At 41.6% G+C, this 72,089-nt stretch overlaps 1 protein-coding gene across 1 annotated transcript; it reads right to left on the bottom strand.

Annotated features, from left to right (window-relative positions):
* Positions 1 to 23,621: 23,621 nt before the first annotated feature.
* Positions 23,622 to 63,816, bottom strand: LOC132835019 (elongation of very long chain fatty acids protein 5-like). Its single transcript, XM_060854262.1, has 3 exons — positions 63,760 to 63,816; positions 38,625 to 38,795; positions 23,622 to 24,254 (listed from the first exon to the last, which is right to left on the bottom strand). The coding sequence occupies exons 2-3, from the start codon at positions 38,784 to 38,786 to the stop codon at positions 23,700 to 23,702; spliced, it is 717 nt and encodes a 238-aa protein (XP_060710245.1). The 5' UTR covers positions 38,787 to 38,795; positions 63,760 to 63,816; the 3' UTR covers positions 23,622 to 23,699.
* Between the last annotated feature and the right edge of the window lie 8,273 nt (positions 63,817 to 72,089).

Raw genomic sequence — 72,089 nt, 5'->3', positions numbered from 1 at the left:
GCACTAAGTCAAATAACTTTAATATTGGGAGAGGTAGTTGACAGGGATGCCCTCTTTCACTGCTATTATTTACCTTGGCGATTGAAACGTTAGCTGAGGCTATCAAGAGGAATCCTGAAATAGTGGAGCCAGAGGTAGGAATGGGGGAGAATAAGATCACCCTATATGCTGATGACGTCCTTTTGTTCTTGGCCAATCCGGAGGAGTCCGTTCCTCAATTGATTCAAACAATTAATTTGTTTGGCAGCTTTTCAGGCTATAGGATCAACTTTACAAAATCAGAAGCCACACCGGTGGGGGGTCTAGTGGAGGCGCCTGATCCAAAGGATGGAATGTAGTTTCCATTTAGATGGTTGTCAAAAGGTTTTTTGTATTTGGGAATTTTTACTACCCTTGCCTTCCACCAGCTATATAAAGCTAACATGTACAACTACTGGAGAAGATAAAACAGGATTTGAGGCAGTGGGAGGGATTACCATTATCATGGTGAGACTGAATAGCCCTGATTAAAATGAAAGTTCTTCCTCACCTGTTGTACCCCAAGAGCTTGCTCCCGTTGTTGCTACCCAGATGAGTATCACAGAAGCTCAATAGTTGGCTAGGTTCTTTTATTTGGTGTCGCAGGCACCCCTGATTAAATTTACCAAATTGCAGGTTTCACAGGGTGAGGGAGGGGTGAATCTTCCAGATGTGAAGAAATATTAAATAAACCATATGTCGGTGACTGGGTACAAGGGAAATTCAGAGTCGATTTGACTTGACATTGAAACCTCACAATCAAGATGTCTCCTAGTTAATCTATTATTCATGGATAAGATGAAATACGTGACCGAGCGGTGTAAAATTCCAATCATTTCAAAGGGCTTGAGGATAATGAGGCAAGACAAGGGCAATTGGCTTAAGACCTCGCCGTTTATCCTGTTGGTGGGACCCCAATGATATAAAGCTGGGGCAATGGACTCCAGCTTTAAGTTATAGGAGAATAAGGGAAACTTTTGTCTGGGAGATTTATTCAAGGGGGAAGTCTTGATGTCATTTAACCAGCGAAGTCAGAAATATGGATTGTCTATCTGGTACTTCCAGATAAGGGATTGCATACAGAGGAAGACTATGCTGCTGACTCAGTTTTACAAGTCAGTTGTGGAGAAAAGAGTGATCCAGTGTATCATTTACAGAAAGAAATGTGCCTTAGAAGATGTGAAGGGACTCTGTAGGCCATGGAATCGAGAGCTAGGAGGGGATAGCTCATTGGAATATGGGAAAATATATGAGAAAATGCAAGGAAAATTTCAGTATGTAACAGAGTGCAGGCCATGCAATTGAAGATTTTACACATGGCTCATATAGTGCCAGAGAGGCTAGCTAAGTTCAAGGGAGGTGCGTCACCAGGATGTCGCAAATGTAAAATTAGTATAGGCAATATCACACACTGCTACTGGTCATGTTGTAAGATCCAGAGATACTGGAGTGCTATAGTAAGGGAGTTGAAGGACATCCTGAAGATCGAAGTTAAAGTGGATCCAGTATTTCTTCTTCTGGGGTTGCCAAATTTGCCCTCTCTGGGGGAACACGGGAACAGACTGCGTAACATTCTAATCCACTGTGCAAGGAAGAACATTTTAATGAATGGACATTGGAAAAACCACCAGGTCTTATGGGTTGGCGCAGGCTGGTGACGGAGCAGCTCCCCCAAGATTACCTCACAAATATGGTGCACCACAAAATGGAGCAGTTTTATGAGGCATGGTGGCCCTTTTTAAATTATATTGACACAGACTTATCAGCAATATTAATTAGGGCTGTGTATAGCCATGGAAATCAATGCACGTGCCCATGGGGCCCTAGGAGGGGGAAACTGGGGGAAAAGAGTACAGGTATGATGCCTGGTACTCCCAGGGATGGGAGCCTCAATGGAGATGTGATGAGTGAAATAGAATAAAGTAGTGAGATATAATTCAATGTAAGTTAATTTGAAACAGTTTAATTTAATTTGTTTATAGTTTAGTTTAAGTAGATGCGTTTGTTCCGGTAGAATAATAGGTAGTTCATTATTAATAGTATCATGATATGGCATGATGTACTGCCTCCATCTTTCTTTCTTGATATTACATTTTTTTGTACATAGATGATTTGTAAAAGATTTAAAAAGGTTTCTAATAAAAATCTTTATTTAAAAAAAAGTTAGCCGAATGGAAATCATGTAACTATTATCGATTGTCATGAAAACACATCTGGTTCAAAACTTTCCTTTAATGAAGGAATTTTCTTCATCACTGGCTGCCCTTGAGAAGGTGGTAGTGAGCTGCCTTCTTGAACAGCTGTAGTCCACCTGCTGTGGGTTGACCTATCGTGCCCTTGGGGAAAGAATTCCAAATTATGGCCCAGTGACAGTGAAGGAATGGTGATATATTTCCAAGCCAGGAAAGCGAGTGCTTTGGAGGAGAATTTGCAGGTTGTAGTGTTTCCATGTATCTGCTGCTCTTGCCCTTATAGATGGAAGTAGGTGTGGGTTTAGAAAATACTGTCCAAGGATCTTAGGTGAATTTTTGCAGCATGTCTTGTAGAAAGTACACATGCTGCTACTGAGCAGTGCGGTGGAGGGAGTGGGTGCTTGTGGGTGTGGTGTCAATCAAGTGGGCTGTATTGTCCTAATGGTGCCAAGATTCTTCAATTGTTGTTGGAGCTGCATCCATCCAGGCCAGCGGAGAGTGTTCCCTGACACTGCTGACTTGTGCCAAGTAGATGGTGGACAGGCTTTGGCGAGTCAGGTGGGGACTTACTCACTACAGTATACCTACCCTCTGACCTGTATTTATGTAGCAAGCCCAGTTAAGTTTCTGGATGTTGACAGTGGGAGATTCAGTAATTGTTTCACCATTGAATGTCAAGGGGTAGTAGTTAGATTGTCTTTTATTGGAGATGGTCATTGTCTACTATTTGTGTGGCATGAATGTTACTTGCCACTTGTCAGCCCAATCCTGAATATTGTCCAGATCTTCTCGCATTCAAATATGGACTGCTTGAGTATCTGAGGAGTCATCAATACTACTGATTATTGTGCAATCATCAGTAAATATCCCTACTTCTGACCTGGTAATGGAGGGAAGGTTGTTGGTGAAGCAGCTGAAAATGGTTAGGCCTGAGGAACTCCTACAGAGATGCCCTGGAGCTGAGATGACTGACCTCCAACAACCATTTTCCTATGTGCCAGATATGACTCCTAAAGTGCTTGCTCTTGATTCCCATTGATTACAATATTGCTGGGCTCCTAGATGCCACACTCAGTCAAATGCCACCTTAATGTCAAGAGCTGTCACTATTGTCTCTCTTTGGAAGTCATGCTTTTTGTCTATGTTTGAAGCAAGGCTGTAATGAGGTCAGGAGGGAGATGCTGGCTTAGTGGTATTAACCCAAAGAGACAGGTAATGTCTGGGGACCCAAGTTCGAATCCCGCCATGCCAGATGGTGAAATTGGAATTCAATAAAAATCTGAGATTAAGAATCTAATGATGACCATGAATCCATTGTCGATTGTCAGAAAACCGCATCTGGTTCAATAATATCCTTTAGGGAGGATCCTTACATGGCTTGGCCTACATGGAACTCCAGACCCACAGCAATGTCTTTGACTCTTAACCGCCCACTGCTCTGCCCTAATGTCTCCTGATGTGGTAGTGTCATGTTTTGTTTTATAACACTTCAGGTATCCTTCCTAGAGTGTTTAATTGTGTTAAAAATAATGTATGTGCACATAACATAAATAAGGATACAAATATAAGTTGTTGTCTCGGTGCAGTGTCAATGACTGCATTGAAAAACCAAGAAAGGACACCGCAGGGATAAATTAAAATATCTGGAAAAAACAACATTTATCAAAGTGACCTGTGAGGAAAATGATCAATACTATCATAAAGATCACACATCACAAATATATGTAGCAGGATAAAAATAGATAACACCATTTAATAATTGATGCAACTTGAAGAATAAGCATAATAAGTGATAAATGAATTTCCACATTGATATTTGTGAGGTATTACATTTTAGTAAGTGAAATAGTGATTCCTCATGTTACTTGGAAAATATGAATCTATGTGGGATAGAGGAACAAAGGGAGTATGAGTACAGAAATCATTTAGTGGAAATGCAGTTTGATGAGGCCATAAAATAAAACAACACTAGGATCTATATCTAACAGGATAGGATTGAAACGTAGAGAATTATGATGAACTTATATTGAAGCTTGGTTACAGCACACTTGAGTATCACTGGCCCTGGTGAAAGGCCAGAAAGCTGGGGATGAATTTTACCAAAATATCAGTTAAATGTCAACTTCAGGCAGTTTTAAGAGTTTCTCTTATGATCTCAAATGAGTTATCGCATGTAATTCTACACTGCTCACCTCATTCTGTACACATCATGTGTCAATGATAACATATTTGCATTATTAGGCATGCGCCAGTGCAAATACTTATTGTCTGGCCGGAACCTTCTGCGATTTGAGCCCTTGGCACCACATTTATAAGCCAGCTGTGCATGAGACCAAACACAGCCAGCCAGGAATACCCCTTCAATGAGGGGGAGAGACATGAGAAAGCAAGGCTTCTGAGAGCACATGGGTGACACAGTTGACACTTCATTTCTTGAACAACACGATGAGCAAAAGAAACTCAAATGAAAAAGATACATTCGCCTCAAGAAATAAATAGAGGCCAATTTACAGTCTATGACTGATCACCTACACCTGGCTCATGTCTATTGGAAGTATATGTCAACGTAGTTGCGTCTGGTTCATTGTGTTTGATGCTGCAATATCCAATTATGCTGAAGGTGATGTTTTTCCTGCTCAATATCCTCATCTTCCTCCTCCTGCTCTCCCAGTATTTTCCTTCATGCATCCCCAACCCTCATAATTAACTCCCTAACTTGCAAACCACAGCAGAAGCTCCAAATAATCTTGACATTAATTGTGCAGACCCCAAAAACGTACTGTGGCTCTACCCCCAACCAACTTGAGATAACAGTCCAAACTGATGAGATCCTTGAGATGATCCATGCAGCTCCCTGGCTGATACTAATTCCAGGGTTGGTTACACCGGACCTGCACATTGGTGACACTGGCCTACTCCCCAGTCTGTGACCCACTCCACCAAGGCTCCTGCTCTGCCAGTCTTACTATTTCAAGCAACATTTGCCTTCACTCGCTCTTGTTCCCCTGAACCTCCCACATTACTAACCTCTGCATGCCCTCCTCACTTCCTCAGAACACCTCCGCATTTCCATCCACCTGCAAGAGCCCTAACTGCCTGCCACCCTCTTTCACCTCACTCAACCCCACTTATTCCAGGAGATGCCAGTCCACAATTGGGCAGAAAGAGCCTGGACGAGTGCAGGATTGCTCAACTTCTGGTTCCACACCCACAACGAGAAGAGAAACCTGCCCTTCACAGGAGAATGGGATTACTAATACATCAATCAAGGAAGGACCATTCTTCATTCCATTGCAACTCCCACTGTCACCCTGCTGCCAGTGTCACCTACTGCACACCTCATCTAATTATCAGCCACTACATCTTCATTCTACTCTGTCTGCAGGGATGACCAAAATCTCAGTGGAGACTTGGCAGGCTGACCAGAAGCTGCCTCCTTGATCTCTGAGGAAGCAAGAGCAAGTCTGTCTCCTGCACCTCCCACCAGCTCAGATACTGGCACCTGGATGGGCATGTTATGCTTAGAAAGCGTGGGACCACAAGATGATGAACATCTCTCCGGGACAGCGCTTCAGCTGGCTGAGATTGAAATTCCCCAGGACACTGGCACTTAAAGGACAGCCAAAAGACAAGGGCACCTGTCCAGCCCAGACAGGAGATGACCCTGTGGTGTCAGGAGTCAGAGACTTTGTCCAAATGAACAAGGAGAAACACGAGTGGCAGACAGATATGTAGGATACAATATCTCTGGCTCTCATTATCTAGATGCTATGGCAATGCAGCTATGCCATCGGCACCAAGCTGACTCAAGCATGGAATCATCTGGGATATCTCCATGGACAGTTTGGCAACCAGCACACAATTGGATCCATGCACCCAGCTGCACTCCATTGTCCCAGCCATAGTCTTCTGAACAGGCCCTTTCCTCACAAGGAGGCAGGATGGTACCAGGAGGTACACAGCTAGAGGAGGAACCACACACGGTCCCCTTGGAGATCTCCTCTCAGGACCCTGTCGATGAGACTTTAAAAATTAAACCCTAGTAAAACTAGGGGCCACCAATAAAAAAATAGTCAACAAAATCTCAAGGAGAGAATGGAAAAGGAACTGCTTTATCTAGAGAGTGGTGACAATTTAGAATGCACAGTCAAGGCAGAGATTGTAAACGTCCTTGTATTGCTGGCAAGTTCCAGGCTGGAATACTCCCGAAGAGACTTGTGCATACTATTTTGGAAGGAAATGTCCCAGAGACCAAGAGCTGTTTTAGAGAAAATGGAGACATCACAGGCATGGTATTTGCATTCAGACAAATATAAGAAAAGAGTCATGAACAAAACAAGGGTTTGTTCATCACTTTCGTACCTTGACCAATGTATTCATCGCTCCGAATAGAGGTGGACTTTGGAAAATTGTCAGAAAAACTTGGACCTCCACACGGATTGTGGGGCCGCAGCAATGCAGTTTCATGAAAATCTGTACCAACCAGTCAAACACGACATCGGCAGCATCCAGGTCATCTTCCTGCAAAGCCTGCCCATGTTGTTCAACTGGACGGTATTTGCCTGCTCAAGATCATGTTGTACAGAATTATCTATTAGTAAGCAAAACAGAGAGGCTCAAGCAAATAAGGACTGACTGAAGAAGTCCCACTCTGTTGCCACATTGACAACTCCCAGTGAGAAGTACAGATCCTGCAGACAGTAAATCAGGACTATACTGCAGAGACTGAGTGAAGAGACAGCATTATCAAGAAAGGGAGGAGGAGGATAGATGTAACTAACCCTAGCAGCATCTACACCTTCTCTTGCTCCCACTGTGGGAGAATCTTCTGGCCACAGGGCTCTGCAACCGATGAGCACAACCTTCCGAAAATCTTCCGCTGAGAAGGAAAACTGAAAAAGAGAGAGATAAATAGAAGCTGGATAAGTGCACGAGGGACAGAAGAAACAGAGTCATGCTGATCGTGTTAGATAATGAAGAATGGGAAAAGGCTCACGTGCAGCATAAGTATTAGCACTGACGGGCTGGGCAGAATGGCCTGTTTCAGTGCTGTGTTTTATTTGTAATTCTATGCAACTGACATAGAGACAGGACTGATTTATGAAACACTCCTTTGTATCATGACTATTTACTCGGACATTCAATCAACCTTCAAAAGCATTTCCTTGGAATATATGATATACTGTACTCCTTTGATCCTTTGTTTCCATATTACTCCAGCACATTATCATGTTACAGTCCTCATTTTAACATGTTAATATTTTGCTTCACTGAAGTGGCTCAGCTAACACTTAAGAGACCACACAGAGGCAGCACTGGTGAACCTTTGTTTAAAACTATTAAACCCATTTTTAACTCCTGAAATACAATTCCCCACTTGATGGCAGCACTGGTTTCAGTAAATTCTATAAGTTTAAGAATATGTTAGACGTTTTAAGGACTTTTTCTCCTCACAACATCGAATACTATGCTATAAACAAAATCTTACTTTTCATATGAATCTGATGAGTTGCTTTAACAGTAACTCCATAATTCTTTATTTCCTACACTTTTGTCATCAAGATATTTTATGTTTATGAGCTTATATTGGCAATATAACTTGAAAAAACAAATTAATGAACCAGAAATTATTTTAATGTTTATACTGTGTAAGATATATTCATGCAAATAGCAACAATTTAGAGAATCAAATGTGCTATATCAAAATAAGTAAAGAGTTTTCCATTTATATAGCACCTTTAACAACTTCAGAATGTCATAGAACACTTTATATCTAATAAAGTAATTGCAATTTAGGAACAGTGACAGCAGAAATGTGCACAGCAAGGACCTGAAATCAGTAACATAACATTGTGCAGGCAAACTACCTGGTTTAATGATGCTGATGAAGGTAGAAGATTGGATTAGATGCCAGAGAGACGTCCCCTACTGTTCTTCAGAAATGGTGCGGTGGGATGTTTTCTGTAAATTTGAGAGGGTGGCCAGGAACCTCAGTTTAATACTTAGTGTCATCAGAATGATGGCCCATCTACAATGTAACACTCCCAGTGTTGGCAATGGAGTGTCATCCTGGATTATGTACGCAGGCCACCAGCTAACCTGCAAGTTAGATTTAAAATAGTTTCAATTCATGCAATAGTATCAAATTGGTAACCAACGAATGCAGTAGGAAATACTGTAAGTGTTCAGAATCTACTCAGATCATTATAGAGTAGCTGACATTGGCATACAGTTAAATAGTCACTGGTATAACCATGGAGAATGTCACATTGGAATTTTTCATTCTTTCATTAACTGGCTTCCATTTAGCTAAAAGAGTCGACAATGTCGTTTAAAACGTCGTTTGAAGTTGGGCTGCACTGTCAACATGTTGTCAAACACAGTAAGGATGTTTTTGTAAAATAAGAGCAAGTATGAACAGGACAGTTTTAAGCCACACCAAAGGGTGATTCATGTCCATGTTGACATAAGTATTGCTATGTTAAAAGCCAAGAATACATATTTCTGGATGATTACTGCCTTTCTGTATGCATGATGTAGAGGTGCCGATGTTACACTGGGGTGGACAAAATTAGATGTCCCATGGCACCCGGTTATAGTCCAACAGGTCTATTTGAAATTACATGCTTTCGGAGTGCTGCTCCTTTGTCAGGTGAAATTGAGCCTCCCTTTACCTGATGAAGGAGCAGCGCTCTGAAAGTTGGTGAATTCAAATAGACCTGTTGGACTACAACCTGTGTCATGTGACTTCTAATTTTCTGAATGTATGTTCCTGTTACTTATCCAATTATTCACACACTTGAGGCCTTTAATCCTACACATCATAACAAGATTTAAATGATGTTCAGACTATTGGTGACTGATTGGCACTGCATTTAAACTTTCTATTTTTATTCCAATCAGTACATCTTCTGCTATGATTCATAAACAAAAAACCCTTAAGTTTAAACATCCAGTGCCCCAGGAGAATTGCGTTTAGCAGTAAAAGGGATGCCAGCAGATTTCCTTCTTAAAGGGCATGAAGTGACCGAGATGGGGTTTTACAAAAACAATTTCACAGTCCTCATTTGCCTTTTAATTACAGATTTCTGAATTCAAAAACCAAGTCAGGATCACTCCCAGTATTGCCAGAGTATTTGGTCACTGATAAACCCCGCAACAATACCACTACACCATCATCTCATTTTCTAATTACATTCCTCAATTTCATCTGTTTACATTTAGGCCATTTTATTATGTGCATTTATAGCATTTTTCTTAACTTTCATTGCTGCATCTGAAATCATATTTGTGATCCTATTTAACATTCTGTGAGGTGTGCTCAGTGGCCTTGCTATTAGACATCCAATGATCCTTACTGAAAATTATAATTGTACTGTATTATTCATTTGGATCATATGTGATGCTGCCCTCTCTTCTTCCGCGATCAAACTTAACTGTTCAGCCTCATGTGAAGACTAGCTAGTCAGGTGAAGTACCAGCAGGCTGACGCCAGAGCAACCACCTGTCTGTAGAGTCACTGCTTTCAGTACAGAATATGAAAACTTTAAAAAGCTGGGGGTGAGGAATAGTAAACAAGAGAGAAATATTGCAATATTTGCAGGATATTCCCTAATTCAGTATGCAATATTTATTGATGCATGTTTTAGAATACAATAAGGAATACCAATAATTTTTAAAAATCTAATTTGCGACAATGTTGTTTACACTTCAAAGGAGATGTGAACATATATATATCAAGTGACAAGAAAATGTACAAAATATGTTATATTACAACAGCTAATTTGTATCAGAAATGTTTAATGTATGATTATTGGATAACACCATAAAGACCATATATCTGGCCTTTAAACTGGCTAGACTCCAGCAGAAGATGAATAATGAGATGTTATTCTGACCCAATTAGTTGAACAATTGACAGGTTAACATTTTCAAAGTCAGTCTGAAGGCTTGCACTATGCACTTCAGTGGAAAACTACCCTTAGATGTAATGAACAGATCATGCCTCCAGAGAATGAAATGGGTGGAAATTTTGGTCTGTAAACACCATTTCCTTTAATAAAGTCGACTGAAAAGATGGTTAGCACTAAATTGCAAACAACAAACCATGTTGTCTAAATTAGACTCAAGAAATATAGGTCAAGGGATTGTTGTAAGATTATTTGCAGCTCACCAGTAACAAGGGTTAAAGCACATATTACTTGGTCACTATTAGTACATATGGAAGTTTGTTGGTTGAAAATTAGCTGCCCTATTTCCTATTAAAGCAGTGACTACACTCCCTGAGTAAAATGTGCTAAGTATTTGCCTTACATCATTTTGCCACAGGGAGGTGCTATACATTTCTTCCTTCCACATAACCTATGCTACACACCAAACAAATATTATCACATTTTATTAGCCAATTATACATAGATTAAGACAATGATATTAATTTAATAAAATCATTAACTTGACAATATTTGCATTCCATCAATATTTGTCTCAGCTAATGTTGATAAAGAAAGCAATAGAAAAGGAGGAAAAATAAGATGGAGGCAAGAAAGGAAGGGGAAGGAAAGATGGAGGGAGGGTGAAGAAGAGAAAGTAAAAAAAACTTACAGTCATTTGTCAATTTTAAAGCCAGACGTTTCAAAGTGCTTTACAGTTAATGAAGTGATTTTTGAAGTTTGGTGACAGCTGTAATGTAGGAAACGCGGCAGGTCATTTTTACTCAGCAAGTTCCACAAACAGCAATGTGATAATGACAACATAATCTGTTCTTTTGTCAGTTATAAATCCTAAACAGTGAAGAATCTTACAAACTCTACATCTTTCCTTGAACTATGACTTTTGATAGTTTGATTCCTTGATGATAATTCGACTCAAACATGGCAATGCTGTATATAATGTAGTTCAGCGGTAACACTCACCTCTGAGTCAGAAAATTGTTGCTCCAAGACTTGATCATATAATCAAGGCTGACACTTCACTGCTTTAGTGAGGGAGTACTGCATGTTTGAGGTGACATCTTTCAGATAAGATGTTAAATCATACTAAGATGGATGTAGAAGATCCCATGACATTTCTTATGAAGAAGAAAGTTGTTCTCCCAGTTGGCTGAGATTCATTACCCACAATCATCTCCACCAAAGCAAATTAGTTCATTCTTCATCTCACCTGCTGTTTATGGGATCTTGCTTTGTGAAAACTGGTAGCTGCATGTAGTCTACTTAATAACAGGGACTCAACTTCAAAACTCATCAATTATTCCTGAACTGTTTAGGCATTTTTGAGGACCCTAAAGGCATCAGATAAATTCAGTATATTTATTTCTTTAAATAAATTAGTACTTCAACCAAGACAGATTTGTCAAAGCAACATGAAAGTAAACATCACATTTAAGGGGTGGAATTGTCATTTTTTTTTCAGGTAACCTGCTTTGTCGAGGGAAATTCATGATGACCAGTCAGCCATGACTTGGAGTGATTTTTCTTCCACAATCTTCTGCTCTTCCCCTCACGGCTGAGGGGTGACCTTATAGAGATTTATAAAATCATGAGAGGTGTGGATAAGATAAACTGACAGGTCTTTTCCCTGGGATGGGGGAGTCCAGAACGAGAGGGCATTGGTTTAGGGTGAGAGGTGAAAAATATGAAAGGGACCTAAGGGGCAACTTTTCATGCAATGAGTGGTGAGTGTATGGAATGAGCTGCCAGAGGAAGTGATTGAGGCTGGTACAATTGCTGCATTTAAAAGGCATCTGGATGGATACTTGCATAGGAAGGGTCAAGTGGGTCATATGGGCCAAGTGCTAACAAATGGGACAAGATTAGGCTAGAATATCTAGTTGGCTAACAAATGGGACAAGATTAGGCTAGAATATCTAGTTGGCCTGGACGAATTGGACCAAAGGGTCTGTTTCTGTGCTGTACATCTCTGTGACTGCAACTGGTCTCTATTGTATCCTTCTCATAGAAATGCTCACTGTTGCTGGGACCTTGCAGAATTCACACACACTGTCCCAGCTGTATACCCTCAGACACTGTAAACTGACCCTCACACATTGTACTCAAGCATTATCAATGAGAAAATGGCCCAACAAGCCAAGTTAACTCCCAGCCTTGTAGACAGGGTTGTCGGATACTGGTAAATGCGGTGATGAAGAGAGAGATAGTGCTTTTTCCTGCAGACAGCCAAAGGAAGTCATCAGACTCTGTCAGCCTGGACCAAGGAAGTGGCCTGAGCCAAAGTAGTGTCCTGAGTGAAAACCAATGCATAGCAGTACAGGAAGAAGGTCAATGATCTTCTGTGCTCCACAAGGGTGGGTGTTACCATTTTCTCTCTGCCACCACACACTCATCAGTCATCTTCCACTGCACAGGCATGCTACCAAGGCTACTTGACTACAAACACCTAGGCATCATGTTCACTCAATAGGACTCACCCACACACCCTCCCAAACTACTAATCCTCCCTGACCTCCGTACTTCCCATTACACTTACTGGGGACACTTCCTCAGCTCTCCTCTCCAATATCTCCACTAACTGCTGTTCAATACTTGCATCACACTCAAACACTGCCATTGTCTCATTACAGGAATAAAGCTAAGCAAAGAGGACCCAGGTCAGTTGGGAGTGGTGAGCAGAAAAGAGTGGGACCACTCATTAGCGTTTCTGCTGCTCTCCCATTCATGCTAGTGCTAATTTACTCTTAATATCCGTAAGTCTTGTATTTCTCTTACACAGATAAATCCCTCTCTTCTCTTATGCAGACACTAGTGATATCCAACAAACCTCCGTCAAAAAGCGACTTATCCCAGAGACCCTCACTACTACTCCACCAATAAGATGGAGACAAAATTCTCAGATGATGCACAAAGCTATCCAGATCCATCTTGATTTCAATATGAACTTCAGATCTTCCATCAGTCTACAGCAGGCAGTCATTTGATTTCATCTACAAGAAGCCCAGTACAAAATGAGAAGTCTTCAAAATCTATCCTTTATGTCAAGGCCTTAGCCATCAGAGATGTTTTTTCCTTTTGCCTTTTTAATATATACATATTTTGTTGTCTTCCATGTTGTGTGAGTGTAGCTATGAGATTGACAGAATGTTGTTCTAATTCTAGGTTTGAAGTTAACCATTATTTGCTGTTTATTTGAAGAATACATTCTGTGTTATATTAAATAGATTATTTTTGACTTTATTAAAGAAGCCTAGTAAAAGTCTCTTTTATTCTGGACATTCAATGGAAAAGTTATACTAATAATGTGATTGGTGAAGAAGTGGGCCTTGGTTACCAGTTTATTATTTTTTTCATAATTGTAACACTCAGATAGAGGAAAGATAACATTCCTCCACCCACCCAAAACGAATAATGTGTCTTGGAGTGTTCCATCTGATAGGCAAGCTTTTCAATAACCTGAATACAAGATACAGTATTCAGCCATGATGAATTTCCTGTGAAGAATCTTGTCATCTATGAAGTAAATATCCTTTGACTAAATAACTTCAGGGTTTCTAGAAATATGTGTAAGACTTTTTTGTTAAAACTCAACTCTGAATTACTCCATTTGTAAATGAAACAGCCACTTGTTCCACCAACCACCAAAAAAGGAAAACAAATGTACCGTAAATCGGAACCCTCTGTTACCTGTACTCCTTCAGACCCAGGTTTGAATCCAGCCTCAGGTGACTGCCTGTGTGGAGTTCGTGCATTCTCCCTGAGTCTGCGTGGGTCTCCAGGTGCTCTGGTTTCCTCCCCAGTCCAAAGATGTACAGGTTAGGTGAATTGGCCATAACATTAGATACATTAGTCAGGGGTAAATGTAGGGAAATGGGTCTGAGTGGGTTACTCTTCAGAGGGTCGGTGTGGATTTGTTGAGCCAAAGGGCCTGTTTCCACACTGTAGGGACTCTTTAGATTCCAAATGGCCTCTTCTGATTCCAGATCTTCTCACAGTAAACCGTAACAATTTTGCACTCTGAGCCCAAGAATCTTGGCAATTATTAAGATGTCTTTCCTTAATCCACTACTCCCTTTACCATAGTCGGAATCCTCTGTTATCTGTATTCTTTCAGAATTCATGTAACAGCAAAGGGGTTATTTGGACAATTATGCTTGTTGCATTTTAGGATAATAAAGGACATAGTTACAAAGATAATAGAATAATCTCAATGGATCTAAGGAAAGATATTATTGCTACAGAAGGAATGCAAAGCAAACTTCCAAAATAAACCACCATTGAACATTACAAAACATTTCCTTGTCTACTTACAGCTCAGTGTGTAAATGTGGCAACTCCAAAGCACTGTCTTACAATATTAACTCTGAAAAATGATTCAGAAATGTAAAGGTCAGGTGATGCTCTTAAGTTAGCCTCTGATTAGATTTACTTACTTGACCTACAAGGAGACAATCAGTGATTGCTCATAATTGCTGAAGGCTATATTTTGAAATGTTTATTCTGAGATAAAGAACGACCTGCTGGCGAAGTGCTAGTTAATACCTGATGGGTAGCATTACTGAAGCATTGGATGAATGATTAATGCAATTGCCCCTCATGGGGCCCCACATTCAAATAATTGTACTCCATCCTCAAACTAATGTTCTCTATCTGCTCCACATGCAATGGCAGAGATTTTATATCGTTATTTCCAGAGTTGACTTTGGATCAAAGATGGCAAAGTTTCAACTTTGTGTACTTGTAAGTGATGTGTGGCTCCAACTGAGATGCAGAAGGATCCCTCATCTATGTGTCCCTGATGACCTCTCAGCCCTCACCTCAATCCCCATTTCTATTCATCCTCTTTATAGAACTCTAATGTCCCCAGTTTACACAGAGCTCAGAACTTTATGAATTTCCATATCCTTGGACATACACTCTTTCCATGTGGAGGACACAGGGGACCGTGGCCATAACAACACCCCAATCCCAGAACTCCCCATCCCTTCCTATACTCTATGTGATTCCAACTTTCTTTCTTGAATTGCATTCTTTCACCACCATAATTCTCTCAGCAATCCAATCCAATGAACTCCAGTCCCAGACTTGAACTTCCCACTCCCCCATGACTCCATGTCCTGCCCCTTGGTAAGCCTACCCATCATTAATGACCAAATCCTGTGACCTACTCCTTGGACTGGCTTGTGAGGACAGTCACAACTGAAAACTGGTCAGATCCTGGACTGATGTCTCAACATCACTTCAACTGACCTCCCTTGTAGTTTCTGCAGGATTATGACCAAATCCTGATACTGGGAAGATAAAGATCCTTCAACTCTAGTAGGATCGAGCACCTGGCTGACACTAGCCAATCCCCTGGATTGGAATCAGTCAAGACACTGACTGTGAAAGCATGCCCTTGCTAACTATAGTCCCTTTTGATCACACTAAGGACTGGTCCCTTCGACTTTCAGACAAAGGTATTTGGTTGAAGCACATGCAGTGTGTTTGATGAGTAAGCTGCTGGCATGTGCTGTAGGTATGACATTGCCATAGCACAGTGTCATACAGCGACGGTTCAACACCTTTGACTGTTCAGTGCTGCCAGCTGTGATAAGCTACCTGCCTCTCTCTGCACTAGAGCACAATGCAAGCCACATAGAAAACAGCCTTTTAGTAAATGCAAGTTGAGTGAGTGCTAAGAAATGAAACCAAAAGACACCAAATGTATCCTGTGTAGATCCAGGAAGTGCAGGTGTGTCCTTATATGGAAAGTGACTTGGAAAAGGCATGCAAATCATAAGCATCTCTGAATTCCAAAGAGAAGTCCTGAAGGACTGAAGTGGTATATGAGTTGGTTGTAAAGCAGCCACAGTGAGGCCAGTGATTTGCTGATGCTGACCTTTTGTGCATGAATAGTGTAGGAGGTCAGTGTCCATGGAGCATACAGGAACATTGCAGGGAAGACGTTGGATGAAGGCCTGGAGAAGCAAGTGGTAAGCTGAGGCCTCCTGGTAACTGCTCAGACTTTCATGTTGAGATGTAGTACCATCTCATTTTTGGGGGAAGGAGGGGAGTATTGTAGGCTGCATTGAAATGAGGTGAGTTTGGTTAATAATGAGATGCAATTGCATGGAAATAAGGTAATCACTGCTCATAAAAGAGATTCTGAACACGCTGTTTAAGCATGAAGGGGAACAAAAGAATTGCTTTTCGCAACATTGAGATTCTCAATTTTTCCTTTTTTTTCCACATTTGCCTACATTTCTCTTCACTGCCCACACTGCTCCAGGGAGCAGTCAATTCTGCCCATTAGTTGATCCACCAGTGCATATTAAATTGCCCAAAATTTCCTAAATTTCATAATTACGATGAATAAATAGTAATTTTCTTAAGACATTTTTCTTACATCAACAATATACTTGAAGTGTGGTTAGCAGTAGTACAAATAAAATGATCCCTTCGAAGTATTTGTACCTCAGTCAATGTTCAATAAGAATTCAGGAGTGGAAAGGAAAAATAAAGTCTCACAGTTAATACTAAACACAATTATTTCCTGGAGAAAATAGTTAATGTGTGAAGGATAAGATGTGGACACATCTGAAGATGAATTCATGTAATAATGTGAAATTGCTCAATATGTTTTGTATTCATTGGAATCTTTAACGTTAATCATTGAGGAAATTTGCCATACCTGATTCGAATGATGCAACCACCTATAGAAGTAAATAGAAATTAGGCTGGTTATGCATTTATCTAAATTTTAAAATGGTAATTAATAATAAAAAAAACAGTCGTAGTATGTTAGCCACTGGCTGCACGTTCCCATTTTGACATCACTTTATAAATGTATAATATATGTAGACAACAGCCTGGCTTCATTCCGTGGTTATATCAATACAAATTCAGCTGAAATCCAGAATATTAAAAAAATATAATTTGTACATGTGTTGAATTGCAATGCTTTGTGCAGGCTTGTGTCCATTTTTATAAACCATTTTCACACATGTAAATTTTAAACTAAGGTGATTTGGTGTCTCCAGGGAAATTCCATATATACGCAAAATAAATACACAATTTGTCATGTTCCCAGGGCTTGAAACCATAAAAGAAAATATTGCATTGTTACTATAAATACATTACTCGAAAAAGCAAAGTACACAGCAATAATGCCAACAGAAAATTGGGATGGAACTTCAGTGTAAAACTTTTCCATAGACATTTAAAAGAAATAACTCTTTCCATGGAACTCAGCAAACTGTCCACTTTTGAATTATAACAAACTACTGAATTTTTCAGTGTTTGCTGCATGCATTTAACTAGAAGATTTATCAAAACCCTTCATACCACAGGAACGATGGTCATTAGCTCCATCCTTGAAAATAAAGTCAGTGAAGCAGCTTCCAGCATTCTAAATAGTCTGTGCAAATCAAAAGTGCAAATTTTTTTTAAAATCTGTTATGTCAAAAACATCTCTACTGTTACAAACACTCCAGAACCTGCTACTCCAGCATTTTGACCCTTTTGTCAAATAAACTGGCACAGCCCTACAAAACCTCAATTTGTCATTATAAATGACAGATTATAGAAATGTTTGGCCTATCCAGTCCTAATTCATTGAAACTACACGCTTGATTTTAACTCTGATGGGAGTTATGTTTGAGGGATATAGGGAAGAGCAATAAGCAATTCATATGTATGTGTGAATGTAAACCCAGGCCCATACAATTTTCAGTTGCCAGCCTTTCCATCTGCCTCCTGTATTGGACCACCAGCCACAGGACTCATGCAATTGTCAACAACTTCCGTGATTCAAATTGAAGCTCAGCTGCACCTCTTATAGCGAGATTGCAAGCTCTGCCTGTGTTTTGCATGCAACAAATCTGTCTACAGACATGAATATAAGGGCTGACCCTAATTTTTTTGGATGCATCCCTGTTCATGTGAATGAGGAACTAGGGACTACACCTGCCACCAACAATAATTGGGGGAGCCACGATTAATCAGAAGCTTAACTTCAACCGCCAAATAATTATGGCTACAGAAGCGAATCATAATATGGGAATTTTAGGACAATTAGCTTTTTGTGATTCTTCATGGGATGTGGACATTACTGGTGAGGCCGATTTATTGCCTGTATCAAAGTGCCCACAGGCCAATTAACAGTCAACCATATTGCTCTGGGTCTGGAGTCACACGTAGGCCAGACCAGGTAAGGACAGGAACTTTCTTTCTCCAAAGGGCATTAGTGAACCAGATGTGTTTCTACGATCATCATTCAACTTATATATTTTAATTCAAATTCTGTTATCTACATGGTTGGATTTGAACCTTGGTCCCTAGGGCATTGCGGTGGAATACTAATTCAGCAACAATCCCGCTATGGCTATGTCTCCATCTCACCATCTCTTCACTGTCACTGAGTCAGAAACCCATAACTCCCTCCCTAACAGCACTGTGGGTGTACCAACAACCCATGAACTATGGTGGTTCAAGAAGGCAACTCACTGCCATCTTAAGAACAATTGAGGATGGGCTTGTCAGTGCCATTCACCTCCCTTGGCTGAATAACAAGGGAAATACTGTTCCTGAGAGGTGGCTGAGGGATTCAGAATTTGAATTCAAAATAGAAAGAATGAGATGGCAAGAGCAGCAAGGGTGGTTTCAACTCTTCATCTCTCTTCTCCTCGGAAACCCTCTGTCAGCTCTTATAATTATCATCTCTTTTTCATCTCCTTGCACCATTCTTTTCTCACATTCCAACCCTTGTACAACTACTTCCAGTCTTCCTTACACATTTCACACCACATGATTCGTTTGACAGTTATCACCTCCCAATCATTGTTCCATGTTATTTCTTCTATACCTTTAGCATTTTTACGAAATGAACAAAACCTCACAACAAACACAGTCTTTATTCAGGTGAAGACTCATTTAATGGTAAGGGTAGAGGCGGTATTCGTGGAAGAGACCCCAATGTCATTGACCTGACACAGACAGCAGGAACCACCAGAGGTCAGTAGATCCAGCCTAAGTATGAGCTTCAGAGAATACAATATCATGCCTAATTTGTTCCTTTCATTCAACTCAGCTTTCATATATCAAACTTAGTAAATTTGTGGATGACACAAAGGTAGGCAGAGTTGTGGACAGTGCCAAAGGATGTTGTGGGTTACAGAGACACATAGATAATATACAGAGCTGGGCTGTGAAGTGGCAAATGGAGTTTAATGCAGAAAAGTGTGAGGTAGTTCACTTTGGAAGAAGTAACAGGAAGGCAGAGTATTGGGCTAATATAAAATTCTTGGCAGATGAACAGAGAGATCTTAGTGTCCAGGTACATAAATCCCTGAAAGTTACCACCCAGGTTGATAGGGTTGTTAAGAAGGCATATGGTGTTTTGGCATTTATTGACAGGGGATTGAGTTTCAGAGCCACGAGATCATGCTTCAACTACCAGACACTGGTAAGGCCGCACCTGGAGTATTGTATACAGTTCTGGTCACTACATTACAGGAAGGATATGGAAGCTTTGGAAAGGGTTCAGAGAAGATTTACTAGGATTCTGCTTGTATGGGGGGGGGGGGGGGGGGGGGGGGGGAGTCTTACGAAGTAAGGGTGAGGGAACGGAGGTTGTTTTCGTTGGAGAGAAGAAGGTTGAGGGGCAACTTAACTGAGATGCATAAGATAATCAAAGGACTAGATGGGTTGAAAGTGAGAGCCTTTTTCCTTAGATGGTGAAGGCTAACACAAGGGGACATAGCTTTAAATGAGGGAATGATAGACTTATGACCGATATCGGGGTAGTGTATTTACTCAGAGAGTAGTGGGGGGGGGGGGGGGGGGGGGAACAGCTTGCCTGTAACAGTAGTAGACTCACCAATGTTAGGAACATTTAAATGTGCATTGGACATACATATGGATAATAATGGAATGGTGTAGTTTAAATGGGCATCAGATTAATTCCATAGGTCGGCGCAACATCAAGGGCCGAAGGGCCTGTACTGTGATGTAACATTTTATGTTCTACAAGCAACTTCAAGCTGTATGCTCCAGGCTGTTACCTGATCCTGTACAGCTTCTCTGACAATTCTTCTCCTATCTCTTGTCCTTTGAAAGCCTTCCCAAAATGACTCCCCATAAAGAAGAACATACCACGGTAGAGGACAATCTCCCTCTGAGGAGGGACACCATGAGACACTTTAGCCCTCACAAGCATTGGATTCTTGTGGACTAGAAAGCAAGGTAGAGGGGAGTGGAAGAACAGTCAGAAGAATGGGCAGCACTGGAGCAACCAGACAGCAAAATGGAGGCCCTGCTGGAGGGCAAAGTCATCTCCTAATTCTGCTCAGGATGACAAGGGATTGAGATATTCAGAAACTAGCTATGAGTTGAACTTTTCAAGCTACATATACAGACAAATCCACGAGTCTTGGAGCTGTGTCAGGGAGTCTCATCAATATAGTCGGGTATGTGGAAGGTCTGATTCTGTGCTTACATCTTGCTTGGCATTACCATGGACACAATGGTGCAAGGTGTGGTGAGAAGAGAAGAAAGTGGGATTTCAATATAAAAATAGAACATGCTGGAAAAACTCACCTGTAGAGAGCAAAACAAAGTTTCAAGTCCAAAATGACTGCTCTTCGAAATGTTGGAATGAATAAAAGACGAGTCTTTGCATTTGTACATTGAAACTCTAAGGATATTGCAATGGGACTAGCACAGCAGAAGTTCTTGCTGACATGATGTACAGTTTTGGGGGGAGTAAAAATGACTGCAGACTCTGATCTAAAGAAAGAAGACAATGCTGGATGGATGAATAGGAAGTTTAGAGACCTCAATTACTTTCTACCAACTGTTCTCCTTCAGACAAACAAGAGATGCTAAGCTCATCCGAAGGCAGTACCACAGATGAAATGGTAGTCGAATGAATTTAGCTTATTCAGGATGTCAGCATATCTACATAAAAATGATCCCAACTCCCAACCATTTTGCCAGCCTGTAGCAGTCCTTGTAGGTTTCAGCACCAAAAATGACTGGCCGTAAGTATCTCTTGCATTTACATATGAGCAGCCTTCCATAACTTGCTGAGATTCAAAGGGAAACACCTCAGTTAAGTCCAAAATGTGATGCATAGCTTGTACGCTCCATGTCCTATATATCGACAGCACAGCACCCATGCTTCCCAGTCACCTGTTATACACTGAAACAATAGCCTGCGGTGATCTTTCAAATTTTTCTCCATTCCTAATGAAGGGAATTAAGAGGAGCTGCAGGGACCTGACTGAAGGACTGTAATGCCACATATAGTGTAGAGATCTCGATCTGAAGGCTGGAAATGCTTCTGGTCAACCAGGCAGCAGAGGATCCTATGCTCTAGTGAACAGGATATGAGAACTGACTTTTCTAGTGTTTCAGGATATCTCATAGATCAACAAGTCTTGCCAACTACCTGAATGCAAGCTGAACATCTGCAAATCAGATTTAAAATACCTTCACTGGGTTGAGTTGAAAGCTAGGTCTTGCAGTTTCTGAACACAGGTCAGAATGACCAACTCTAGCTCTTGATGTCTTGTCTGCTCCCAGGGACTAATTTGGTGAATTTTCTCCCTTTAGAATCTACCTTTCTGTTTACATATACCATGCTTTCTTTACTTCTCTTATAAATCAAGCTAAACTTGATCTGGTAGTCAGCTGTTAAGATTAGATTACTTACAGTGTGGAAACAGGCCCTTCGGCCCAACAAGTCCACACCGACCCGCCGAAGCGCAACCCACCCATACCCCTACATTTACCCCTTATCTAACCTACGGGCAATTTAGCATGGCCAATTCACCTGACCCGCACATCTTTGTGACTGTGGGAGGAAACCGGAGCACCCGGAGGAAACCCACGCAGACACAGGGAGAACGTGCAAACTCCACACAGTCAGTCGCCAGAGTCGAGAATTGAACCCGGGGTCTCAGGCGCTGTGAGGCAGCAGTGCTAACCACTGTGCCGCCCACCAACTCCTGAAATTCTCTTTTTTGCTTCTGCACAACACATTTCCATTCAATTAATTTGTTGGAAAACCTATCTTGGATCCATAGGTTTATTTCCATCAATTCTCAGCTGTGCTTTCCTAAATGATGAGTTTAAACATTTTGAATGCTTGTTAACCGCTGACATCCTATTACACTCCAATTTCCCGTTGTCATCATAGCCTTGTGTTCAATTGTGACAGCCTCGACTGTTCATTTATATGCATCTTTTCTGTTACTTTCCAGTAAGAAGTACTGTTCAGGATAGGTTGATTTTCTTTGCTATTAATTTTCTATCCTGTTAGTCTTTTTTCCCTCCTGCTCTTTACTGGTTTCTCACTGTGTCAGTGTTGGTGCCAATCTAATTCAGACAGAATTTTTTCCAAAGATGTACTACCTTCGTTATTGCCTCTATATTGATGTATCTTTTCTGTCCAATTGGTCCTCGAATGGAGTGCCAAAAATAATCATGAGATCCTACACTTGGAGTTTACACTTCAACCTATAATCCAATTCCTCAGATTTCATCTTTCAGACGGCCATGTCTTTGAGCATTGCTTCCTGTGAATTTGATGGCCGCGTGCAGCTGATGTGAGAATAATGAACCTAACCTTCTACAATTCATCCAAGTTTGAGAACATTGTCAAGAACATTGTCAGTAAGTGAACAAACAGTAAAGACAATACTTGAATGTTTCAAGTTCCAAAAAGGAGTTAAATCCAAGCCTAGAGTAAGGGACTGGAGAGTTCAGAATTATGTGCAAGTTTGTAAAGTATAAGGATGTACAACATTCTATGAAGTAAACTATACTGAGATTTGACAAGAGTTCAATCTTCAACTGAAAAATGGTACAGAATGATTCAGCCCTATTAATGGTGCATGTTAATAAAATAGTTGTCATTAACATTATCACCAAGTTCTTCACAGAACTAAAGTATTAACAGCCTCAAGACAGATGATTGGTTACAATACTTTTCAATTTGAATCATATATGCTTTTGTTGGCACATAATAATATATAATTCTAATTTTAAAAATTAAATATTGTCTGGAAATGCAGCAGGTTACTTCCTATTTCCTGCTCTATTTTCAGCAGAAGCCCATCAGCATTAATGGCAATTTGCGTTAAGGCTGCTTTGGAACCCTGTTTTTGAGAGACATATAGAATCAGCTTTAATTGATTCTTGCTTCGGGTTTTTGGAAATTTCCCACTCTGCGGCACCTTCTCCCACCGACACCCAGGAGGCCTGAATTCATCTGAAGAAAATTGAATAAATTATACCAGCTTGTGCTTTATCACGTAACAGTAAAAAGACATGCGAAGGTATCCCAAACATAATAATAGGAACAGGAACAGACAAAACAAACTATCTGAATTCGTGAGTAAAGACACCAAAAGCACATTAATTTCTATTTTATTTTCAACAACTACATTTTAAAAACAATTCAAAATATTAACACTGTGCCAAACTGTAAATCAGCCATTATAATTAGAGGAAAGGAAAACAATATTAAAATCAAATTTCACAATTATAAGTACATTTAGGTCCCTTTTTTGGAACTAAAAGCCATACGATAAAAGTTTGAGAACAGTCCTAGCATTGTCAAACCATACAGGATACTGTAAACACAAAATCCATGGAAGAGATACCCCCACGTTGCAAGGATCAAGTCCAAAAGAAACTGAAGAATTTGTAATTGGGTCATTCTTTTCTTCCACGCAGGTCGTTGGATAGGGTTCAATGCACTCTGCCCATAGTAGAAATACAGGATGACATGAACGAATGAATTAAATGCAAGAAAAGGAGCGATGGCTGGCCATGGGTAGTAGTGGTAAGTCAGGTCACTAAGGACCAACATGCTGCAGTGATGGTAGACATGTAGAAAGGAGATCTGACGCTTTCGATGTCTTAAGATCATGAAGACTGTGTCAAGCAACTCCACATTTTTAATCACCCAATACATGAAGTAGGCATGGTACAATTCTGGAAAGAACTCCTTTTGAAAAATGGAAGTTGTGATGCTAAGGCCGCGCAGGAAGAGCAGTGTGATGTAGAGGCTCATGATGCTACAGGCCATGTTATAGACTAATAGGATCTGCAGAATGTAACAAACACAGACATTTACAAGGATTGGTAAGCAGCAACTATTCAAATCACATTCTGTTCAACTTAACAAATGACAGTGCCTAAGAAAATTGAATTAATTTGGCTTCCAGCAACATAATTATGAAAATACATTTTAGGTTGAAGAAAAACTAGATGAGTTTTAGATTTGAACCTATGAATTATTTAACCAGAGGCTTCTATATTATATTATTTTCCTAACACTGATTGTAACTGTCCTTCCTAGCACAACTCACTCACTTTCTCCAGCAGTGTAGCTATAGTCTTTAACTTGAGGTGACTGGGTGTCACAGAGAGCTATAACAGGAACGTGGATGTTCTGTGACTGAGGTACATCCTGAACCTCAGTTAGTACTTAGTACTATTGAAGCAAGATCCTGACTGCAAAACCAACTCCACAGTCATGTTATTCAATCATAATAAAAGCTGTTCAAGCAAATGATTACACTTGTATTACTCTCTAGCTATGAAAAACTTTTTAAAAACTTTTGCATCATTACAAATGGTGATATGAAATTTTAACAATTGGAGGAAGTGGTTGAGTTCATGGCTTTATTAATTGTAAACATTAAGGCACAGTGGCTCAGTGGTTAGCACTGCTGCCTCAGCACCAGCGACCAGGGTTTGATTTCACCCTTGGATAACTGTCTGTGTGGAGTCTGCACATTCTCCCAGTGTCTACTTTGGTTTCCTCCCACAGTCCAAAGATGTGCGGATTAGATGGATTGGCTGTGCTAAACTGTCCAGGAATGTGCAGGCTAGGCGCGTTAACAATGGGAAATGCCAAGTTGCAGGATGGGGGTGGGTCTGGGTGGGATGCTCTTTGGACGGTCAGCGTGGACTTGATGTTCTGAATGACCTGTTTCCACACTGTAGAGATTTGATAAAAAAGGGAAGCAGCTAGGATTGCTCTCCTTTGAGCAGATTCTTGAAATGTGGTCAAAATCAAGAAGGCTGTTGGGGAGAAACTGTTTCCACTGGTAGAAAAGACTCAGCAACCAGAAGATACATGCTTCTTTTTGATGTCTTTGCTCACTAATAAGGATAGTTTGTCTTGTTCTTCCTTATTAAACCTTTTGGAAAATTGACAAACAAGCCTGGGAATTAGGAAAATGTCCTTTTGTACAAATTATGCATGGCGCAATGGGATGGCAGGACTGATGTATGACGAGAGACTGCATAGTTAGGACACACTCACCGGTATTCAGATGAATTGGAGGTTGGGGGTTGTAGAAATGTGTAAAAGTCGAACAGGTCAAGACAAGTTAAGACATGAAGGATGTTTCCAATGACCAGGAAGCCCAGAACCAGGGGTCACAGTGTAAGGATATGCCGTTAGGACTGAGATGAGGAGAAACACTATCACCCAGAGAGTGGTGAAGCTGTGGAATTCTCTATCACAGAAACTACTTGAGGGAAAAACATGGTTTCAAGGAGGAGTTAGAGATAATGCTTTGGGTTGAAGTAATCAAAAGGTATCGGAGAAAGCAGGAACAGGTTACTGAGCTGGATGGTCAATCATGGGAATATTGAATAGTGGAGTAGATTCGAAGGGCTGAATGGCCTGTTCCCCCTCCTATTTTCTACGTTTCTGCCTGAACCAATAGCAACTTTCAAATGAGATATCACTTGAAATGAAAACATTTGTAAGACAAGAGCATGGAAAGATGGTGAAGTAGTTGGCCGTTTGAGTAAGATGACCAAAATACCAAGAGCTGACTCGCCATATTTTGTTTTGCATGATTTCACAAATCAAACATAATGCACGCACACATTGACTGTGAATTATTTACACTTGGCAACTCCTTTTTGATAAGCTGCCAAGACCAGTCATGTCTCCATGTGTTTAATGAATGCCTCAGAAATGTAAAATTTCAAATAGCTAATCCATTTAATAAGTTTAAAACATGGTGGCAGTAAGCTGGTAGTGCATTACACGTATCCAAAAAGAATCAGAGTTTAAGGAGGTATATTCACTCAGCAATCCTACACATGGCAAATTCCAACCCCAGTTCAGTGTTCTGGGAGGGAAAAAACAAAACTCTCACATATTCTGCAAAATAAAAGGAACAATGGTGGCTCAATGGTTAGCACTGCTGCCTCACAGCACGAGGGACCTTCAGGAATCACACAGGTTTTGGCCCAATAGGTTTATTTGGAAGCACTAACTTTTGAGGCGCTGCCTCTTCATCAGGTGGTTGTGCTTCAGAAGAAAGTGAGGGCTGCAGATGTTGGAGATCAGAGTCAAAGTGTGTGGTGCTGGAAAAGCGCAGCCGATCAGGTAGCATCCGAGGAGCAAGCAAGTCGATGTTTCGGGCATCCTGATGAAGGGCTTATGCCCAAAACATCAATTATCTTGCTCCTCGGATGATGCCTGACCGGCTGTGCTTTTCCAGCACGCCACTCTTCGACTCAATTCAACCTTCAGGTGTCTGTGTGAGTTTCCTCCGGCTTCTTCCCACAAAGATTAGGTGGACTGACCATGCTAAATTGCCCATAATGTCTAGGGATGTGCAGGCTAGATGGATTAACCATGGGTAAATATGTGGTTACAGAGATAGTGGGGGCGGGTCGGAGTGGGATGCTTTTTAGAGGATCGGTGTGGACTCGATGGGCTGAATGGACTGCTCCCACACTGTAGGGATTCTATTATCCTAAGAAATGATGGCTGAGTTAATCTACTCTCATCCATTCAGTAATATTATGTTACAGCGTGATGTGTAATTTGGGGGCATGTTCCATCACATTTGGGAAGTGACTGACAATGATCCCACTCTCAAGGCACATTCCTTAAAAGCAAATGAGGGAGGGGGTTCTCAACTTTCCACCTGAAACTGATTTTTCAAACACAGAAAAGATATAGAGGGCACAGCATAGGGGCTTCAGCTTGTAACACATTGCCAGTTCCCACTGTACTCAATAATCATCAGAATTATGATCTTGGAGGAAAGTTGTCGGGTTACGGGGAGCAGTAGTGGGTGACAAGAGGTCGTGATGAAAAACGTACATTTCTGCAAGGCTGCAAAAGTCTTTAAGTGCTTTTGGAGTTTAAAAAAAATACTTTTATCTGCTCAGGCTCAGAATGCAATCAACAGCTCTCACCTCCATGTGACAGCAGCACTAAGTACAAGATGTTAAGCTTGCCTTGAAGTCACATCACATGTGCTGACTGTACACAGGCTTCTGAATTGAGAGACAGCTCTTACATGGTGACTGCACTGCGGTACAATAAGCAACTTTCAGCTGGTAATATCCAGCTGACAAATGCAATTTTAAAAAGCAATAATCGGCTCAGGTAAATATCTTAATGTCCTGCTGATGAAATCAGGTCAAGCTGTATAGTACTGAAATGATCTACACCAGAAATTGTTGTCAGGGTGTTACATAATTAATATTTAGTTAACTTGGCATTTTACCCCTCAAAAATGTCTGTCACTGCTCTCTCTAATTTCCATGCACAACTAGCACAGGATAGTGGTACAATTAATTTAGGGTGATCCATAGTTTCCATTTCTGACTAGAATTCCTGCGTAGACAAGGCTGGATTTTTAATCTTTCTTATTACCACCAGACAAGGTCACAGTGACCTCCAAATAACAAAAAATGCAACCTCCTGTAATACCATATCCATTACAGAGAAAAAGAGAATCAGGGTAATAAATTAGGCCTCTCTGGGGATTGCAGCAGCTGTCAAGAAGCAACATCCAGAAAACAGCAGATATACAGCAGCAACGGACATTTTAAAACATCAAAGCTTGTAGCTACGATGCGAGCACAGAAAGGATTTACGCAGCTCTTCCTTGTACTTGAAGTAACTTTGCATCCAAAATTAATAAACTTCCAGGACACTCAGTTGGAAAGTTGCAATGACCAAATGTCATCAAGGGCATGTTGGTTAGTGAAAGCAGTCTTTATCACAGTGAATGGCACTACCATTGCCTGTGAACCCTGCCCATTTCAATAAAATCTACGCCTCGAAATGACTATGAGATTTGAGTTAAGATTAGATTCAGAAGTATGTAATTCCATGCTGCTTTTGACCCAGATTGTCTACGAGTGGCTAAAAATCAAGAGGTGCCGTAAGCAAGGTAATTACATCTGTAACTCACACCCTTGCCATTTCTGATAACAACTAGGGTCATTTATTTGTTTTGCCCTCATTTCCTATAGTGAAAGAGTTAGCAGCACTGCATCAAAGTGAGATGATTGACCCAGAGGGAAGGTCAATGTTAATGGAGAACAATAGAAATCGGATATCTCAAATACAATAGCCCAAATATCTTCTAATGTCATTGGCCCGATACAGCAAAAATTTACTGCATAAATACAGATCAACTTTTCAGGGATATCATTCTCAGTAGCTACAAAATGATAAAAGTACGTTGTATAGATTATAGTAAGACTACATTTAACCAGCAATATTTTGTTCGGAATCATAGTACCACAGCTGAGAAATTGTGTATAAGCCCTTAACACATTCATCTGACATTTGTTTGTGCACTATTTAACAGAGGCATTAACCTATCCTTATTTGAAATAAGCTGTTAAATTGGATAAAGCAATGCTACATTAAGTGTTCACATGCTAATATTGTGCACAATAATTTTTCAACTCATAGAATCCAAAATGTAATATTTGCCTTTTGAAATTAAGAGTTCATAAAATTTGTGGGGATAAATATTCAAATTGACACCATTACAGCTAAGTATTTAATTAAAAAGGTACAATTAATGTTGGAAATTGGTGTTTTGAATTATTAATGGTTTCATATTAATTATTAATCCTAAAATGGTTGATAAATTGGCTATGGTTCCCACCGAGAAACTCCAGCCTCCTGGTTTCCTGGGTGCTCTCTCTCTTATTCTACATCACTGGACTTCCGAGTTATTTGATGCATACACAAATGATAGAACCTGTTCCTGATACCCCTGGCTTTACTGTGCAGACCCACCTGTACCTTAGAATGAAATGCATTTAGAAATCAGGGATAATTGGACCAGGTCATGCAGACTTAACTCAGTTGCTTGTTAAACTCTTGTATTCCAGTCTTATTTGCAAGTTGCTAGTAGAAATTCCTTTGCACATATTTAAGGTGGAAACTTCCTATGCAATCTTAAAAGACTCAAATCATGCCCTCTTGCCAGTGGTAGCATTTATGTATCCCTGTTGGGTGGAGTGCATACTTACAGCTTGACAAGTTCTGTTCTGAATGTGGACATAGGAATTAATAAGGGAATAACATTCACAGGATGCCCATGTAGCTTTTAACAGTTTCAATAAACTATAGGAATGTAATTTATAAAGTCAGAGTAGAACACTGCAAAATTAGCATTGACAGTCTGGCGTTGTTTGAGGATTGAGGTATTTACTAAAAGTAGTTGGGATTTGCCTGGGTAAAAGGTGCTGCCTCTCTGTCACATTCCCTTTATGAGGCTGCAAGGGAGTTAGGATATTCCGTCCAAATCCTGCGTTTCTGAAAAAGTGGCCTACATATGTCTGGGAGGAGTCCAATTTGTGCTCATTGCAGAAAAGACTCCCCTGGTGACTAGATGCCTTTTGAGTTCCAAATACATATATTACCCATTTTTGTTTTAAAATAGGATTCATGACTGTAGATGCAGTGCTGCAAAATAAAAGCTGAAGAGATTGCCTGGTATTTTCTACACAAAGAGCCTCTCTATTATAATAGTAAACCTCAGTGTGTATACAGAATATAAATGTATACATATATTTTATGGAGTCATATAATATCACCACCTCTTCAATTCTAATAGCCACATAGCTGTGCCTCATTAAGTCTAAAACTCAATAAAACCTGATTGAAAGGAAACAATATTCACTTAATAATCATCCACAGCCAATAGTAATTCAAACTATGAACTTTGAATAAGTATTTTCAATTAAAAAAGGAATATTAAGTCCTGCTACTGCAAGCATAAAATCATTATAAATTATTCCAATCATAATACTTAGCAACTACTGCTAACCTATCACTAGATTAGACCAAAGTATAGCAGCATCATTCATAAATGTAGTGTGAAATGTCCTTTCAATCAGCAATTTTCTTAAATTGATTTTATTGAGAAACTGCAGATTGGCTGATGATCTTTGTTGCAAAAGTAAAGCACGAATTGAGAACTAATATCTCCAGTTTATAGAAATTTAGACCCAAACAGATGGCATTTTGGTGGAGAAAAGATGGTGTTTGAGGAAATATTAAAAATAATGTGTTCAAGTGGCAGAAATTCTAGCAGTGTACAAGTTGGTTCAGAATTAGAGTCCATCTGAGTTTTGAAGTGGTAAAGTTCAGGAGATATATATTTCACCAGGAGCTGTTTTTATAAAGGTACAGCATGTTCAACCCTCACAAACACTGATTGGTGGAGATTATGTAAAATTGAAACCTTTCCTCATTGAAACAAGCACCGTATTACCGATAATAATTTATACTGATCTGAATGGTATACCGCAGTTTCATACCAATCCCAAAATTGGGTGAAATTCAGTCCTGAATGACAATTACACAGAGAGCAAATGTTGAGAATCATGAAAACCCTTTTTATGCTCCACTTCAGTGCAGCCTTCTCTCAGACGAGAGTAGTGTGTTCAATTAAAAAAAATACAAATTATGTCAGGTGTTCCAACACATTTTACTGAAGAAAATTATTAATTATAATATTTGTTGAGCCTTTCTGAATAATAGATACTTTCTTCTAATCTAAGAGCTTGCATCTATATTTTACTAACAATATTTCACATTTATGCAGCATCTTTGATGTTAATTTAATGTAAAAGTTTCCAAAGCATAATCAGACAGTTACATCATGTCAAATACCTTCAACTGACATACCAATATCCTTAATAACCCATAACCTGCTGATACCACAATGAATTAATGAAAGTACGAATTGTGTGTTGAAAATAAACTGTATACCCTTGGTATAATTGCATATTTTGCCCTGATTTGTCATTTTAAGTCTTGGAGAAAGTGTCACATCTGCTAGAAGAAAGCAAAAAAACCAAAAGAATGCAGATGCTGGACATCAGAAAAGAAAACAGAAATTGCTGGAAATACTCTGCAGGTCTGGCAGTATCTGTGCAGAGAAATCAGAGTTAACATGTCAAATCCAGTTAACCTTCCTCAGAGCTGATGATAGCTAGGAAAACGTTGATACATGTGCAGAAGAGTGGGTGGGGAGTTGGGGAGAATAAATGATAGGTGCAAATAGAGCTCAGAGAAAAAGAGAGAAACACAGTTGGACAGATGAAGAAGTGGTTTTCCTAGCTATCATAAGTTCGATGGAACATCACTGGACCCGAAACGTTAACACTAATTTCTCTCTATATGCGCTGCTTGGTTTTTCCAGCAATTTCTGCTTTTATTTCAGAAGAAAACAAAACTGGATCATTAATCTCAAAGTCAATGTCAACAGTTTAATCAACAATCAATATTAATGACATGACATAAAATTTCCAAGTGAAAAAACAACTTCACTACATTTACATGTCAACCAAAACTTTCATCCACAGATACTTCCCTTTATTCCAGAATTTACACTTAAATTTGCTCCTTCAATATTTCCGTGATGATCACACACAGTGTAATAGTATCTGTCAATCTCCTGCTCTGCTTTGTATACGTAGAGGTGGGTGTGGGTTAAATGCTCCTCAGAGGGTCAGTATGGACACGACAGGCTGAATGACCTGCTTCCACACTGTCAGGATCCTATGATTCATAAAAATCTCTGCATCAAACTGCTTCCCTTGCTTGGCAAAACCCATAGTACTTGATGCCAGGACCCCCCAGCTCACTGCTCCAGGCATCTGTGTTTGTGCTCTGATCCCATAAGATCCTCAGGGCACCAGATTCATCCAAAAACATCCAACTCCAAAATCCATCCCACCCAACATGCTCCAAATTTTCACTCAACAGTCAGAAAACTCAATCGTTACCTCAACTCCCCCACTGCCCCCTTCCCTCTACTCATCAAACTGAAGATGGCCTCCACTCTTCCCATGGCTCCTTGAGATCAATATGCAAATACAAGGAAGAGTAAGAAAATGAGCGAACAAAAGAGTCAACAACATCATAATAGGAAAATTGCAGGAGAACGGCAGAGCAAAAGAGAAGCTATGGAACAGATAGTACCAAAGAGAATAGGAGATGGTCAAGAGAAGAGACTTCCTACTTTATCTTTCTCAAGTGAGGACCACAGAAGATCAATATGTCAGAACAAACAATAGCTTGCAGATAGTTTACAGCAGTAATTCAATATGGGAATTTAGCTGACAATCCCAGAGTGCCTGAGCTTTGTTTCTGTGTTTATGGTATTACCAAAAACGCTCAGTTGAAAAATTGGCTTGTACCTAAGTGCTAGCCAAATAGGGACTACAGTTAATAATTCCAAAATAAATAAACACTATATATGGCCCCGTGTACTGCAGCTCTACCATGCCGACATGCTGAGCTACAGAGTATCGTGCCATCAGTTTGTGCCTGCACTTTTATCTGGCACTGAGTCTCCAATCTGAGTTGATGACTTGCCATTAGAGAGATGGGGGAAAGATTTTGAAAGAAGAATCAGCAGAAGATTTTATATGCAGTCAGTTATTGAGTGACAATGACAGAGTCTACAAACAGGTTGCTGCCTACCTCTCTACTGTGATGCTGGGACAGCAATGGAATAGGAAAAAGAAAAAAAAATCTCTTTGTTGGTGTAGATATGCTACTGCAGTCCTTGAAGTGTTATCCTTCCATTAATGCTTGATGGTACTTTGGCACTATGTTACTGTATTTGAATTTCAAATTATTCAAAACACAATCTGAAAACACTGAGCCTTTTGTGTTTTATTCTCAATCTTCACTTTTTTTTTTACACATGTAATATTCAACATTCTAATTTTCTGGAACAACATTTATTATAGTGAAATTAACAAATGCACACAAGGCAAGCTTCAGCTCAAATTCTGTATAAAATGGGTGATATTATTCTAAACAGTGCATTAGGAATAAATCAAACGTGGCTATTGTTTAGAAAGAAAAGAGAAGAAACACATTGCGACAACATTACTAAAGTCTAAAATTAAACTATTTTTTAAGTGTATGGGAAGCAAGGGAGCCATTAGCAATATAACTATGTAACACTGCGTCCAATACTAACTCAGATAATGTATCATATTCTGGTACACTGCTGAAATCAATAGCCTCAGGAAAAAAGGGATTTCAGACCCAGGCTGAATTTATCAAACAGATTTAGACAAGATGGCCGGTGTCAAATGTTTATACCACTCTGACTATGTTACACTTTCTCTGTAGTTTACGATCATCTCCCAGCCATTCATAAACATGTAACGTCAGTGACTAGGAAATGACACCAGATTTACTGCTTTATTACTTGGCATCTACAACCATATAAATATGAAAGGAAAAAGAGAGAAATGGGGCAACAGAGAGAGGCAGGAAAGGAAAGGACATCAGAGAGGCAAGTGAACTGTCTGCGAATGCAGAAAGCAACTAACAGTTTAGCATATATGCTGCTTCTAAATAAAATCTTAACTCAATTCAGGCTTCAATTTGTATTATAAGTTTAGCGAATAAAATGTTATGATTAGGTTTTGAGATGTACTCAATTCTTTTGATAATAGCTATCTGTCAATCTAAGATATCAATAACACTGTCATATGACAGTCTGTTTCATGGAAGTAGACTAGTGTTACTTGACAGGACTTCAAATATTATGCACCTACTAAAAAAATCCCAGTGGACTTTGCTGGATCTGTGTATTCTTCAGATCAAATGCTTGGGATTAGATTTTACCTTTTATTAATTAAAATACAGTTTTTGTGATTCTTCAGGTTAAAATGCATTTGATTAGTTAACATGGGATTAGAAGGATGAATAATTACATACAATTGCACATATTACATAAAATGTACTTTTAACAGTAATGCTAAAATATTTCATACACTTGCACAGGCAGACCTGCTACAGTCCAACCGGGTGTAGATTAGGACATATTGTGTTGTAATTTTAACCCACATTTTTATTTTGCTTTTGCTGCCGAGTATGTAGAACTTTGCAGGAAACAATGCAATTGGTACAATGTCCTGTTTGGCACACCCTGAACCTCTGCAAGCCTCAAAAGGCATTGTGACCATGTAGGTCATTCAAATTGAGCCCTGCTCAGTCTTAACCTCATTATCGGTCTTTGCACCCAAATCTGGATGTCAGTCATAAAAATAAACTTTGGTTAATTTTTATTTACCTTCATTTTGGACTTGGGGGCCAACTGGAGGAAACTACCTAACTAGTCATACCAGTTCATTCAGCACTAATCTGGAACTCATAATAGTACACACTATATTGGGTGCTATATTTACATATTAAGCCATTGGGAGCATTCTGGGTCCATTCTAATGCAACCTTTTTGCATGCCTTTCTTGGCCTGAAATGATACCAGGCATTCACAACATATTGCTGCTTTACAGTACATATAACTCATTCGGCTAAAACTTGCCTATACCAAAAGCAACTGCAAGTCTTTGCTCAGAGGAGAAAATTTAGATAAAAAGTTTTGCGTTTGTCAGTTTGTTAAAAACAAAAAAGGGGTTTTAATTGATATTAATGCTTCAATTTTCACTCACATTGTTAGCACAAGGCCTTATTTATAATCTACACGAACTCCACAGCACAATCTGCAATCCATCAACCTCATTAATCTATCAGAACTTGGTTTCGACAGCCAAGGACAAATGATTAAATTGCCACTGTTACTGTAATTAACATGATAACTTTTCTTGGAAAATAAACATATTGCACCAATCTGTATATTAACACACCCTGCCTGTATTTAGCATGTTTTTGTGGATAATTTGTTGCAACAATGTGCAACTGTTACTTAGGAACTCAACACAGCAGCTGATTACAGCCGAATGAGCAATGTGGCAATAAAAACTTAGAAATGAATTAGTGTATTACAGAAACACATGTGTCTTCACAATTAATAAATTCCACTCCATCAAATTGTGATTTAATTATGCATTATGTATGTTAGGCATGAATCATTCATGTGCCTTATTACCCAAGTGGGAAAATAGCAAATAGACATATCAACAGGATTCAGAACTGCTTTTTGTCAAATATAACAGTGTGAATAATCATTTTTAAACCAAAAACTTACAACTGATACTAAATCTAATACACATTAAATTAGGTTTATATGAAACCGGTCAAGTTTAAAGGTAATCATTGGCACAGTAACAAGTCTTACAATGCATTAGTATATTTTTTTAAAATCTCAACCTCTGAATGACTAATTCTGAATATAAATGGAAAGCAAACACTTAACACCGTCCATGAAGAATAAAGGATAGAGGAACAGAAAGCCTCAATAGAAAGGTAGAAAGCAAGATAGGAAAAATAATGTACTTTTACAGTACCTTTCATAACCTTAGAACATTCAAAGGCACTTTACAGTCAAATAAATCCTATTGAAGTGTAATCAGTATTATAAAGTCAGAATATGGCCAGAAATCTGCACACAAGCTCCCACAAACTGCAATATGATAATTCATCTGTTTTTATTAGTCGTGTTGGCTAAATATTGCAGAGGATAACAGGAAGAACTCCCTTGCTCATCTTGAAAATGTTATGGTCTCTTTTATGCCAATTTGAGAGATAAGAAATGATCTTGGTTTAGCATCTTATCTGAATTGATGGCATCTCTGATAATGCAGCACTCCTTCAGTATTGCAGTGGAATGTTAGCCTAGATACCTGTGCTCAATCGTCAAGTGGAACTTGGTCACAACCTTCTGATACAGGGATAAATGTGCTAAGCTATGGTTGACACCCGAAATGCTGCATATCTCCTACTTAAAGATACTGCCAATTGAACCTGTTAACTATTAAATTAAATGTGAGACAAAAGCAATTTTAGATTGTAGTTACGGCTGATACACAAAATGCATTTGCCTTTGTTAGACACTGGCATTTTAAAGGCAGAGAAGTAGCAACTAAAGAATGTACCTGTGTGGCCATATCAGCCACATACAACCAAATCAGGCGCAGCAACCATCAACCACCATGGGTAGGACTGACTCTGTCAATGAGGGGTGCAAAAGTTTAGGGCATGAAACCAATTACCTTAAAATTTCACACAGAACCATGCATTTCAGAGTCATAGAAATGGATAGCATGGAAACAGACCCTGGTCCAAACCATCTAAGCCAACCAAATAGTAAAAAATAATCTCGTCCCATTTGCCAGCATTTGGCCCATATCCCTCGAAACCCTTTCTATTCATATACCCATCCAGATGCCTTTTTAAGTATTGCAATTGTACCAGCCTCCTCCACTTCCTCTGGCAGCTCATTGCATACACGCACTACCCTCTGCATGATAAAGTTGCCCTTTAGGTCCATTTTAAATCTTTCCCCCCATACCTTTAAACCTATGTCCTCTAGCTTTGGAGTCCTCCACCCAGTTTTGTTAAATGAACAAAATTAAATTTAAGAATCAATAACTAATTAAAAGCTAAAGTTCATTTTTATTGGCCTTGCAAATCATGGGTGGGAACCATTAACTCACAGGATGACACGGTGGCTCAGTGGTTAGCACTGTTGCCTCACAGCACCAGGTTCGATTCAACATTTGAGTGACTGTCTCTGTGGACTTTGCACATTCTCCCCGTGATTTCATGGGTTTCCTCTGGGTGCTCTAGTTTCCTCCCACAGTCCAAAAATGTGCAGGTTAGGTGGATTGGCTATGCTAAATTGCTCATAGTTTTCAGTGATATGAAGACTAGGTAGGTTAGCCATGGGAAATGTAAGGTTACAGGGATAGGATGGGCTTGGGTGGGATGTTCTTCGGAGTGTCAATACGGATCTTATGGGCTGAAGGGCCTGCTTCCACACTGTAGGGATGCTATGATTGTTTTGACAGACTAGAAAATAGCACAGTAGCAAATAGGCAAATGATCAGGGGGAAATAGCACATATTTATAGCACATTACTCCCCTCTGTTGCAGAGGATACTTTACATTTGCAGTTGGTACCCCTATCCAATACGTCATTTATACCTTCATTAATAAGCATTCATAGGCTGGTCATCCATTTTCAAAGGTGAGGGGGGGGCTTGCATTGCGTGCTGAATTGATCCAATCTTCCACTGCCTCCAACATGACTCACAGCACCACACACATACACACTTTCCAGGAGGACATTTTTGCACAGTAATCTGCAGTGGTAACCCTTTTGCCTCCAGCCAGTTAGCCAGAACCAGAGCCAGTCACTCCACCGGCTGAGAGAGAATCAGCACAAATGGAGGCTCTACACTGCACCCTTTCTGATTTGCGTGGCTCAATTTTACAATGCCCCAAGCACTCACCAACTGACTTATTAGGAGAGATCTGCAGCCAATATTTTAAGAAAAGCCTCAGGCAGCTGTCTTTGAATTTTTAATGATAGAATGGAGATGAGTGCCCCATCTATTAACTTAGATTATTAACTGTGATCTGTGCACAGGCATGTTCCTCAGGAATTAGGTAAGAATATATAATTACAGCTTTGGGGATACATTAACCTAGTGGCTTTGTTGCTGGACATCATCCAAATGTAAACGAAGTCCAAACATTCATATTTAAAGTTTTTTTAATTGTTTCATGCACATTCCCAGTTACATTATATTCCAGCAGCACACTTACTGACCACTTGGTTTCTAAACAACCTGTTATGTAAGGGACTCATTAAATTAATTAATGAAAATGGTCAGTGTTGTTACATAATTAGCACTTGTCAGAAATATCACTGTAAATCAATGCATGCAAAATTGTGGTTACATTCATGCTTTTGTCAATTATTGTGAGTGAAGCAAATGAGACTGTTCATTGACACATCAGATTAACTCAACAGATTCAAACAATTTGATGTTAAAAACAGCAAACACTGGGAATACCCAGCAGGTCAAACTGATACCGTGAAGAGGAAAAAAATAGTAGTTAATGTTTCAGTTCAACGATCTGGTGTTTTGACGGTCTCAAAGGACTAGAGACAGATTATCTCAAAGGCAAAGCAGGCCTCCAGACTCAGAAACAAAAGTTGTATATCAATTGTGTTTGAGGAAAGCGTTATCGATTTACTGAATTCTCACTTTGATTGTGAAATAACTTTACTTTTATCATTGCATTATTACCTATCAAGAGTTTCTTTATTTTACTGAGAATTCCAGACAACAAAATATGACATATCCTAACCAAGTTAATTTACAGTAACTTGCTTCCCACCCTGATGGCTGCTGGATGAGTGTACTTGCAACTGCAATCACAAGGAAGCAATGTCCTCACCTTCTGCAACTCCAGAGGCTTTGTGTACTTCTGCCAGTAGGTGGAGAAGATGATCATTGCAATGTAGAGACAAGCCACTGGGATTGACTTCAAATTCAGAACACGGGTATAAAAGCTCCCTCCGGTGGTCAGATCCGGATTAACAGACTGTAAGTTTTCCATGGCTGGTTGCTGAAAAGCAATGTGTACACAGAGTTAGGCATTATATAGAAGCTGCTTTGATGTACACTTTATGGGAAAATAATTTCAATACTCAAAAAGGCCATCAGCTCATTTTTAAACTATCATTCTTGAGAACTCACTATTTACAAAATCAAACTCATCTCTGACCCAATCAGGACTTGCACTCAAGCAGTGCCTCTCTCAGACTTATTAGCCCAAAGTACTTTGCAGTCAAGAAAACATTTGCAAAATGTAGCCATGGTTTATGGGGAATGCAGTAGAAGGTGTAAAAAAAAATTCCAAAGTGAGGAATTGAAAATAGGGAACAAAAGGAAGGTTGAGTGAGAATGAGGAACTTACAGAAATCAGTATTAGCACAGAAACTAATGTGACCAAAAGAAGAAAAATGTCCTGAACCACATAGGCTACATCCTAGGATTTTTAAAAAAACTTGCTTGTAAGAGATAGTGTGTGTGTGTGTGTGTATATATCCAAGAGCAAGACAAGATCTGAAAATTAGTCGCTAAAGATAAAAAGGTCCAAATTATATTTCAACAAAGATTCATTGAATTATGGTGCTGTTAATAATGTGCAATGAATGCATAAAGACACTTCAAGTATAGAAATATTTGTTTCCACTTTATTTACCTTCCGTATCAAGAATGCAAATAAATTCATTTGCGTTAAATCAACAAATGCTGACCTTAGCATTTCAAGATTTCAGCATTTAATCATCAGTATATCAGGAATTATGAACACTGAATTAATATTTAACACCAGACATAACCTTGAAAATGCATCCATAACTATGTGATCATTTGTTTGATGTCACCATGGCTTCAGTGGGACCATGAGTGGGGTATCCTGCTCCTTCTCTGTCTTTCTTCAAGCTTCCCTCAGGGTTACCAGCATCCCTTTGACATTTCCCTCCTCTTCTAATTAATTTCTTCAATTTCTCCTTCCGTTTTATGCTGGGACAAGGCGGACAGCAATACTGTGAGCCTGATCTCTCCAGCTGAGGGGCAAAGTGAAGAAAGGCAAGGCAGAGGTGCTGGAGCAACCTGCTGTGTTCAAACTGAGTGAGTGATAATACAGGGAGCAAAGAGCCTGGTGATGCAGCCTGGTACAGTTCATGAGCTGGGTGCGTCCCCCTGACCACACAGTGTCCTTGCTGCAGCATTGTCATGAGAGTATGGGCAGTATGGTGGCTCAGTGTTTAGCACTGCTGCCTCACAGCACCAAGGACCCAGGTCTGATTCCAGCCTTGGGCGATTATCTATGTGCAGTTTGCACATTCTCCCTGTGTCTGCATGGGTTTCCTCCCACCATCCAAAGATATGCCGGTTAGGTGGATTGGCTATGCTAAGTTGCCCATACTATTCAGGGAGGTGTAGGTTAGGTGCATCGGTCAGGGATAAATGCAGAGTAATAGGGTAGGGGAATGAGTCTGAGTGGGTTACTCTTCGGAGGGTCAGCGCAGACATGTTGGGCAAAATGACTTGTTTTCACAGTGTAGGGATTCTATCATTTCACAGAGTTATCAGTGCAGCAGTGAAGTGCATAACCTCTTGTAAATGGATTGGCGATGAGCCATGAGGGTTCTTTGAGGCTACCACATTTCAGATACCAGTGTTTGTTGATGTGTGGTATGTGTGGCCAGGACCCATGGACCATGCCCTGAGATGTTGGTGCCTGGTTTCCAACATGCAACTCCTTTGGAGGAAGCAGTGAACTAACCTTTGTTTCCAATGTCTGTACTTGGCTTTCTTTTCTCTCTTTAACAGTACTTAGCAACTGAAATAGCTCCACAGAGACCTGTATCCTGTCACTAAGTCAGCCTTTATTTACACATGAACAGTCCTCAACACTGATCCTGCTTCCTTAGAGCCAGCTGTTGGAGTGAGCAGGATGTTTGACACACCTTTTTCTTATCTGTTAGCCAGGGCTCCCTGACTGGACCAGATTAACCACCCCAATCAAGGAACGCATATTCTATTCTATTCTGACCTTGTTACAACTGCTACAACAGCCCCATTGATTCCTGGTCTCACCTCTTGATTTAACCCAGTTATTTGTCTTTGTGTATCTTGGTGCCCAATTGCACATTTATTTTCCCAAGTCTCAGCTGCCAGTGCAGAAGGTGCAGCAGCTGATCCTCGGACAGACAGCAGACATAAAATTATAAGGAATGAATGACATGGGCTGTGGGGGAAAATGTGGGATATGTCCATCAAGGCCTATCTCAACATTGAGAGTAACTTGCTGCATTGTTTAGTCAAGCTCTGGGTAGAAAGGCGAGATTCTGACTTTGCCAGCTAACGGAGATCATTGTTTGATAAACCTGAAGATCTTGTCTCATTAATATGCAGTATTCTATCGTACTAGAGGAAAAAGCAAGCGGCTGAGAATTCTTCACATGGAAAGTAGAGGGATAACCTGGTGATGTCAGTTCACTCCAAAGGAGCTGCATATTGGAAACCAAGCACCAACATCTCAGGGAATGGTCCATGGGTACTGATCACACATACCCCACATCCACAAACACTGGCATGTGAAGTGTGGCAACCTCTAAGAACCCTTATGGCTCATCTCCAATCCACTTACAGGAGCTTATCCATTTCACTGCTACACTGTCAACTCCCAATGCAATGCTGCAGCAAGGACACTGTGTGGTCAGGCGGACACACCTAGCTCATGGAGTGGACCAGGCTGCATCCCCATGCCCTTCGCTCCATGTCATAATCACTAACTTAGCTTGAGCATACCTGGTTACTCTCGCACTTCTTTCTGCCTTGCCTTTCTGCACCAGGCCCTTCGGTCAGAGGCACCAGGCTCACAATTCTGCTGTCTGCCTTGCTATTTAGCTCAAACATGAAGCCAGAAAGCTTGTCACAGTTGTCACCAGTACAGGAAGAAACAGCCTTCAGTCATGACGACCCAGCACAGTAGGCCAAAGAGATTATCAGATACTGGTCCAGAGGGTGGAGCATGGCCAGTCAGACACTCAGGGTATTCGGAGTCAGGATCCTCTCCTCATAATGGGTGAGAAGCCATGTTGGGCTTCTGTCTTGATTCTATCTATCTGCCTTGATTCTTTCTGCCTTATTATGGGTTGTTTTCCTCCTGGAATGGGAAAGATGTAGCTATGAAAATGGATTTCATGGCCGTTACTTTGTTCCAGGTGGTGACATGGCCTGAAAGAGGGTGAGTAGGCAGAGCGAGGGCAGACAGGGGGGGGGGGGGGGGGGAAATGCAGTGGGGAGTGGGGGAATCAGTCAGGGTTAGTGAGAGAACGGGAGGGAAGATGCTGCAGGAAATAGAAACACAGGCAGTTGCGCAGATTTCCAGTCAGCCAGGCTGACAAAAACCACTAATCTCGGTATCCAGAAAATGTCACAATTTTTCTCAGCCGGACTCAGCAAACCTCAAAACTGCCCAAGAAACATATTGATTTCAGAAAGTATCAATGAACTAACAGACTGATTTTATATTTAAAAGGTTCCTGAAAGTTGGAATGAAAATTCAAAATGACAGAATTCCAAAATGTCAATTTCGGATGCACAATCATTTGACAGAAATGTCTCATACCTGATCCACTGATTCAGATCTTCCACAATTCTCTACATTCTAGAACAGTCCCTGTTAATTGGAAGCTAACAAATACAATTCCACTATTCAAGAAAGCAGGGACAGAGAAAATAAGAAACCACACACCAGTCAGCCTGATGTCACTGTAGAAGGGAAATACTAGAATTCATTATCTAGGATATGGTAACAAGAAAATCGCAATATGATTGCCAGCTACATAGGCTCGTGAAATACACTGAAAGCAAATTACTGAAAATGCTGGAAATGTGAAATAAGTCCAGAGTACGCAGAATGTCGTTATGGGCTCCATCCATCTATTTCACTAGTGGGGGCATGTTGAACAATGTGACATTGCCTCCTTATTCTGTAGTTCCCATTTAACACCAAAATGCAAAGGAATGCCTTCTTCCAATACCAGGAATTCTCCACCCTAGAGAATTATGAAGATTAGCTCAATGAATGTGTTTAAAGAGGAGGTAGACAGATTTTTGAAATATCGGGAAGTTGACAGCTCTGCTGAACTGGCTTTGAAACACTGAGTCATTGAACCATTTAGCATGGAAACAGACCCTTCAGTCTAACTGGTCCAGGCCAACCATGAACCAAAATCAAGCGAATCCCACTTCCCTGCATTGGCCCATATCCCTCCAAACCTTTCCTATTTATGTACTTATCCAAATATCTTTTAAATGTTGTAACAGCACCTGCAACCATCACTTCCTCTGGCAGTTCATTCCATGCACAAACAACCCTATGTATAATAGAGTTGTCTCTCAGGTCGCTTTAAAATCTTTCTCCTCTCACCTTTAAAATATACCCCTACTTTTGAACTTCCCCACTCTAGAGAAAGAACCCTTACTATTCACCTTGTCTATGCCCCTTGCGATTTTGTAAACCTTGATAAGGTCATTCCTCAAAACCTGACTGCTCACCTCCTACACCCACCTCACTCCAGTGAAAAAAGTAGCAGTCCTTCCAGCCTCTCCCTCAAACCCTCCATTCCCAGTAACATCTTGATAAATCTTTTCTGAACCCTCTGTAGTCTACCTGATGCAAATTTCAAAGAATTATGTACCGGAACTCCTAGGTCTCTCTGTTTGACAACACTACCCAGGGCCTACCATTAATTGCCCTTGTTCACATTAACAAAATGCAATACCTCACATTTATCCAAAATAAACTCCATCTGCCACTTCTTAGCCCATTGACCTGATTTTTCTAAGATTACAAAGAGATCTTGATCACTTTCTTCATTATCCACTATACCACCAATTTTGGTGTCATTCACAAACCTACTATATTCTCATCCAAATCATTTATATTAATGCCAAATAAAATTGGACCCAGTACCAACCCCTAGGGCAGATCAGTCAGGATCTTGTTGTTTGGTGGGGCAGTTTGAAGGGTTGAATAGCTTTCTGGGCACCCAGTTCCTATGTTGTTATCCTGTGCTCAAGTTCACCTTGAGAGTGTAACGGTCAAATGCACTGCCTTTCCCAATGCCTCAGCTGAAAATTGGCCATGGGATTTTCTATTGTCTACCACAAACCTACTTTTGCAGGTCAGTATCCACAAGGGGATTCCTACAGTTTCACATGCCGCGTACAGTTTGGATGTTGACACACCTCTGGAGCAGGTGAAACTTGAACCCAGGTCTCCCGGGCCAGAGACCAGAATTGCACAGGTAGTAAGGTTGGTCTTATCAACATGTACATAGAAACCGAGCAAGCTTAAACCTGAAATAGGGAATATCAAAGCCATCCTGTGGGATACTGGATACCCTGATTAAATTATTTGTCACTGTACATCACATAAACCCATGAACAGACCTCAAGGTTTTGATCCTGAAAGAGCCCAGTCTACCTCCGATTACTCTGAAGGATAAGGTCTGAGCAACAGAAAACTACTCCCCATGGACTTTCAGACACAGTCATTTGACTGAAGTACATTCAGTGTGTTTGAAAAGTGCTGGCACATGGTGTAGTTACAACATTGACGTGGCACAGTGTTATACAGTAATACATCCACTGCTTTGACTGATCACTGGTGGCTACCCGTGACAAGCTAGCACTAAACAGCAAGGCAATATGAGAAGTACTGTGAGGATGTAAGCTCCGAATGGTAATGCTTAAAAAAAAAGGCAAGAAATGCTGTGAGAATCCAAGTAACTGCAAAGTGAGTGAGTGAAATGAGATCAAGATCAGAGTCGTGAGACAGCTCCTGGCCCGAAACACGAGATGGGGACCTGCTTCTGCACAGAATGGCCTGTCAGCAGCTTCACAATGAAACTTCAGTGAGCTCCAACCTGCTGTACTGAAGGAACTGAATTACATTGCAGCATCTGCAGTCCTCACTTTCTCCTGAACTGCAACAGACGTGTGTTAGAGATGTGTCACAATGAAGTGGCAAGGCTGGTGCCTTTCTGATGACATCCTTGGGGACGAAGAATGCAAGTGGTCACTGCCCATGAGATGCTGGGGACCAAAGAAGCAAGCAGCAAGCTGGAGACCCCGAGCGTTAGACTAAGATGTCAGGAATTGTTGTCATCTAGGAACTCTCCAATGCCTGAAAAGAAACTACATACAAATAAGGCATGGGAAGAGCATAAGGCAAAAGAGCAGAAGCAGGCCATTCAGCCCATAAAGTCTGCTCCGTCATTCAATGAGATCATAGCCAACCTGATAATCTTCAATTCTCCTTCCTTGCTTTTTTTCCCTAACTCCTGATCCCCTTATTGATTAAAAATGCTACTCTTGGCTCAAACATACTTAATGACCCAGCCTTGACAGTTCCTCTGTGGTAACAAATTCTACAGATTCACAATCCTCAGAAGAAATTTCTCTTTACCTCTGCAAACCATTATTCTGAGAATATGCCCTCAAGTTCTAGACTCTCCCACAAGGGGAAACAACCTTTCAGCATCTAACCACCAAATCCCCTAAAAAGCTTTTATGTTTCAACAAGGTTGCTTCTCATTTTTTAATATTCCAATGAGTATAGGTCTAACCTATTAAATCTCTCCTTATAAGGGTGACCCTCCATTCCTGATTTCAGCCTCGTGAACCTTCTCTGGACTGCTCCAATGCCAGGATATCTTTCTTAAGATAAGATGATGAAACTGTTCACAGTATTCCAGATGTGGTCAGAATACTGCCTTCTTTAGTTTTAGCAAAGCCTCTCACCTTTTATACACCATTTGTTTTGAAACAAAGGCCAATACTCCACTTTTCTTTTCTAGTTTGCACTGAACATTTTGCGATTCCTCTTTCTGTATTTAAATAAAATTCACACTCCTTTATTCATTCTGCCAAAGTGCATAATCTCACGTTTCCCCCACATGGTAAGTAATAACAAGATGCTGATGAATACAAATTGGGGCAGCTTGGTGTCTCACTGGTTACCACTGCTGCCTCAGTGACTTGGGTTCCATTCCACCTTCAGGCCACTGTCTGTGTTGGAGCTTGCACATTCTCCTCGCGTCTGCGTGGGTTTCCTCCAGCTGCTCTGGTTTCCTCCCACAGTCCAAAGCTGTGCAGGGTTAGGTGGATTGACCAGGCTAAATTGCCCATAGTGACAGGGAATATGCAACTAGGTGAATAGGCCATGGAAAATGCAGGGAGAGGGTAAGAGGTTGGATCTGGGTGGGAGGGATGATGTGGACTTGATGGGCCGAACGGCCTGCTTCCACACTGTAGGGAATTCTATGATTTGTATACTTGCCGTACGCTATCAAGAGTTTCAGCTCGACATTAAACCAATGGGTGGAAAAGCTGTTTTCTTTTCCTTGGTACTGACAATGTTTTTCTTTCTGATCTTGCCATTGCTTAAGGCAGCAGGGAGCTGGAAAGATTCAACTCTCCCTCTTGTTCGCAAATTCTGTCAAACATTTTCAAGTTTAAAAAAAAAGGTGCCAGGTGTTCATTCCAGCATCAGCTCTAAAAACCCGATAGCAACATGTGGTTGTGCTGCAGAGATAAGACAAATAATTATCAATGCATTTCTAAAGGAAAATAATACACGGATGGCTAACTACATAGAATACCAGTAAAATACACAGAGGAGCTGTGTTATTTAATTCCATTTTTACACTTACACAGATGGAAGAATTATTGAAAGATAATTAAGCTCACTGGACTAGGACATTATAATGGCTTTTTAAAGATTTTCTCAGAGGCTCGCCATGTTAATTATAGTCATAGGTCATGCTACTTTGGATGAGGCCCATAATAAGGTGCCAGCAAAAGACACCAGTCCACATAAATCATGGGTAAAGAAATAGGTTAACATCTCACCTTCTTTTGATCAGAATGTACCAGAGGTCAGACTGTTTACAACAGCTGCTAAAGAATGAACAAAATCCTGATGTGGAATAGCAGAGGTCATGGGGTTATCAGCAAAGGCGCAATCCACTAATGAATGTGCCTTTGGCTGTAGCTGCATGGGAACAAGTCTGCTATCCTGGGCTCTGAAAGCTCTAGTAGGGGTTACTAGGGTCTGTTAGCAAACAAAGGGGAGTCCAAGGAAAGGTCATCCTGGCTTGGACTACCATGAGAGGCATTTGGTATGTTAGAATTTCATGCAGTTCTGGCCAGGCGTAGGTTAGGAGGCAGATAGTAGGAGAGAATCTGACATTTTGCTGGTACTGGGGAAGAGAAGGCCTGCCCTGGCAGTGACCTTGAGTATGAGGGTGAAGCGTCCTCAAGTCTAACAGCAGAGGTGGGATCTTAACTCACCTAGAAACATCAAGTCCAATATCAGTGGAAGTTGGGGGCATCCAGGATTCAGTCTCCTGGGTAAATGATATGAGGCAGAAGATCCCAATCTGGTTGAGATAGTATCTGACGGCTCCTGCTATCATTTGGGTTGGATTTCACACCTTCTGACAGGAGTGAGGGGGAGGAACTAGCATTCTAGTGTTTTGAGGAGTGGGAGCCTGTTGTCAACCAGCTTCAGAGCAGAGGGAAGGGGAGAATTTAGGACAAGAGTCCCCTTTAGTGTATAGATGTTCCCTCAACAAAAAATGCAGACTTCTCTTCAATCAGAAATTCAAGCCTAAAATTATGCACTGCTAAAAGATATAAAGCAAACTGATGTTAGGACAGAAGTTTGGAAGTCTAGGCAAGAATTCTGAGCTCTTTCGACAGGGCAAAAGCATCTTCAAACTCTGACTGGACCATAGCCGGTCAGCAGGTGATGAACTCCACAATTTAAACAGGTTAAAAGGGTCTAAGTTGGGGGGAAAAAAAATCAGGTAGAGGGTGTGTGGAACAGAGGAGTACTGAATTACTGCAGCATTTAAAAAGCAGTTAAAGAAAATGGTCAGATTTGGTGTACTAAATGAAAGCAGACCACCCTTTGTAATTTCAATGTGCCCCAGAGTCAGAAAGTTTCTGCAACTAGATCATAAGCCTCATCACAGAATAAAGTTCAAGACCCACGCACTTAAGAGATGTCAGACCCATGGTAGCAACACTCTACTATCCCATTAATGACAAGTCATTGAGTTACGTTGAACAGTTGGATACAGACTGCTCTGATATAACGTGATAGTTCCATTCCCATGTGATCCCACGTTACAAGAAAATCACCCAATAGCAGTACCATTTAAAGCAATGGGATTGGAATCGCATTATAGCCAATACATGTCAGCAATGTTTGCATTCTATAAATAATGGTCTAAATTCTTCAATCGGGTTATAGACAATTTGCATTGAAGAAACATGCATGATAGCAGAACCAACTGTACATTAAAAATTCTCTACGTCAGTTACTGTAACATTTTCCTTTTGTTGTGATCAAGTGAAAAATGTCCTTTTCCTAAACAATATATTTCCAACACTTTAAAGTGTCCAAATTCTGAGTTTTTAATGTGGTAGATCTTTCTCAAGTTTGTAGATACAATAGAGTGGCCTGATTGAGTATCTCCTGACTCTGATAAGTCAACTGAGTGATCTAGCTTAAGCCAATCTGTAAATATTTTTCTTTGTTTGCTGATAGACAGCATGCTTTGATCAAAAGGGTAAAAGAATATATTCACCTCTCAGCTTCATCATTTTATTGGAAATTTGATTCAAGATTCTGGTCTCCCTCCTATACAAAGGATGTTGTGAAACTTGAAAGGATTCAGAGATGATTGACAAGGACGTTGCCAGGGTTGGAGGGTTTGAGCTAGAGGGAGAGGCTAAATAGACTTGGGCTATTTCCCCTGGAACATCAGAGGCTATGGGGTGACCTTATAGTGGTGTATAAAATCATGAGAGGCATGAACAGGATAAATAGACAAGTTTTTCTTCCCCCAGAGGTGGGGGTGTCCAGAACTAGAGGGCATAGGTTTATGGTGAGAGGGGCAAAGGGACCTAAGGGCAACTTTTTCACGCAGAAGGTGGTGCTTGTCTGGAATGAGCTGCCAGAGGAAGTGGTGGAGGCTGGTACAATTACAACATTAAAAAGGCACCTGGATGGGTATATGAATAGGAAGGTATAGAAAGATATGAGTCAATTGCTGGCAAATGGGACTAGATTAATTTAGGACATCTGGTCGGCATGGATGAGTTGGACTGAAGGGTCTGTTTAAGTGCTGCACATCTGTATGACTATGATTCTAAGAGTGGCAACATTTCGTGAAATAATTTTATGCATTTTTTTTTCTCTGTAGCTGTGTTTAGTAATGTCAGACAAGTAATGGCTGAAGGTCACAAGGAAAATCTAAGTACAATACAAATTACTGATCTGACAACAGTGCTCTGCAGCCCTAACAGCAGATCCTTGTTTTCTTAGATCAGATTAGTATTTACTCACTGTGTTTGAAATTTAGCAAGTGGAATGTTAACTTGTGTGGGAGCAGCCAATGAAATTCCAACCTCCAGTTGGAGTGCAGTCTCTTGACAAGTACTGGAATGGGTTATAGGAAACTAGCTAGTATAGATCCAGCATCTTATCTTGCTGCATGCACCACTCCACCATCCTAGAATGCAACATTTTCCATCACAGCACTTGTCCAACAAATTATCATAGATTCCCTACAGTGCAGAAACAGGCCATTCAGCCCATGGAGTCCACACTGACCCGCCAAACAGCATCCCAGCGAGACCCAACCCACTACCCTTTCCTTGTATTTCCCATGGCTAAACCACTTAGCCTACACATCTCTGCACGTGATGCTGAATTTCCCTAGGCCAATCCATCTACCCCACACATTTTTGGACAGTGGGAGTAAAACAGAGTTCTTGGAGGAAGCCCACGCAGTCATGGGGAGAATGTGCAAACTCCACACAGACAATCATCCCAGGGTGGAATTGAGTCCAGGTCCCTGGTGCTGTGAGGCAGCAGTGCTAACCACTGAGCCACCGTGCCACCCAAACACGTGTGGGCGGCCCGGTGGCACAGTGGCTAGCACTGCTGCCTCACAGCGCCTGAGACCCGGATTCAATTCCCGACTCAGGTGACAGACTGTGTGGAGTTTGCACGTTCTCCCCGTGTCTGCGTGGGTTTCCTCCGGGAGCTCCGGTTTCCTCCCACAGTCCAAAGATGTGCGGGTCAGGTGAATGGGCCATGCTAAATTGCCCTTAGTGTAAGGTAAGGGGTAAATGCACGGGTATGGGTGGGTTGCGCTTCGGCGGGTCGGTGTGGACTTGTTGGGCCGAAGGGCCTGTTTCCACACTGTAAATAATCTAATCTAAAGAACAACATCTCCTGATTTCATGAGTAGCATACAAAGAGTTCTTTGGTTTTGCTTTTTGATGTGTTTATAACTTCAGGAATGCTTTTATTTCTATCCAAGTCTTGGTAAAAGGCTTGAAGAGGATTCAGTATTACAAAACAAAATACACCACAAAATGATCATTTAATTACAGAAATATAAAGTCAAAACTTAATATATTTATCTTGAGATTTACTTCAGTTCTAATCAAAGGGAAAATCTCTATCATAATGCTTTTTAACATTTTCCAAATGATAGCCAATTCTCAAACCCTTGTGTTTTGTGAGATAAAGGAACCAAGCCATACAAAAAGCAGGTGGGGAAAAGCTATGAATTTAAACTCATAAGGAGCTAAGAGATAGTTATCTAACTTTGGGCATGGTAGCACTGTGGCTACTACATCCACCACAGCAGCTGGGGAATAAAAGTTCAGTTAATTATAATGAAATAAAGAAAAATCCCCCTTGGTCAACACTTGATTAATCAAGTGGAGGAGTTGGTATTGGAGTGGGGTGGACAAAGTTAAAAATCACAACACCAGGTGATAATCCAACATGTTTATTTGGAAGTACTGGCTTTCAGAGCACTGCTCCTTCATCAGGTAGCTGTGGAGCAGGACCATAAGACACAGAATTTATAGCAAAAGATTACAGGGTCATGCAACAGAAATTATATATTGAACAAACCTAGATTGTTGTTGAGTCTTTCATCTTTTAGAATGGGTTGCAGGTTTTGGTTCATTAATATGGCAAATCCCAGAACTTCTTTTAAGTCACATTCTCAAGATAAGCTAAGGTTTTATAAAAGAAGATGACATTTCAGTTCAGACAATGCATTAAAAGTGTGAAGTTAGAGTCTGTTTGTATCCCAATCTTGACCCAGACTGGTTCTATTTCCAAAGTGGAATCCATAAAATATTACATGGATTGACTGACTGCAAACTGTGCACTTTTTGAGCAAAATAGAATGTATCTGCAAATACAATTCTACAACTGGAAATTCACCCCATAGATTTATGTGTGAGAGAGCGTGCATGAGTCAGAGTGAGTATGCGCGAGTGCGTGTGAGAGATTGAGAGTTTGTGTGCATGCATGCTAGGTAGTGAGTGAGTGTGTGCGCGCTTACGCACGAGAGAGATGGAGTATAAGCATGTGAGAAGGGTATGCAAGGCTGAGTGTTGGGTGTATGAGTGTGTGTTTGAGAGAGAGTCTGCATGAGTGTGAGACAGAGCGAGAGAGACTAATGTAGTGAGGGCATCTGTAGTGTGACATGAACCCAAGGTCCTGGTTGAGGCCACCCTCATGGGTACCAAACTTGGCTATCAGCCTCTGTTCAGTCACTCTGTGTTGTTGCATATCCCAAAGTCCGCCTTGGAGGATGGTCACCCGAACAGCTGAGACTGAATGCCCCTGACCACTGAAGTGTTCAACGACTCGGAGAGAACGCCACTGTCTGGCGACTATTGCACGGTGTCCGTTCATCCATTGTCATAGCTTCTGCTTGGTTCACCAATGTACTATGCCTCGGAGCATCCATGCCTGCAGCATACGAGATAGACAACATTAGCTGAATCACACAAGTACTTGCCGCGTACATGGTGGGTAGTGTCCCCACGTGTAATGGTGATATCCATGTCAACACTCTGACACGTCTTGCAGGGGTTGCCTGGTGTCGTGGTCGACGTTGTCCTGAAGGCTGGGCAGTTTGCTGCGAACAATGATCTGTTTAAGGTTTAGCAGTTGTTTAAAGGTGAGAAGCAGAGGCATAGAGAACGTTTTAGGGAGATCCTCATCGAAAATGTATTGCAGGCTGCGAGGACATGGCATAGTTTCTCTGCTCCCAGGAAGTACTGGACAATGAAGGGTACCTTATCGATTGCATCCAGTCTCTGTCTCCTGAGGAGATCATTACGGTTTCTCGCTGTGGCATGTCGGAACTAGTGACCTCATACACACACATACACCCCCACATTCTCACCCATGCACACACCCTCTTATACTCCATCACACTCACACACACATGCACATACAAATTTGCATTTACAGAATTACATTTGCAGATACATTCTATTTTGCTCAAAAAGCACACAATCTGCAGGCAGTCAATCCGTGTAATATTTTATAAATTCCACTTTGGAAATAGAACCAATGCGACTCAAGATTGGGACACAGACAGACTCTAACCTCACATCTTTAACACATTGTCAACTTTTTTTCTTATAAAACCTTAAGCTATCTTGAGAATGTGACTTAAGAGTAGTTCTAGGATTTACATATTAATGAACAGAAACCTGCAACCCATTCTAAAAGATGGGAGACTTGAACAGCAATCTGTTTGACCAATATATCATTTCAGTTGCATGACACTGTAATCTTTTGCTATAAGTTCTATGTCATATGGCCCTACTCTACAGCTACCTGATGAAAGAATAGCGCTCCGAAAGCTAGTACTTCCAAATAAACCTGTAGGGATATAAGACCATAAGATATAGGAGTGGAAGTAAGGCCATTCGGCCCATTGAGTCCACTCCGCCATTCAATCATGGCTGATGGGCATTTCTGGTGTTGTGTGATTTTTAACTTTAATCAATCAAGCAACCCAAGTTAGCAGCTTAACTCTTGCTATGACACTTGGGATATCCCAAAGCACCTCACAGTCCCCGGCTTACTTTCCAAGTAGACGTAATAATTATGTAAATCATTTTGGTAATTTACTTTGGACATACTGAAGACTTTGTGGCACAGTGGTAATGTCCCTACTTCTCGGCTAGAAGGTCCATTTATCAGCCATTCTTGGAAGCAGAATAGCAAATAAGAGATATGCCACAGTAGCAAGAATTGTCTTTGAACATTGTTAGCTGAACATTAAGTGGACCTTCATGGAAACTTATGCATGGCTTCTGCAAAGTTTTGTTTTGTAGAAACTCTTATTCTTTGACAGGAATATTCAAAGAGTTTGGAAAAAACAGTTAATTAATATCACTAATTAAAGTGTTTACTCAGACCAGGATGAAAATTGAATATTCAACATCTTAATTATTTCAGTTAAGATGTCAGTGAAAATTGATTCATCGTGACAACACTCGCTGGAACAAATGGGGAGCATCAAATGGGGAGCATCACATGGGGCAAGCAGCAGTAAAAATGTGGGGAAGAGTGGAGACCTTCAAGCTCATTTCCAAGTAAGTAAACTTGCAACAGATGCCGAAAAAGAGTAAGAATCTAAATAGGGGAGGGGAACAAAAGGGATCTGGGTGTAAATACTTAAATCACTAAAGTGGCAAGAGAGATTTATAAGGTCATTTACAAAATTCATGCTGGATTTTATTTCCAGAGTAGTGGTTCTCTCCTCAGAATTCTTTGTCCAGGGGCCATTTAGTTGGAACCGCATTTAGCCAGTTCGTCATTTTCATTTCAGCCCCAAATCTCAACATTATGTTGTTATGTATGGCAGCAAGTTCCTGAATGATGGGACCAGGGTTCTAGCCTGTTCACCCATAAGGCCACCAGTCATCCACTGACCACAATTTGAGAACCACTGTTTTAAAGGGGATGAAATTGAAATGAATGCATGTCAAACTTGCTTTGCATTATGGTTAGACCAAACTGGAAATACAATTCCAATTGTTAAATTGGAATTGTAAAAAATGCATTGCTAAGGAGTACAAGGAAGATTGATGAGAATGATAGCAGAAATAAGACTATGCCAATTACGAGAGAACGGACATTCGCTTGAAAAGAGAATGTTAAGAAATGGTCTTAAAAAGGTTTTAAAACAATAAAAAGTTTGGATTGAGTATACACAAACTGAGTATTTCTCATTTCTGGGAAATATGAAACTAGAAGCCATTAATTTAAAGATAGACACAGGGAAATTAAATTGAGAATGCAGAAGAAACATTCTTTACCCAGAAAGCAACAAGGATTGCTGCTACAATTTCCACAAGTTGAAGAGAATAAATGCATTTAAAGGACGATGAAATAAAAGATGTAGGGAGGTGGATTGAGTGGGACATTAGATCAGCAAGGATTTAATTGGCCAACACGAAAAATTGTCTGGCTGTGTGCAGTCCACAAAAGACAGATCAAATCCATCCCATCCTTTACCACCCCAGGAGTATACTTTGGATCATCAACCAAGTAACGGAAAGAACTGTTGATAGTGCAATCAAGCAGCATTTGCTCAGCGGTAACCTGTTCACATATGCTCAGTTTGGGGTCAACCGGGCCATCCAGCTCCTAACCTCATTGCTTTGGTACAAACGTGGACAAGGAGAGCTTTTTTCCGAAGGGGAGGTGAAAGTGAAAGCCCTTGACATCAAGGCAGTATGTAACCAGGTATGGCATTAAGGAGCCCTAGCAAAGCTGGAGTCAATGGGAGTCAGAAAGAAATCCCTCCATTGGCAAGAGTCATATCTGGCCCAAAGGATGATAATTGTGGTTGTGCAGGTCAACCATCACAGTCACAGAGTATTGCAGCAGTAGTTTCTCAGGGAGGAGTCCTGAGCTCCCCCCCCGCCCCCCCCCCACCCCACCCCACCACACACACAGTCTTCAACTGCTTCAGTGATCTTCCCTCCAAGTAAGGATGTTCACAGATGACTAGACAACATTCAGCACAATTCACAACTCCTCAGACAATGAAGCAATCTGAGAGAATATGCAACCAGAACTCAACAACATTCAAGTCTGGGCAAATGACATTTGAGCCACACAAATGATAAGCTCTGATCATCATCAGCATGAGAGAATCCAAACATAACCCCTCAATATTCAACATTGTCATTGAATCCTTCACCATCAACATCCTGGGTATTACCATTCACCAGAAGCTGAATTGGACCAACCACAGAAATATTTTGGCCACATGAACAGTTTGGAAACTGGTCATTCTGCTGTGAGTAACACATCTTTACTCTCCAGAGTTTATCCACCAGCTATAAGGCACAAGTGGTGATAGAATGTTATCCACTTGCTTGCATGAGTAGAGCTCCAGAGATACTCAAGATGCAATCGAGGATAAAGCATTCTGCCTAATCAAGACTCCAACCACCATGTTACACATGTAAACATGCATTACCTTCCATCACCTAGACGTCTATACTGTCATCCATTTTGATTATTTCCCAACCTCACTGACATCTTGTTTGTGCCGTGTTGGCTTCGTTCTTCGCTGAGCTAGCCTGTTTTCTTCGATCTTTGGCCAACAGGTCCAAGGCTCTTGTGGCTTTGTGATTGAGAGCAAGATCTGCAGATGAATGAACGAGCTCCATCACAGCACCTTGCAACAGGGCACTGTTAGGGAGATTTAAAAGGATTGGGATTGTCATTCCCAGAGTCATAACCAAATGTTAAATATTCCAAAAAGTACACAAAGATTCTTCAATTTACCTATGTTTTAGACCCAGCTTGACATAAAGCACAGGCCAAGTTTCTGCACCAAGAGCAAAGGCAGTGTTGGCCACTTGGTGGCAGAGTTCAGGACACTTGTAGCACTGCACTGCTGCCTCACAACGCCAGGGACTCCGGTTTGATTAGCAATGCTAAATTGCCCACAGTGTTCAGGGATGTGCCAAAACTTACAATGAGGTGGACTGTACCATACACGCAGCCCAACAGAACAGAGAGATAAACTGATTGCAGACTCTTCAAGGTAAGAGCGGGATGACTCAGTGGTGTCCAGTCTTCAACTGAAGCCATAAAATCTATAAAGAAACTCTGGAACATTGCACTGCTGCGTGAAAACATGTTTGACTATATTGATCATAGAGTGGATTGGGTCACACTTGTTTGGAGTCAGCGAATAAGCTGAAAAACATTGCCAAGTTTTTCTGAAAATAACCACCAACACTTTCTTAAAGCTTTTTGCTGTAAATCATCTCAGTTTTGTAATATGTAGACAAACTGAAAAGATGTTATTCATATATTTACACCGCTTTACCATATTTTCATTTGGGGTTTTTTTTGGCAGAGTGCGTTTGGAAGTAAAGAGGTCATATAGGGGCCTCCCCAGCGATCCTGAAGCTCCATTTAACTGAAATTTATGGGCAGATCTCCTGTGATTTCACTCATCACTTAAGAAAGATTGGGGGTTAGATACAGGCTCAAAGATCAATATAGGCCAAATGGATTTCAATCCACAGGGCACAAACCTTGAAGAAATTTTCCTCCTCTCTCTACAAGAATCTCAGTGAGTCTCTCTCTCACTGCAACCCCCAAGTCATCTCCTCTGCCCTGAAGCTCTTCAACCATGTCCTGAAACAGACTCGCTACCACAGCCACATTTGCTTTCTCAATGCCTGCCTCCGTAACCAACTCATCCCACACGGACTCCGGACTACCTTTAAACTAGCAGAGTTCGGAACCGAACAGGACAAACAGTACAGAGTACAGATTCAAAAACACCAGCAACGGTTCTCCTTCAAGATCCTCCGCTCCACGCTTGCAGCAATGCACCGGCACCTAACCTCTCTGCAGTCAGCCCTTTCTCAGCTAAGGGCCACACACTCTCAGGATTGCAAAGGACCCCTTCTGTACTATATTCTCAGGAGAATTCATATTCTCAACAACTGTATTTCAACACCATCTCAAACATCAGAAACTGCAAGTACAACAAACTTTTATCTACCCACCTCCATAACCAGCACTCCTCAAACATTCCTGAAGATTCCCCTGGCCTCTGGAACTGCTCGGACGCCATAAGCCATGCGGCTGCTGCAGCTACCATCCCCTTGGTGATGGATGACGTTACTTCTGCCCCCATCATGGCCGCTTCTACCCCTCACAATTCCTCATGCACCACACATGACATCACTTCCGCCCCTCACACCATTGCTGATGCCACACGCTCAGTGACTTCCACCCCCACTACTGCCATGTTCGCCACCACTTCCGCCCCCACCAATGTCACTCACCTGCATTCTGCTGACACGCCCCCCCACAGATCCCACTGTCACTATCCCCGCCCCCAAGAACCGTGAGGGGAACACCACCCCTGCTCAAGACTCCACCCCCATTCTCCCTAACACCACGCCCACTTCAGTTACAAGCCTCATCCCCTACTCCCAGCTCCATACCTACACCAGATCCTAGCTCCCAGCCCGGCCGAGTTTTCACCATTCCCCCAGACCTCCCCCTCACTCAGAACGAACGATCAGTCCTCAGCAGAGGCCGCACTTTTATCCCCCTCCATCCACACACCAATGAATTTAATACACGCCGTGACGTCGAACACTCCTTCCGCCACGTCCACCTCCGAGCTTACTTTTACAATCAAGACTCCCGTCTCCAACACACTCCATTTACCTGGACACTCCGCGCTGGCCTATTACCTGCCCTCGATCTTTTCATTTCCAACTGCCGCTGAGATATTAACCGTCTCAACCTATCTACCATCCTCCCCCACTCTAACCTCTCACCCTCACAACGCACAGCTCTCCACTCCCTCTACTCCAATCCCAACCTAACCATCAAACCAGCGGATAAAAGGGGATACAGTGGTAGTTTGGCACACTGACTTCTACACCACTGAAGCCAGATGCCAGAACTCAAAGACATCTCCTCCTACTGCCCCCTCGACCATGACCCCAGCCCCCATTACCAAACCGTCATCTCCGAGACCATACAGAACCTCATCACCTCAGGAGATCTCCCACCCACAGCTTCCAACCTCATAGTCCAGGAACCCAGCACCGCCTGATTCTATGTCCATCACAACAAGCCTGACCACCCTGGCCAACCCATTGTCTCAGCCTGCTCCTGCCCCACCGAACTCATCTCCACCTACCTCGACACTGTCCTATTCCCCCTAGTCCAGGAACTCCCCACATACGTTCAGTTTCCCCGGCCCCCAACACCTCATCTTCACCATGGATATCCAATCCCTCTACACCTCCATCTGCCATGACCAGGGCCTCAAAGCCCTCTGTTTCTTCCTCTCCAAACGTCCCCAACAGCACCCTTGCACCAAAACTCTCATTCGTTTGGCCGAACTGGTCCTCACCCTTAACAATTTCTCCTTCGAATCAGACCAAAGGGGTAGCCATGGGCACCCATATGGGGCCCAGCTATGCCTGTCTCTTTGTTTGCTACATAGAACAGTCCATCTTCCGTAGCTACACCGGCACCATTCCCCACCTCTTCCTCTGATACATTGATGACTGCATTGGCACCACCTCATGTTCCCGCGAAGAGGTTGAGCAATTCATCAACTTCACCAACACATTCCACCCAGACCTTAAAATCACCTGGACCATCTCTGATACCTCCCTCCCCTTCCTGGACCTCTCCATCTCCATTAATGACGACCGACTTGACATTGACATTTTTTTTTTTACAAACCCACCGACTCCCACAGCTACCTGGATTATACCTCTTCCCACCCTACCTCCTGCAAAAATGCCATCCCTTATTCCCAATTCCTCTGTCTCTGCCGTATCTGTTCCCAGGAGGACCAGTTCCACCACAAAACACACTAGATGGCCCTTCTTTAGAGACTGCAATTTCCCTTCCCACGTGGTTAAAGATACCCTCCAATGCATTTCGTCCACATCCCGCTCCTCCGCCCTCAAACCCCACCCCTCCAACCGTAAGAAGGACAGAACCCCCCTGGTGTTCACCTTCCACCATACCAGCCTTTGCATAAACCACATCATCCGACGACATTTCTGCCACCTCCAAACGAACCGCACCACCAGGGATATATTTCCCTCCCCAGGCATTTCCGCTTTCTGCAAAAAATGTTCCCCCCGTGACTACCTGGTCAGGTCCAAACCCCCACCAACAACCCACCCTCCCATTCTGGCACCCTCCCCTGCCATTGCAGAAATTGCAAAACCTGTGCCCACACCTCCTCCCTCACCCCCATCCAAGGCCCTAAAGGAGACTTCCACATCCAAAGTTTTACCTGCACATCCACCAATATCATTTATTGTATCCGTTGCTCCCGATGCGGTCTCCTCTACATTGGGGAGACTGGACGCCTCCTAGAAGAGCGCTTTGGGGAACATCTCCAGGACACCCACACAAATCAACCCCACCACCCTGTAGCCCAACATTTCAACTCCCCCTCCCACTCTGCCGAGGACATGCAAGTCCTGGGCCTCCTCCACCGCTGCTCCCTCACCACTCGACGCCTGGAGAAAGAACACCTCATCTTCCGCCTCTGAACACTTCAACCCCATGGTATCAATGTGGATTTCACCAGCTTCCTCATTTCCCCTTCCCCAGCTCCAGCCCAGCACTGCCCTTATGACCTGTCCTACCTGCCTATCTTCCTTTCCACTCCACCTTCCTCTCTGACCTATCACCTCCATTCCCATTCACCTATTGTACTCTATGCTCCTTTCTCCCCACCCCCCACTCATTTATCTCTCCACCCTGGACGCACCCTGCCTCAATTCCTGATGAAGGGCTTTTGCCTGAAATGTCGATTTTCCTGCTCCTCGGATGCTGCCTGACCTGCTGTGCTTTTCCAGCACCACTCTAATCTAGACTCTGGTTTCCAGCATCTGCGGTCCTTGTTTTTACCCATAAACACCAATACAGGGGAGGGGGAACAATCGCAACGGTTTTCAGCTGAACCATACTGGGACAGTTATTGACAGTTTTAAATGACATAGCTGGATTCCATGGTGGAATAGGTCAAATGAGAAGAGACCTTCAGTTGAATGGCATTCAGCATATTTGAACAGCTCCATACTGTCCAACGCCCAAAGGTTTGGCAGAAAACGCAGTCCAAACTTTGAAGGCAGGCTTAAAGAAACAACCTACAGCTTCACTCGATACCAAACTGTCCTGGTTCCTGTTTGATTATAGGACCAACTCTCACGCAATTATAGGGACAACTAAAGCAAAGTTGCTAATGGGGAGAAGACTTCGCACTGGGTTAAACCTGATCTTTCCAAACCTGGGGGAGGGTGAAATAGCATCAGAACACAATACTGGACACAAGACTACTCTAGGTGAGAGAGGCAGTTTACTTCATGGACAAAGTTTGCTGTCGAAACCAGGAAAACAGTGCTGCATGGGTAAGGGACATGGTCGCATGAGCTCAGGTCCCACGATGTACAAACTTTGCGGAGGAGAGGCATCCTGAACAATCACATGGACCACATGAAAGCTGCAACCTCGGAAACAGAGCAGGAGCAGAACATATCCAGCCCCTCAGAACATATTTCTGATGAAAGGCTTGTGCCTGAAACATCAATTCTCCTGCTTCTTGGATGCTGTCTGACCTGCTGGACTTTTACAGCGCCACACTTTTCGACTCTGGCTTGCGTCAAAGAAATTGCCAATGACAAGATGGAGGCAGGTGTTGCAGCCACGACACTGTTACTACCTGAAGGTGAATTTCAGTGGAGATGCTCTGGGCACAAGTGGCAGGCTATGGTCTGGTACACACCACCATCATCCGAGGGAGAGTCAGAAGACAGCAGAACTGGTGTAAAAATGCCCCAGGAGAGGCTGAGGGAAAAACAATGGGCCAAGTTCCAGGATTCAGATGGGGAGCAATGTAGCGATGGTAACAAGGTGGATCTCACAGAATATGAGTTAGAGCCTGGATGTCCTTGGAGAAGGAGCACGCGGTGTCCACCAACACCCTGGAGTTGTTCAGGGAGAGGTGGGCGCCGTAGGGAATGGAGTGCATCATTTCCCCCTCCAACTCTATTTTGATTTAGTCCCTGCCCTACCCTTCACTGTTTTGATCACTCAGCATTGCCCTTTGATGTGAAGGGCACTGCTTGTCACAGGCCACTCGGGTGTTTTCCTATCTTCCTGGTGGTGGAAATTGAATAAAGCTTCGTGCACTTTGTGTCTCACACCTGCACACACACACCATGGGTGCTGGGGAAAAAATAAGCACTACCGCAGTTAGGTGGTAGTGTGGGGGGTAATTTAAAGAAAAAAAAGAAAAAAAACAAAAAAACAAACAGCTGTTTACGTTAGGACCTGGGCGTCCTTGGAGAAGGAGCACGTGGTGTCCACCAACACCCTGGAGTTGTTCAGGGAGAGGTGGGCGCCGCAGGGTGTGGAGTGCATTATTTCCCCCTCCAACTCTTTTGATTTAATCCCTGCCCTCCCCTTCACTGTTTGATCACACAGCATTGCCCTTTGATGTGAAGGGCACTGCTTGTCACTGACCACTTGGATGTTTTCCTATCTTCCTGGTGGTGGAAATTGAATAAAGCTTCGTACACCTTGTGTCTCACACCTGCATACACACACCATGGGTGCTGGGGAAAATATAAGCACCCCTGAAGTTAGGCGGTAGTGTGGGGTGTTTTTAAAAAAAAAAGCAAAAAAGAAGAAAGAAAAAAGAAGAACAAACATAAACAAAGATGTTATGTTAGAGCCCGGGTGTCCTTGGAGAAGGAGCACAAGATCGCCACCAAACACCCAGTTGTTCAGGGAGATGTGGGCGCCACAGGGAGTGGAGTACATTATTTCCCCCTCCAACTCTATTTTGATTTAATCCCTGCCCTTCCCTTCACTGTTTGATCACACAGCATTGCCCTTTGATGTGAAGGGCACTGCTTGTCGCTGGCCACTCGGGTGTTTTCCTTTCTCCCTGGTGGTGGAAATTGAATAAAGCTTCGTACACCTTGTGTCTCACACCTGCATACACACACCATGGGTGCAGGAGAAAAAAAAACAAACAAACAAACAGGAGCATCAGACATCCTGTTCAGTCCATCTGAGAGCTACCTCTGAGGGAGCTGGACCAGTGTCAAGGAATCTCCGCATGGAAATGAAGGGTGACTTGGTGACAGGATACCGGCCTTTGTGGAGTTATTCCACCAGAAGCCACTCACCTCCTGACCTCATTATAGCCTTGGTTCCAACATGGACAAAAGCGCTGAATACCAGAGGTGCAGTGAGAGTGACAACCCTCGGCACCAAGGCTGCAATCGACTGAGTGTAGCATCAAGGTGCCAAAACAGAATCAATGGGTATCAGGGGGCAAACTGTCCGCTAGTTAGAGTTATTTGGCATTTAGGAAGATGGCTGTGGTTATTAGAGGCCAGTCATCTCAGCTCTAAGACATCTCTGCAGGAGTTCCTCAGGGTAGTGTCCTAAGTCCAATATTGCTTCATCAATGCCCTTCCCTCCATCATAAAAGTTACAGCACCAGGGACCCAGGTTCAATTCCCACCTCAGGCAACTGTGTGTGGAGTTTGCACATTCTCTCCGCGTCGACGCAGGTTTCATCCGGGTGCTCCGGTTTCCATCCCACAGTCCAAAAATGTGCAGGTTAGGTGAATTGGCCATGTTAAATTGCCCGTATTGTTAGGTGAAGGGGTAAATGTAAGGGAATGGGTCTGGGTGGGTGGCTCTTCGGGAGGGTTGGTGTGGACTTGTTGGGCTGAAGGGCCTGTTTCCACACTCTAAGTAATCTAAAAAACACAGCTGTAAGGCCCTCTTCGAGTGCAACAGTAATGCCCCGAACCCTGAACTGGGAGACCTGGGTCGTACCTGATCCAAAGTGTGTAATAATATTAGAGATTAGAGAAACAGGTATAAACAGAGTGTCAGGGGTTCTATTCACTATAGAAGCAGGCTCTGAGCTAGCTGGGTCAGCGTCATATACATTGTACGTATAAATAAAGGGTGAATTGGCGATGGGAGACCAGCCTTCATGGAGTTATTTTATCCTCAAGTTGGTGTTTTTCACAATTCAGGGTATTGGTGTACTGTTTTATTTTTAGACATACCCTCAGCAGATTCCTTGCAAACATCTGACCAATGGATAACTGGAAAATTGTAAACCATGATTAAGAGAGGTGTTCTTATTTACCAAGAGCATGCCTAAGTTTTCAACTCTATTATACGAAAAATCTATTTAAAGAAATTAGATTAAAATTTTATAATATTAATTCACAGTTCCAGTTGAACTACTTAGATGAATTTTCAAGATGTTCACTTTTATCATAGTCTCCAGTTATGAGAACTTTTTTATGACAAATACCCCTTGAGGAGAGATACAACCTGACTGAAATTGCGCAAGAAAAAATTGGCAAGGCTTAGAAATCTGAGATTCTAGGTCATTAGCCAGGTGTTCAAGGGTCAACGTCGATAGGTCTAAAGTGCATTCATACTGTCGCCAAATAAAAACAGTCCAAACAGCTCCGAGGGAAAAGAAAGTAACATTAAAAGTAGGGAAAGTGCCCTGGAAATAAACAGCAGCGCGGACGTCAAGCAGAACGGCAGAGAGCTGCTGCACCACACAGACAAATCTAGCCACAGTTCGTGTTGTCCTTGGCTGAGGAACCCTCCCTCACGGTTACATTTTAAAATGGACACAGTTACCAGCCAGCCTCTGCTGTGTATATGCAGACTGCATTTTGTTTGAGAAAGCAATCGCCAAATAAGAACAGTCCAAACTGTCCACACTCGATTGACACTAAACATTCAAACTCGTTCACGAAAGTATCTATCTCGCTAGTATCCGCCCCCCTCCCCACTGCAGCTCAATGATACAGCTCTTTACTGCTCGTTTTACTAATATCTTGTTTCTTTAACTGATATTAAAAGGAATGAAAGCAGCCTGGAGAGAGTTGATCCTCGTGCTCTAACACACACGGCCCTAGAAAAAAAACACAGAATTCCTGCACTGCACATTACAAGAGAAGTTCTACAAAAGTTACAAAACAGAGCTCACATTTAGAATGAAATGAGGTTCTTGTACCTTCAACTGACGTCTCTTAGCTATCGAACTGCACCAAGTGTTTTTTTTCCCGGAAGCGAATTCTTGCCAGACATGACGTGACTATTTTCTTTCCGATAGACCTATCAGGACGAGAGATTCAATGAAACTGAATGAAGGAAAACGCCAGGACACGTCAAACAGTTAATAAAACTTGAGGAAGGAAGCGAAGACCCCGTGAACCTTTAACTAGTGTTAAACACATTCCAAAATAAGTGTTTTTGAAAGGAAAGAATCTTCTGAACACGTTCTGAGGGAGGGTCACTGGACTCCAAACTTTGATTTGTGTCCACTTTGATTTCAGCCAGACGTGCTGAACTTTGTTCCAACAGTTTCTGTTTTTGTTATTGTTGCTAAACATATTTTATCTCACTTTATTAACTTTCGCAGAAAATCTGTTCTACAATTTTTAATTTGGATCCTCTAAGTTAAGAATTTTCACACTAAAATTGCAACAAATTACTCAAGACTGAAGCTGGTGTCTGAGAGGGGGCAATAGTCAGTGCCTTGGTGAGACATCTGATGATGTTATGCTGACTATTATAGTACAAAAACAGCTTTGCACATCTGTGTCTCATTCTACAGAATGCTATGTTCAGCTGTTCATAGTCAAGCCAACAACTCTCCACCACCTTCTCCAAGGGCAATAAATGCTGCCCCAGCCAGTGATGCCCACACCCTGTCTGTGAATATGAAATAAATCCTTTATAGTGGCAGCTACAACAAGCTACACCGCAGATCCAGGGAGCAATTAGACTTGGTTTGCACTGCCACCACGCAGTCCACACCTCCAACATGGTTGCTTCAGCTTTCTTGCAGGAGGAAATTTCAAATATGCACCTGAGGCTGAAAGGTTGGGTGATACAGTGGCTCAGTGGTTAGAAGAAAGTGAGGGCTGCAGATGCTGGAGATCAGAGTCGAGAGTGTGGTGCTGGAAAAGCGCAGCAGGTCAGGCAGCATCCGAGGGGCAGGAGAATCAATATTTCGGCCCAGAGCCTTTCATCAGGAACGAGCCTCATTCCTGATGAAGGGTTTTTGCCCGAAACGTTGATTCTCCTGCTCCTCGGATGCTGCCTGACCTGCCGGCTCAGTGGTTAGCACTGCTGCATCACTATGCCAGTGAACGGGATTCAATTCTACCTTCAGGTAACTATCTGTCTGGAGTTTGTACATTCTCCCTGTGTTTGCAGGGATTTCCCCCACATGCTCAATTTTACTCCCACAGTTCAAAGTTGTACAAGTTAGGTGGATTAGCCATGCTGATTTGCCTACAGTGTTCAGGGAAGTGTAGATTAGGTGGATTAGCCATGGGAAATGCAGGGTTACAGGGTAGGGGAGTGGGTCTGGGTGGAATGGTCTTCAGAGGGTCAAGTGGATTTGATGGGCCAAATGGCCTACTTCCACACTAGGGATTCTATAAATTCTAAGCAGCATTCCCATGTGACAGTGAACAGGCAATGTTGGCAGACACTTCCCTCACAACACTACTTGAAATTTCTGCAATACCTTGTAATTCTATGAGAAACTTGATGAGCATCTGATCAATACAGTCGACAGTGATGCTGTTCTTTGTAGTCCATAAGACATAGGAACCTTCCAAGATGGCACCGGTGTGTGTGTTTTCCAAAGCAGATCATTCCCTCGCATCATTTATAATTGTTCTACTCCTTCAAATCTCAATTGTAAGTTTGGAACATTAGATTCTGCATTCTGTTCCATTACCCTGATGTACTCACGTAAGCTAAGATTTATCTGGTTAGCACTGTACTGCTGTACGTGACAATAATAAATCAAACCAAATCAAGGAGCTGAGGGAAGCCATTTGACTCATCAAGTCTGCCCTACCATTCAATAAGATTGTGGCTGATCTGATCACCCTCAAATCCAATTTGCATCTTTCTTCGCAAGTCCAATAATTTCCTCTGTATTGCACATTCCACTATGATCATAACTCTTCCTGAGCTTGATTGCCAATCTTCACACAATCTCCAGCCCCTTCTTTTCCTTTTACGAAAGGAAGGAGCTCCATATTTCTGACAGGAGATTCCAATCAAAGCTCCCTCAGAAATGCAGAAATTTTTCAAGCTCTCTTGCAGCGTAGACCTGATGGGGAAGAAACCCACATCTTCTATGCACAGCAGTCAGCTGCCCTACTCTGAAACCAAAAGTTCTGGCAGCCATTTCAACGGCACCTGTACAGAAGGGAAGTGAGATGTTCGGTAAAGATGTTACATTGGTAGGGTGGTAGGTGCCAGGCTGAGTAGGATGCCAAATGGGAAGATTAAAAAACAGTTAGAGTGTCAGGTGCAAAATAGCAAAGAGGTCACATGAGTGATGAGGATTGGTTGGGGTGGGTGAGAGAAATTGGGTCAGGTAGTGTGTGCGGAAGGACTCAATCATATCAGGGTCTGGGGGAGGTATAGTAGTGGCATGTGAGGTAAACAGGAGGTCATTTGAATAGTTACTCCTGAGTTGGACTGAACCTAGTGTCTGAGGTGGGCAATAGTCATGCATTGTTAGCCAGTGTCTGATGATGCCAAACAGACTACTATGATACAACAACTCAACCATTTAACAGTCTAAAATTTCCTGAAGAACTAATCACTGAATTTCATTGGAATCCTCAGAATTCTCCAAGTTAAATAGAGACTTTGAGGTTTCCCGGCGTTGGGAATTTGCCCAGCCTAATGTTCAATTTCCCAGGCTACTCCTTCAGAGTCTGTTACGATAGGAATTCCACAGGGCCCCAGACACAACTCACATCTATGCTTTAATAAGGATGGCCTGGCCATTAGAAAATCTTGGCCTATACTTCAAAATAGTTCTCCACTCTGTTTACAGCAATTATTTCTTTAAAACATTCTCCTAGTTTCTGCACTACATGCATTAACGATCCGCTCCTATTGAGACTTTAAACAGGTTTACACTCATCTGCTACAGCAATAATTTCTTCAAAAGGTTAAACAACTTTCCATTTTTATACATTATAGTCATCTACTCGTCACATCTGTTTAAAAACAGTCGATTTTGAGTTACATCTGTCTCAATGCTTTTCAATATCTACAACCATGCATCATCCCTTCTATATAGATTTATCTATACCTATACTTTTCACAATGAAACGGAGGCCAACTCAGCAAATTGAGTTTGAACGACTATGATCACTCAGTTGAAGTTCATCAATTTGTAGTATACTGGGTAGAATTAGAGACTTGGGCAGAGATGCGATATGAGCAGTTAGGTCTGATATGAGTGGCCCAGTGCAGTCTCATGTTTGCAACTTCCTCGTCTCAAGCAAGATTGCACCAAAGAATGGTGACACAGTTCTGCGGCAGTGGCAAAGTAATGGGACTAATGCTGATGATGGTCTCAGCATCGAGCTGGAATAGCCTGGATCCAGGTCCATGGTTAACCATATAAGAAGGATTGTGATGCTCAACTTTTTAAACTTTATTCCTTTATTTTATGCCTCAGATTTTGTACCTACATACCTTTGTACCTAAGGTGCCCCCCTCATCCCACTGAAAATGGTGACTTGGCACACATTTCACTGTACTCCTGTGACAGTAAAATCTAATGCTAATTTGGGAGACATTAGCTGTGTTGCAATCTCATGTGAGCTTTTTTCTTGCAGCCTGTGATAGGGTTAGCATTAGAGTTAACCCTATCACCAGATGAGGCTGCAGAAAGATGTTTCTTAAATCGTGGTGTTTTTATTAACACAGTGGATTCAGTAATTACTTTGTACAGCACAAGATGATCAAGAATATTATTTGGTGCAGCAAATGAAAGAACAATACGGAAAATTCACTGCCATTACCCAAATACATTGAGCAATTTGCGAGTTCTAATCAGGCAGGAACATGACTGAATTGACAAAGAGTTGTCAGGTAACATACTACACCAGCTCCTCACTGTGCAAAGCCAAGCAGTGAGCTGGTCATTATGCCATTGTATACGATGGGTGGCTCTAAAGACATTATCTTTGTCATGGAAAGAATTGATGAAGAAAACACCACAGACAAGGAAGTAATGAAATAAGCAATACCTACTTCAATCTGCAAGTACACTCAGCATTAAGGGTAAACTATTAAAATGTCTGTAAATGGTCTCTGTACACAGTTGCAAAGAACTATGAGGCATAGTTAAAAATAACTAATTCAGGACAGAATTGTCAGATTTGATGAAGCATTGTTGACCACTTGCAGTTGAAGAATGACTTAAGATTCACAAACATAGTTCAGCTGATCAGACAAGCACAGGTTAGGAAGCAAAACGAATCAATGATTTGGGCGACAGAGGACCATATCCCAAAAGCTACCAACTCAAATGAATGTACTAATTTTAGAGGCAGAGAGTTGACTGTTCAAAACAGGGGAGGCAGGAAAAGTGTGTGTCAATGACTCCATCTGGGCGTGATTGGCATTGTGGAAAAACTCCTGATGAAGGGCTTATGCCCAAAACGTTAACTCTACTACTCTGCTTTTTCAGTGCCACACTTTTAGACTGTGGCTCTCCAGCACCTGCAGTCTTTACTTTTTCCTGGTGGGGTAAAAATTGCCCTGCAAAGGAATTTGAATGCCATCTTTGCATATGACTCTAAGTGTTACTTCCCAGATTTTCCCTTGAAGGTATACTTGAACAAAAACCTGTATTTATTTGAACCCTACAGACTTGAGAATGGTCTTTCAAAGACCAACAGCTGATTTAGTCCAGAGAAGCCCCGGAGCTCGATAACCAAAACTAAACAATGTTTGCATCAACAGATGTTGACTTTATCATGCATAAAATTGGGAGGCCAAAGTTCAGGACAGGACTTCCCAAATGGGGGAGAAGTAAGAAGCCTGCACAGATTGAGCAAAAAAGTGACACCTTCAAAAAGATAGCAGATCCATTAAATGGTGTTAAGATGTCTCTGTTCTGAAAGATCATGAATTGAACAAAACCTACTGCAGTTTTGATCCTAGACGGAAAGGAAACATTATTTTACATTAGATCAGTGATTCTAAAAACTCTTCCAACTGTTTCCCCCATCCAAAAAATGAAAACTGTTGTGATGCTCCAGCTGGCAAAAACTGAGTTGGGGCAGTTGGTTTGGGAGTGGGGTAAACTTGCATGGATAAGAGAAGATTGCCTGTTAAAGCAGGGATATCTTTGTTAATGTAGGAGCGTAGATATTATAATTTGGTCAGAACTCCATGGTAGTCATTGGAATTTCAAATGATGATCTCCTTTGAAATCCTGATCCTCCACTTTGGGAATCCAGAGGTCAAGCATACAGTAATAGAGCATGGAAACAGACCCTTCGATCCAACCAATCCAAACCAGCCGCAATCCCAAACTCAATTAGTCTCATTGGCCTGTGCTTGGTTCATATCTCTCCAACCATTTCTTATTCATGTACTTTATTCTGACACTGAACAATGGTTGGAGAAAAATTCCCTTCAGCCATCAGACATAAATGTGCCAGGAGGTGGAAAACACAAGTCACAGCACAACACAACGCGACTCTCTAACTTCGAGAGAAAAGCAATACACTGAGCTCTCATAAGTGATCCAAAATCAGACCTGTTCATTTCTAAGCAGGAAGCTCAGTGCCATCTTTGCAAGATGAAGTGTCACCTCCAGGCTTCTCCCTTATATACTTGAACAAAAGCATCAGCTTATTCCTGAAGAAGGGCTTATGCCTGAAACGTCGAATCTCCTGTTCCTGCTGCACTTTCCAGCAACACGTTTTCAGCATCAGCTTATTTGATTTGATTTGCAGAATAGAACAGGAAAGTTGAGACAGTTAGTGTAAAATCTTCAAACATCAATTTCTACAACCGATTACAGGAATAAGAAACCAAAGACAAGCACACCACTTCACCCTACAAAGAAAACCCAGCGTTTCTGTTTGCACCCAGAAAAGTTCCTCATCTGCTCTTGAAGATAAAGAGGAAAGTTGAGTCTACTTTGAAGCAGGGAATTATTTCACCAGTGACAGAGCAAAATAGCTGGTGTGTACAAATGGTCCCAATACCAAAATGCACTGGATCTATCAGAATTGGCACAGATTTTACATAGCTGATTGAAACAGTTGAAGATAACTTTCAAGCATTTTTGTAGAAGATAATGTTGGCTTACATCTGTTTGCTACGTGCAGAACAAAATGTTCCAGAACGAAGTTGCTAGTTGGCTGAAGTGCTCGAAATTGTGAAACTATGTAACATTGAACAGGGGTTTAAGGGCTGTAAATGTCCCTTACATATGTATTTGAACAAAAATCATTTCTTCACTTGAATCCATAGACCTGAGTGTGGTCTTTTGATCACAGCAATTGACAGTCAGCAAGATCCCCAGGATTCGATAATTGATACCAAATCAAATTATGGCATCAACAGGTGGGTGAATAGGTTCATCATCTATTAGATGCAGAAATCAATATTCAGGGCAGGACTTCCCCAACTGGAGATAATTTTGCGAACCTGAATCAAGAAACAGAACAGTAGGTGAAACAACCAAAGCAGCGAAGTGATCACAGTTCCTTCGGTAAACAAATATTGCAAGCAAAGTATTGTTCCCACGATAAACCACATGAATTAGAAGAATGGCCGTGGGGGTCAAATGGAGGGTCTGCTTCCCACAGAAAGTAAGAATGAAGTATAAAACAGAGAAGTCTGATTTTAACAGAAGATGGCAGACTGGAAGTTTTAGACATGATGGACACTAAGAGCCATTTACCACTTTTTATTTTAATAGAAATGAACAAGAGGGTTTTGAGGTAAATGATGAAATGATGATTTGCACCCTTTATCAACCATGGGAAAAGCAGACAAGAGGAAATACAGGGAAAGGAATAATCACCTTATGTCAGGGTCATCCTAGCATGTGTCAATCAGAAAAATCAGAGAGTCAAAATTGGAAAAGATAACCTGTTAAAGAAAGAGAAAGTACTTTGGATTAGGTTCACCCACAATAAGTGGCCCAGATCTCCACAGTGCAACTCTTGACTTATGAACTGTTTCAACAACATAAGGAACAGTCATTATCACAATCAAACAGATCAGAGATGCTGCATACAACAGAAGTAGATAATGGACTGATTGATGGGGCTGCCCAACCAGAGTCCAAGACATTATACTGAGGGGGGACATGAGATAGCTTTGGCATGTAGAGTTAAGGAGAATCCAAAAGAGTTTTACAAATAGATTAAGGACAAAAGGGTAACTAGGGAGAGAATAGGGCCCCTCAAAGATCAGCAAGGCGGCTTTTGTGTGGAGCCACAGAAAATGGGGGAGATACTAAATGAATATTTTGCATCAGTATTTACTGTGGAAAAGGATATGGAAGATTTGGACTGGACGGAAATAGATGGTGACATCTTGCAAAATGTCCAGATTACAGAGGAGGAAGTGCTGGATGTCTTGAAACGGTTAAAGGTAGATAAATCCTCAGGACCTGATCAGATGTACCCAAGAACTCTCTGGGAAGCTACAGAAGTGATTGCTTGGCTGAGATATTTGTATCATCGATATTCACAGGTGAGGTGTCGGAAGACTAGAGGTTGGCAAACATGGTGGCACAGTTTAAGAAGAGCGGTAAAGACAAGCCAGGGAACTATATACCGGTGAGCCTGACCTCGGTGGTGGGCAAATTGTTGGAAGGCATCCTGAGAGAATACATGTATATGTATTTGGAAACGCAAGGACTGATTCGGGATAGTCAACATGGCTTTGTGCGTGGGAAATCATGTCTCACAAACTTGAGGTTTTTGAAGAAATAACAAAGAAGATTGATGAGGGCAGAGCAGTAGATGTGATCTATATGGACTTCAGTAAGTTGTTTGACGAGGTTCCCCATGGCAGACTGATTAGCAAGGTTAGATTGCATGGAATACAGGGAGAACTAGCCATTTGGATACAGAACTGGCTTAAAGGTAGAAGACAGAGGGTGGTGGTGGGGGATTGTTTTTCAGACTGGAAGCCTGTGACCAGTGCCAAAAGGATCGGTGCTGGGCCCTCTATGTTTTGTCATTTACATAAATGATTTGGATGTGAGCATAAGAGGTACAGTTAGTAAGTTTGCAGATGACACCAAAATTGGAGATGTAGTGGACAACGAAGAGGGTTACCTCCGATTACAACAGGATCTGGACCAGATGGGCTGAGAAGTAGCAGATGGAGTTTAATTCAGATAAATGTGAGGTGCTGCATTTTGAAAATCAAATCTTAGCAGGACTTATACACTTAATGGTAAGGTCCTAGGGAGTGTTGCTGAACAAAGAGACCTTGGAGTGCAAGTTCATAGCTCCTTGAAAGTGGAGTCACAGG

Source organism: Hemiscyllium ocellatum, chromosome 43 (genome assembly GCF_020745735.1).
Source record: "Hemiscyllium ocellatum isolate sHemOce1 chromosome 43, sHemOce1.pat.X.cur, whole genome shotgun sequence".
Classification (NCBI taxonomy): Eukaryota; Metazoa; Chordata; class Chondrichthyes; order Orectolobiformes; family Hemiscylliidae; genus Hemiscyllium; species Hemiscyllium ocellatum.
The sequence above is the reverse complement of the archived record's forward strand: the minus strand, read 5'-3'. Positions and strand labels throughout refer to the sequence as shown.

What these genes read in the sequence shown, in the direction of transcription:
- LOC132835019 (XM_060854262.1), bottom strand. Translation starts at nt 38,786, where the DNA reads ATGGAAAACTTACAGTCTGTTAATCCGGATCTGACCACCGGAGGGAGC. An exon ending in AGCCTCTGGAGTTGCAGAAG is followed by an intron (nt 24,255 to 38,624) that starts GTGAGGACATTG and finishes TACATTCTGCAG; the next exon opens with ATCCTATTAGTCTATAACAT.